We start from the raw sequence: 72089 nt of genomic DNA on the forward strand, positions 1-72089 counted from the left end.
CTCGTTGTTTGCTGAATGTAGAATCAGAGAAGCAGCATGTGCAGAGACAGAGATGGGACAGAGCACAATGCTCTGGGGAGCTGCGTGCCCGTCTGCTTACCTAGTCTCCATCACCACCACGAGCACCTAAAACACACGTTGGTCCCAAACCCCAGCTAGGAGGTAGGCTCTTCGGGGCACAGCAACTGGAGCAGAATCGGCCTTTTTAGGCCTTCCCTTTTCCACATATTGAAGCACCATTTGAGGAACGCTAAATTAAGAAATGATGTAAACACATTTCTCTTCCCGTTAGAAGTCCACTGAAACATCAGTGCTCCGGCTGGGCAGGGACGTGTCAAGCAGGGTGGCAGCCGAGTGCCGAAAGTGGAGGTGAAACGTACTTTGGGGGGAATGGGGGAGCCAAGGTTCTCACTGTCCAGGAAGGAGTTGGCAATATGGAAAGGGAGAAGACAGAATGAACCATTCTGGCATTGGATCAGAATGAATGGGGTCAGAGCGAATGCAGCTTTTAGAATCTACGTATACGTATAAAAATATAGATGTAAATGTGTATGTTATTTTTTGTGTCCACGGAGACGGCTCGGGACCAGTGAGACTCCAGTAGCAGTGAGCACATCTAGAAGAGGGTTTTGGTTTCTAAATTCAATCTCCATTAAAGGGAACTAGAACTCCACCATACGTGGTGGATTCCAGAACGAGGGCACAGGAAGTACAAGAGCCTGTAATAAGTTACTGTGCCAGAAAGCAGGGACATACTCAGAGAGGTAAGAGCAGATCAAAACACAGAAGCCAGCCTAAGAAAGCCCATGATGGCAGAAACTGGGATGATTCAAGCATCAAAATAATGACAGTTATAGGGGCAAAGTCTGGGCTTCCAAAAAAAAAATAATAATGATAGTAATAAATTATACACTATTGAATAAAATAGGAATCCAAGTCCATATAGATACAAATAATAAATGGGGGAAAAAGAATGCTAAAATACAGGAAAACACAAATGTAGAAAGAATCATGGAATTTGAAAAATCACCACTTGGCAAACATTATAGTAATAATTAATTCAGGCAAGAAACATCAATAAATAGTAAAAATAGTGGGAATAATCTTGAGGTGAAATAAGATATTTACAAAGGCTCAAAATATCTCCCTATAAAATACTTACCAAACACAAAGGGACAAAATAACTTTCCAGCGGAGAAGCCTGGCAGACACCACCTTCCTCAAGTGGTCAAAGTGGACACCAGCAGTGACAGGATAAAGCTGCCCTGTGCCACCCAGGGACGCAGCGGGAACATGCAGCACTTCCATGCTTCCTCCCCAACATGCACACCGAGTGCTCACGAAACACCACACATGAATTGGAGGACATCCTATAAAACTGTCCCATTGTCTCAAAAAAAAAAAAAAGGTCATGAAGACCAGGGAAGGACTGAGAAAGTGAAGTGAAGGAGACTAAATGAACTAACCTGGATCGGACCTTTTGCTGCGGAAGACATTGAGGACAAGTATAAAATTTAAAAGGGTTCTCTAAGGTGGTGGTTGGGGTGGTGGTGGTAATATGGGAGCTCTTTGTGCTGTTCCTGTAACTTTTCTGTAAGTTTGAAATTGTATAAGGATGAAAAATGCCTATTGCTTTTTGCAAAAATGCAAATATGGTGTAAAATTATAAAACCACCTTGAGTTACAACACTTAAAGACCTGAGTAAAAATACATTACAGTTAAAGTAATAAGTAATCAACTAGTAAAAATAACTTTGCTTTTGGATAATTTTCTTTGAACTGGAGACAATATAAAAATTAGTCAAAATGCTGTCCAATAAGCAGAAGCAGGCCTAATTCACCAAAAGAAAAAAATGGGAAAAAATAAATCCTAAAATAGACTAAACACGAACCCCAACCCTCAAGCTCTTCTAAGACATAGTCCCACCACCAAATATTCATTCTCAACCAATTTGGAAATAATGTATTTAGTGCTCTTCTAATCTTCTATTATGAGCAAACAAAACACACATGGCTTGTATAATTGTACCGCCAACCCCCTTAGAAGCAGTTCTGAGACAATCTGGACTTTGTTATAGAGATGGAAGCTGTCACTAACCAGACTCAGGATCCATACCAAACATCCCTTGAGCCTTGAGGTGGCAATTCAATTGGCAGTTCCGGTTCTATCCGACACATGTTAAGTGTGGTGGGCCATTAACAGGTAAAAAGACTGTGATGGTTAATTTTTTTGTCAACTTGACTGGGTGAAGGGATGTCCAGATAGATGGTAAAATGTTATTTCTAGTGTGTCTGTGCTCGTGTTTCTGGAAGAGATCAGCATTTGAACCAGCAGATTAAGACTGCTCTCACCAATGTAAGGAAGCATCACCCCTTCTGTTGAGAGCCCACACAGAACAAGGAGGCAGAGCTAATTCCCTTTTCTTGAGCTGGAATAGTGGGCCTTAAACCAGTGCCCCCTCCCTCCCACTCTGAACTTACACCATTGGCTTTCCTGGTTCTCCAGCATGCAGCCAGCACATTGTGGGACTTTCTAAGCCTCCATAATTACATGAGCCAATTCCCATCACATCTCCTCGTTTTTTCTAGAGAACCCTGATGTATACAAAGCCCATCTAAAGAGCTAATAGAAGTGGAGGATACAGCTTTCCAATCTTTCCATCATGGCACACGTGATACTAGTACAACACATTGGGCAAAACAGATAAGGCTGCTTGGGGTTGGGGCTGAGGTGGCCAAGTTCCCCAGCTGCCTTGACACCACCCCATGGGCTGGGGAGAATCACTTGTCTCCAAACAGCTAATTTGCAAGCTGAGTTGGAAGGTGTGAGTAGGAAGATGAGGAGGGCCCAGACCAAAGGCAACAAGAACAAAGTTTGACTGAGACATGAGGCAGAAGACTGAGATGACTGTTTTCCAATTTTTGCTCCTGGAAGCTGAGTTATACCTGTGAAAGGATCCATTACTGTCAAGATAAGATGTCTCTGTCACAGTATTTCAAGCTCAAAGGCAGAGACGATTTTGGTACCCACAGTACCACACACATGAAGCAAACCTGTCATCACTGCTTCTTTGGTCCTCCCAGCCTCCTCTCCACGGTGAAAATCCTACGTGAGGGGCTGCTGCTTTCCAAATCTAACTACTTCACCATAGTGAAGGCTCTTTACACCCAATTTGTCACTCTTTGGCACTGTCTTTGCAGTTCCCCAAACATTACTGATGATGCTCTTTTTCTTAGCAAATCCAAGCTTTCACTCTCTGCTTCATCACTGCCCTCCCCATCCTCCCATCCCAAACCGCAGTTTTGGAAGCTACCGTGCCACCAAAACAGGGTGGCCATACTCCTCCCTCTGGGGTTCCAGCCACTCCCTTCTTCCAGCAGTGGTTAAGATGCTTCCTCCAACTGACCCAACCCTGATCCCAGGCCTAAGGAGTCCCAGATGTATTCGTGACCTCTTTGCTTTGGTTGATTTATCACTATGCTAGGTGCTTTTGACAGTGTGCTCAGTGCTGAACTTCATTTTCTTATTCTAAGAACAAGAAATAGTGTAGTAACAGCAAACGGTAATTTTCAAAGTAGTTGCTTAGACACCACTTGGTTAGCACATCAGGCCCACATGCTCCTTTCCTTTGCACGTGGATAATTGGGGATAATACAAGTCCTCTGGAAAGAGCCTGTAATGGTCACACAGAAGTCAAACTAAAGTTAGGACCTGAAGTCAAGAGTCCAAGAATGCCAGAAAAGGAATAAAAGCATCATATAGTTTAACATAGGATAGACTAGTCAGTTTAGAATGGGGCTGACAAACTTTTTCTGTAAAGGGCCAGACTGTAATTATTTAGGCTTTACAGGCCACACAGTCTGCTGCAACTATTCAAATCTTTGTAGCACAAAAGTAGCTATAGTAGTATATAAAAAAATGAACATAGCTCTGTTTCAATAAAACTATTATGGACACTGAAATGTAAATCGTAACTTTCAGGTGGTAAGTCATTTAAAAATGTAAACACCATTCTGCACTCATGGACCACACAAAGGCAGTAAGCCAGACTTGGCTCATGAAGCTCTAGTCTGCCAGCTCCTGGCTTCGAAGAACAAAGTGCAAAATGTACAAAGGAGGCCAACTGAAAGGATGGGTACCTGAATCTCATGGCTGGAAAACCCACCAAAACAGACTTGGTCAGAAAATACTCCCTGATACTGCTTACTTTGGGCAGAATATTTTGTAGCAGCCACAGGCTGGCTGATAACAGACAAGCATGGAAAAACAGAATTCTATTGCAATCTCTAAAAGCCCTCATGAACCTTGACTAACATCCCATCCAGTATCCTGTCTCTGTGTGGATGTGTTGGTTGACAAAAAACCCAGGAGATCCAATAAAACTGATCTGTGCCTGGGCCTCCTGTATACCACATTCACCAATCACAGAAGAAAACAGAAGTTATCGGTGACAGAGGTGTTGCTAACTTTCAATATGAGATTCTATGAGATAGAATCATTCAAAAAATGAGCAATGCAATGCTGAATGTATTGAAAATATTTTATACTCAATTCTCTAGAATCCTAGCCAGCTAGTACAGGAAAAAAGAAATTATACTGGAACACTTCAGTATTTTTAAACAATAAAAGAAATATTTGTCTAGAGGATAGCATAAGAATTTCACAAATACAAACTTAGGCTTCCTCACATTTCCCACAGAGCAACTGAACAATAAAAATATTTCAAGAAATAGATGACAGTATACCTCGAATGCAAAATTCCAAAGTCAAACAGCCACTTACATTAAGAGATTTACCAAAACTGTTTGCAAATTAAACAGTAACAGCAAAAGGCACAAAAGCCTATTTCTTTTATGGTGTCTTGGTTGATTAAGAAGCAGATAAACAAATTACTGTAAGGAACGGTCAAAACTTGGCCTGAGCTGTCTTCTGGTAATTATTAATCCTACTATCTGTAGATTTGTTGTCCAAGGACAAGAGCTCCATGCCACCAACTTCTGCTGTCACCTTCCAGAGAAAAGAAGCGGCTGCTGCTGGGGTTTTTTTTTTCCTCTTTCCAGTTTTCACTGTGCTCTGAGCAGTAAGGTAGCAGATAGAATGTCATAAAATAAATGAGAGTATTCCATTATTCAACCAGAAATGCCACCCTTTTTCCCAACTCATTGCTCTGCCTTGAATGATGTATCGTATTTATGAGTCCTCATTTAATTCTCCTGAGACATTATGCATGATCCATTATAAAACATACAGGTAATACAAAGTCCAAAAGCCTGCCAGGTTTATCGAATAAACACATGAAAATTAAACATGATACACTGTGAGGGAAATCATGGTTTCATTTATTTCCATATGAGATAGTTTACGAGCGCATGACGTAAAAGCTTAAAAGTTACCACCAAACTGTGCTAAGGACACTGCAAGAGATTATGCAGGGAGAAATCTGTGCAAATTCATCTTCTTACTCAGTATCAGATGATTAAAAAAAATTATTTCTTTAAATAGTCTTGTTTATATTCAGGAAAATAGATTTGAAAAACTGAACAAGTAGAAATCTGCCCCCTCTTTATAATCAAATAACAATGCCAACGAAGGAGACTCCGAAGAAAAAACTGAAGATGAAAAAAATCCAAATAAAAGCCAACACTGCTATTAAGATTTTTCTTTTAATATGCCATGAGATAGCTTGATTGTATATTTTCCAAAGTACTTTTCCAGCCACATCTTCCCACCCTGCCAAGAGATTTCACCAGTTTTTCCAATGCAATAAAAGATGCTGGATTATAGTTCTGTCCACCTTTTCTTTTTGAAAGCAATATAATACTAATGACTTTAATGGTAATACACTCTTATCTAATGAAGAAAAACATTTACAAATATCAGAAAACAAGTTTTGAAACATTTGCATTAATTTTGAACTGCATCAGCATTTTGTGGGTTTTAAAAAAGGGCAGAAGTTTGAGTCACGACTTGCTGATAAACACATTTCTGCTGAGGGAAGGGGAAAGGAGGGAGAGTAAATGCTGCATTTCTCCATTGGCCCCAAAAGTGCTAATTTTACAAAGGGATACATCAAAAGCAAACATGCAATGGTTGTTTGAAAACTTTTACTGCAATATAACAATGAAGTAAACAGTAATTAGACACCTACCAATTTTTTCCCCGAAACAAACAAAAAAATGTAAACAGGAAAATAACTCTGCCTATTCTTGTACAGCTTTTCAAATCATGTTAGAAGGGTCTCACATTCAATGATCAAGAAATTTTAAAATAGCAGTAATTATTTTCGTCTTAAGAAAAGTTTCCCTTTCTCCCCTCCCACCCTAAGTATTTAACATGAAAGAATGGGCTTCCTTACACATTAATTTTATACTTATTTGTGAAGCAGCAACAATTAACCATCAATAATTTGGCATTTCTGTTTACAGTTGCTACAAAATTTTTTAAAATTTCACAAAGCCATTATCCAGTGTTGCCATGAAACAGAGACTGTAAATTCTAGGTAGCAAAGATTCTTTCTGAAACCAATGTTAAGTCAAAGAAATATAAAGCAGGGCATTACACTAAGTTTCTGGATCTAGTACACTAAAAAGAGTGAAACCTAGGAAAAGTTACCTATTGTTTTATAGAAGAAATAAAGACCTGCAAAAGCTGATTTTTGGTTGTATAATATTTTACACACTGTGTGGAGTCGCGGCATCTGCTAATTGCAGCAGACATGCACTGTATTTATCCCTGCCCTATATCCTAGATCCCTCCCTCCCCACCCCTGACAATCTACTACCTTATACCAAGTATTGTGGATATGAGCCCAAGTCATCCCAGACAATCCAGTGAACAAAGTTAGTGTAATGCACTGGTGTGATGTGTGAGATACAAAAAAGTCCCTTTCAATCTTCATCAAAGTTCTGCTGTAGAAGAAAATTGGCAGCCAAATTCTCATTCTTCTCACAAGCAAAATATGCTTGTATCACAAGTCCTTCAGGAAATCCTAATGCCTTTAACTGGAAGAAAAGAAGGAAAAAATATATAAATCCAACCCACCAATTACGGCACATTTAATTTTCTTTACATATTATAGATTCCAGCATAGCACTACTAATAGATCATTACTTAAAAATATACTACAGGCCGGGTGTGGTGGCTCACGCCTGTAATCCTAGCACTCTGGGAGGCTGAGGCGGGAGGATCGCTGGAGGTCAGGAGTTTGAGACCAGCCCGAGCAAGAGCAAGACCCCGTCTCTACTAAAAAAAGAAACAAATTAGCCAGACAACTAAACTACACAGAAAAAATTAGCCGGGCATGGTGGCGCATGCCTGTAGTCCCAGCTACTCGGGAGACTGAGGCAAGAGGATTGCTTGAGCCCAGGAGTTTGAGGTTGCTGTGAGCTAGGCTGATGCCACGGCACTCACTCTAGCCTGGGCAACAAAGCGAGACTCTGTCTCAAAAAAAAAAACCAAACAAACAAACAAACAAACAAACAAACAAAAACTATAATCCAAAACAGCTCTTGAGAATTTTACATGAATACATCTCTATCTGAATATGGATTTACTGTCCAACCTGAAGGGCTAGACGGAACCTAGACCCTTTCCTTTAACAACCACCTAAAAAAGTATTTGTTCCTAAAGCTACTAGATTAATAGATAATTATGCAAACACTCTTTGGCATTAACACTAAAAACTAGCTGCTAACTTTTGTGGTTTAAAAAGACCCTATAGAAATTTGTAAATCAAATGATTTTTAGTATATTAAGGGTATAAGGATGAGTGTACCTGGAGAAAATTTTAACTACCTCACTTAAATTACATTTTATTTGTTAAAACAACTCTTGTCTTTCATTCAGATCAAACATCACTCTCAATCTCCTAGCCTTATTCAACACTTCGTATCTGAAAAACACGTGATCACTTATTAGTAATATTACATGATATGTTTTGAAATCAAGACATACAGTGTTGTTTGGTTTTTATCTGCTTAACATTTATAGCATGTTAAATGATGATACCAGCTACCTAATTTCATTTTCCTGGTCTATTAAGAATTGCTTGTAACTCAATACTCACTGCTTTTAAAAGTCTTTAAAAACTCAAGTCAATAACCTAATTCTCTAGGTACTATCATTTGTCAGCCAAATGTTATATATAAACACCCTGTTCAACTGTCTCAATCATCTTGTGTTACACTATATCCAGAAATGACCTTTAAAACTGGGTGAAAATCCCAATTCAGCATAAATAACTATTCATCCATGAAAGCAGAAGTGAAACTCAAAAATGAGTTTGCTCTCTAGGTCTTGTTCAGATTAAAGCTAGGCTAGTTCAAATAAAAGATAGGGTATAATCCAACTACCTGCTTGTACAAAACACACACTCTAGATTCAAAGACACACATATCTTGAAAGTAAAAGGATACAAAAAGATATATACCATGCAAACAGTAACCAAAAGGGAGCTGGTATGGTTATATTGGACAAAACAGATTTTTAAGATAAAAATTATTACTATAGACAAAAGTCATTTTATGATTAAAAAAATGGTCAGGAAGACACAGCAATTATAAAACTATGTAACAAAAATATTTCATACATGAAACAAAAACTGACAGAATTGAAGGGACAAATTGACAATAAAACAATAATAGACTTCAATATCCCCACTTTCAATAACAGATACAGCAGCTAAGGCAAAAGATTGACAAGGACACTGAAGACTAAACCAACTAGACCTAACAGACATTTACAGACCCCTTAACAAAAGCACATTATATATTCTTCTCAAGTAAATAAGGACAAAGTATGTTCTCTGACCACAATGGAATGAACTTAGAAATCAAAAGAAGAAAATCTGGGAAATTCATAAATATGTAGAAATTAACACAATCTTATATAACGAATCGATCAAAGAAGAAACCAAAAGGGAAATTAGAAACTGCTTTGAGATGAACGAAAATAAAAACATAACATACCAAAACTTATGGGATGCTACCTTAGCAGTACACAGAGGGAAGCTTACAGCTGTAAACAGCCCTATTAAGACAGATGATAACCCAACAATAATCTAATCTTTCACCTTAATAACAACAACAACAAAAAACCTAAACCCAAAATAAGCAAAAGGAGGAAAATAATAGAAACTAAATAAAGAGACTAGAAAAACAATAGAATCAACAAAACCAAAAGGAGGTTCTTCTTAAAAAGCTCAGCAAAATTCGCAAACCTTTATCTAAACAGAATGGGGGAAAAGAAAAAACAAAATTTAAGGACTTGAATTACTAAAATCAGAAACAAATACAGGGAACATTACTACTTTTTATAGAAACAAAAACAATTATAAGGGAATATTATGTATAACTGCATCTCAACAAATTAGATCATTTCCAACTCTATGACACCAGTATCACCCTGATACCAAAATCAGACAAAGACATCAAACAAAACTACAGACAAATATTCTTTTTGAATACAGATGCAAAAATTCCCAAGAAAATACTAGCAGACTGAATCCAGTTAACATACAAAAAGGATTATATACCGTGACCAGTGGAATTCATCCCAGGAACACAAGGTTGGTTCAACATTACAAAAATCAATTAACATAATAGAGCATATTAGAAGAACAAAGGACAAAACCACATGATCAACTCAATAATTAACATACAAAAAATGACGAAATCCAACACTTCTTTGTAATGAACACATTGAACGAACTTACAAGGGAACTTCCTCAACCTTATAAAGGGCATCTACAAAAACCCCTCAGCTAACATCATACTTAATGGTGAAAGACTGAATGCTTTCCCCTAAAATCAAGAATGAGACAAGGTTGTTGGCTTTTGCTACTTCTACTCAACAATATACTGGAGGCTCTAGATAAGGCAATTAGACAAGAAATAAAAGGCATTCATACTGGAAAAGAAGTATAACTATTTGCAAATGACATAATCTTGTATACAGAAAATCCTAAGGAACATATAAATTATTAGAACTAATAAATGAGTTCAGGAAAGTTTTAAGATGTAAGATCAATATATAAAATTAAATTGTATTTCTATATAACTAGCAATGAATAATTTGAAAATAAAGAGACAATTCCATTTATAATAACATCAAAAAGAATAACTTAGGAATAAATTTAACAAAAGAAGTGTAAAACTTTCACACCAAAAACTACAGAACACTGTTGAAAGAAATTATGGAAAACTCAATAAATGGAAAGACATCCCATACCATGTTCACGGCTTGGTAAGACATAATTATTAACATGGCAATACTCCCCAAATTCATCTATAGAGTAAGCACAATCCTATCAAAATCTCAGCCAGCTTTTTTTTTTGGCAGAAATTAGACAAGCTGATGCTAAAATTCATAGGGAAATACAAGGAATCCAGAACAGCCCAAACAACCTTGGGAAGTAAGAATAAAATTGGAGCACTTGACATTTCCCAATTTCAAAACTTACTAGGAAGCTACAGTAATCAAGACAGTGAGGTACTGGCATAAACATAAACATATAAATCAATGAAATAGAATTGAGAGCCCAGAAATAAACCTTACATTCACAGTCAACTGATTTTTGACACAGTGCCAGGACAATTTAATAGGGAAAGGGTAGTCTTTTCCACAAATGCTGCTGGGGCAACTGGATATCCACATGCAAAAGAATGAAGCTGGATCCCTACATCTCACACCATGTACAAAAAGTCAGTCAAAATGGATCATAAATCTACATAGAAGAGCTATAAACTCTTAGGAGAAAATAATGGAGTGAACCACTTGACCTTGGATCGGGCAATGTTCTCTCAGATATGACACCAACAGTATAAGAAAAAACAGAAAAAATATCTCCAACACAAAAATCAGGAACTGATAACCATAACTTCAAAAGAAAAATACCTGCCATAAAACAACTGAGGCAAGTGTCATTTATTCACTTGTGTTATTTAAAGAAAAAACAGCAAAAGTTTTATAAACCTTAATTATAAACCTTGAATGCTCCTATGTATCATAAACAACAAAAAATTATTGTCCAGATCACTATCTAAATTAAACTGCACTTTTGTCTGATTCCCATCTCAAAACACTTTGTGAGGTAAGACAAGGCAAGTACGATCACTATGATTCCCTGTTTACAAACGTTAAAAACAGGGAAAAAAAATGAATGAATAATCACGGCATCAGAAAAACTAGGTTACTAGGTTACTGCAGTGCCACAACCTTGACTGGCTGACTCGGTAAGGATGGAAAGAGAATCAGCATAGCTGGGTTCTAACGTTTGTTTATTTTATATTTTAGTGCCAATAGTAAAGTAAAATTTGAAATAAAAAATGAATAATTTTATTTTTTTCCGTTTTGAATTTTAAAACATCAATGAAAGTTTTAGTTTCTTAACATATTTATAACTGTTTCATGCAAGACTGGCACTTTACTGCTAGTCCCCTGACTTTACAAAGAACAAGAGGGTGGGGAGGTTAAGAAGAGACTGCCCTACCTGCCATCTCTATGGCCATGCTCTACTTAACTCTTCTATCCAATAGTAGCCACTAGCGCGATGTAACTCCTGAGCATTTGAAATGTGGCTAGTGAGAATAAGAAACTGAATTTTTAGTTTTACTTAAACTCACCCTTTCTATAGCTTCTTTTTCCTGAGGCGTTACTTGAATGTAGTTCATATGACCGCTTCCCGCTTCTGCAATTCCTCCACTGCCACCTCCACCTCCTCCTCCTTGACCACCAGCTTCTTGAACTGGTTCATTTAACATCTGAATAAAATGCTCCTGGTGCTGGCTAATTTGCTGTGGTGATGTGAAGGACAGAGGAAAACAACACACTGATATTAATATCTTCAGGAAAATAGGAATTATAAATAAGAGAAAAGGTATACTTAACCCAAATGTCATGTTTTAGGGTGATTCTTATTTAGTCTTTGAAAGGATATGATTTCTTGTATATTACTAAAGAAATTCAGTACTTTTGGGCAAAGTCAACAGTGAAGAGAATTCAAATTCTTTCATACATGTGCCCCGTACCCCCAACAATGTTAAAAAACTATTGTGGGACTACAGCTTCTCAGATTCTTTAGTAAGTTAATGTGCAATGGGAATCTCCAAGAAGGAAACGTAAAATGCTTCCTAAACTTATTATTTGGCCAACTTAAATTAACCCAACCTCCATATCCCAACTTTTTTTCAGTATCCTTATCTAGGGCATGCTATTCTGAATGTAGCTTAGAAGACTGCTTTCACCATCCTCAAAAAGAGAGACGGTAGGAAGGAGGAGCAACATCCATGGACCTTTTCAAAACATGATACTCTCTAACCTCACTTCTGAAATTGACAGTGATTAAATAGTTACCTGCAGTAACTGAGGATTCTCTCGGCCTATCTGTTGTAGCAATGCTGGAAGCAGGGAAGGATTCTGTTGAATAATTTGTCTCATCTGTTGAAACTGAGGCTGATTCCGTAAAAATTCAAGAGGATGTCCTAAAATACACATAAACATTTTTAAACAAAAGCAGTAAATACATATGCAAAGAGCTGGTTAAATCACACATTTACACAGCAAACATTATCAAGTAAAAAATGATTTGAGTCCTGAGATTTAATATTAGTAAAATGAAGTAAATAATGAAGAAGTCTTTAAACTGTACTGACAGACAAGTTTTGTTCAGCCGAAATTATTCCTATTAGCAAAGGCAGAGAGTACAGAATACTATAATATGAACTAAGCTTCCCTAGAATTGCCCTGGGGACTCAATATTATCAAGTAATACTAAGAATTTGTGCCCTACATATATTCTATCAAAATAAATACGACTAAAAGTTGTTCCTGTTGCTTGAAAGTTCCTAAGAGAAATATATACCAGAGCTAACAAAAACAAAAAACCCACTTACTTTATACTACAACCAAAACCCCTCAAAGAATACAACCTGAGAAATACTAAACCAAAGAAGTGAAAGATATTTAATACTTAAAGTTCAGGTTTGCAGATGAGGAGTTTAAATACAAACTCAATTCAATTAGAAAAAAGACTTTTGGTTATTACCATTAAATTTCAAACATTTGTGAACTATAAAAACTTGAGATAAATAACCTACATGACAATCTAGTGCTAATACATCTAGACTTTGTTAGTCCAAGATCCGTTTACAATAATAAATAATAATGCCAAGTAAGGCATAAGATACAGAACCTGTAACTTTTTCAGGGTGCCGGGACTTATTTGGTTATGCTATAGGAAACTAAAGAATCATGTTTTTTGAAGTTACTAATGAGTAAAAGAGAATTTTTAGATGTATGTTGTCATTTCCTACCTCAGGAAGACAATCATTTGAATTAAAATGACCGTAACACATAGTTATTTATTCTTTTAGGTATGACAGTAGCTGTTTAGTTGAAGAAAATGAGACTCACAGACTATGTTACCTAACAAGTGCTGAATGGGGACAGCACCCCTAATATGAAGTAGAGCTGTGGCCTCCCGTTTCCATTATCATGCTGAAATCGCAACGAATGAAGGCCTATTCTCTGGGACACTGTACACAAAGCTCTTAGTGATTTTTGTCAACCAGAGGTGATTGCCATAATTAGAACTAGGAAATGTATGAAAGAATGGGCTCTTCAAAATTAATAGTCTAACAATGTATACAAGAATGAATAAAGGAGAATACTATGTAATTTCTTCAGGCCTTGCTCTGTAGCCAGACCTATGGCAATGGAAGCATAGGTACTGACCAGTAAGGAGACCTGAATTCCAGCTTTGCCTTCCTCTCTAGTTATCAGATTTTAAAACTCTCAGGGTTTCATTTCCTTGTTGTGTTGTAACTACTAAGATGCTGCCAGCCTTGAAATTATACACACTTTGTAACATTTATGGAGAGATTAAAGAGACAAGGCAACAAACCATCCTACATGGCCTGAGAAAGTAACACTACATGCAAACTGGAAAGCATCTTTTCCTTACAATAAACAGAACAGTATATTCCCCTTGACAAAGCTGCAGCACTGATGCTTAACATGTTACATTCACTTGGTAGAATTTCTTTTGGGCCCCTCTCTAACATTAGTGAATAGAAAGCTTATCTTAAGAGTTAGCCACATGCTCTGGAAATGAACCTAACTTCTGAAGTATTTTAGATTATATTATTAAATTATTTTATGCTAAAAATTCAGAACCATTTCCTCCTCATCCAAAAGATTCCACTTTACCTCCAGAACTTGTTGTTGTAGTCGTTGCTGTTGTAGTTGCTGCAGCTGCCGCCACTGCTGAAGACTGAGGAGCCCCGGTACTAGCAGCCTGAGGGGGGTCAACCACAGCCTGACTTTCTCTATCTCCAGGGATTCCCTATAACACAATTTCCAAGCTTTAAGATATCCCATCATACAAAATTAGTTAAATATTGTACAGAGTAACAGACTTATAGTCTATTTAATATCCTCGTCTAATTTCTAAAAGCATCAAATAGATGTCTGCCTCAATAATGTAAGTAAAGGATTATTAAGCTGCATGGATTCAAATTAGATTAGAAATGGCCTGGATATGGTATAGAAAAACCCACAATGCTTTAATATAAAGCAGCGTAGTTCAACAGAACTTTCCACAATGTTGGAAATGTTCTCTAGCTGTGCTGTTCAATAAGATACCCACCCACATGTAATTTTTAAAATTTTAAAAACATTGATACATGTATTTTATGAAAACTGAACATAACTAAGGCTTTTGTGCAACTTGTTGCTCTAGTTGATTTTTGAACTTTTTAGAAACTTTCATCAGCTGTTGCTTAGTCATACAAAAGATTGCATTTGTAACCCTAAGCCTTAAGATCATCCAAAGAAAGAGGTTTTGATGCATACTTGACGGTTCTGAAATGACTCCTGGGAAAATAAAAAGCCTAATGATTACAGATTGGGTACCACAGTGGACACGTAAGGAGGACCTCCTCCACTGATCCATGGTACTGAGAAAGTGTGGCATACAAAAATTAATTTTTCAAAATTCACAAAATAGATATAAAAGAAATTCAAACAATTGAACTTTTAGGTGCTATTTTCTGTAAGTCTGTAGTCTTTATCTACTGAAGTTATTATAGCTTAAAACTGCAGTAAAACTTTAAGGATACCCTATTTTGATACATATGATTTATAGACATTTCATCACTAACTTTTAAAAAGTCTTTATTAAATTATTATAGATTTTGAAAGGAGAATGAAGAAAACCTAACAGTTGAATAAAAGATGGCAAATGCTTCCATTTGCTAATAAGCCAGAAGCCAAATTCATCAACATATAAAGAACGAAGAGTAAGAACAGCAGGATAATGGCTGCCTGCACTAGATGTTACTAATGCAGGCACTGGAAGCAACTGTTTTTCAGAGTTCCACAAAATTCAAACCCTTACCTTAGATGAGGAGTTATTAAATGCTAACAAACTATATACAGATCTAGGGTCTATCCATCAAATTCTCAAACAGGTTTGTTAAACTAAAAAGTTAACCATCACTGCTACATCTCTACCTCTATCAACATTTCATCTTTCCATTCATTCACATTCACTTATATATTAACTAGTAACAATTTAAAGTAGCTTTTGTTTTCAGTCTATGAAACAAACAGTAAATACATAAAAAAAAATTTTAGTTAAATTGTTTCATGAACTCATCTCTCATCTATTTATTTGCATTTGTTGCTATACAGCAGTTTTAAAATTCAGCAACTTTGGAAATACTGATTCATTTTTTTATAACTCAAAACTTCATACCCACTAGATCAAACTAACTGATACAATTATAAAGAGTCTAAATCAGGTATAAATTAAAGCCATCTCATAAAAAATAAGACAATATTTTTGTAGAATCTGGGAGGACATTCAATTATCAATTAATAATCATCAACTCAATATGATTCCTCAATTCCAAACAAACTGGATAAATAAATGAATTGGCAGCATTTAAAGACAGTATGTAAGAGGACAATGGAAAAGTGAATTCAAAAAGACAAAATGATATGCTAAGAAAAGATTTTGTGACTCTCACATACAAATGCATAGGCAAGTAACTGGTGGAGGCAGAGTACACTTATTTAGCTTATGACTGTGACTCCTGAAACTAGCTAGCTACCTATCTACCTACCTGAAAAGGAGTCTCTAACAGAAGTACAGCCTAGAAACAAAGGAATAGAAACTGTGGACTGTGTTCCCCAAAGAGTAAGGATCATGGATCTCCAAGATGATATTTAGGGCAATTCAGACTTTGATAATACTCCAAAACACCAAACACAATTATAGAATAAACGTTTAAGACTAAAAAAAGGTTAATCCAATGTTATTACAAAATTCTACGTTTAGAATTCTTTTACTTTAATGTCTAAAATATCAAGGGTTTCGGTCAATGCCCACAACAACCCATTTCTCCAAACCCTTTATTGTCAGTAAAAAAACAAAAAACCCTAAAAACAAAACAAAAAAACTTTATTCAAAAGTCCCTCAATTGCTACTGACTATAAAAAAAAAAAAACACTAACAAATTCAAATGCCAATGGAACCAAGCAAGTAACATCATACGTTAAAATGCATGATGCTATCTCAGGTAACAGAGAGTGAATGCAAAAATCCAGGATCAAGATTGTCCAGATATAATATGCTGGGGAAAAAAAGAAAAAAGAACAGGCAAAAAAGATTGTCCAGATAAACTGGAAATCTGTATTTTTTATGTGAAATCTCCCAGTTTTAAAAAACTGGCAACTCGTCACTGAAATTTACAAAGTATAAGCAAATAAAATTTAGCCTGGGCTCCCAGATTGACATTTTTGCTCTAAATAATTCTTCCAGGATCGCACTGACACCTGAAAAGCTACTGAAATGTTGGACCATTAGTTTAAAAATCTCCCCTCCACCCCCAACACACAATTGTCATCCACTGAGGATGACATAATTGGAGTACAAGGCACTACACTCTAACTAGATAGCCAATTTTATAACCATTTAGTCATGTTGTTTTCTAACTAAAACCCTACCAGAATCTTTTGAAAAAGGTTACATTTTATCAACAAAAATGTTAATATACTAGGAAAAAATAAAAGCATTAAATAAATTCTCTAAAGTACATTATTCTTCTCCATGAATTGTTAACCCATTCTTTAAAATCTGCTCGAGATTTTGATATTAAACAACTAAAATGAAGAAACATAAAACACACTTCTCACCATTAAAAGATATTCCACTGCTCTGTCAGGGTTGTTGAAACTGGCTCTCAGGGCTGCGATTACTTGCTCTCGTTCATAGCCCATTGACATGATCTCAGTTACCATATTCTCATAAGACTGACCCGTCACTAAAAAAAGGGGGGAGGTGGTGGAGGCAAAAAAAATTTTAATATACATTCTCTACAAATTTCTTGATTGTATACATGTATACAATGTTTCAGGCACTACTGTATTAGAATACAAAGATGAATAACAGTATAAATTACAACATTATGTAGTAGGTAGAAAAACTGTACCTCAAAGATACCCATGGTCTGGTCCCTGGAACCTATAAATACGTTAAGTTACATGACAAAGGAAAATTGAGGTTGTAGATGAAATTAAGGCTGCTAATCAGCTGACTTTAAAATAGGGAATTCATCCTGGATTATTGGATTATCTGAGTGGGCCCAACGTAATCACAAGGGTTCTTAAAAGTATAAGAAGGCATATGAGAGGGTCAAATGCTATGTGTTGCCTTTAAAGACAGAGAAAGGGGCCACAAGCCAAGATATGTGGGCAGCCTCTACAAGTTCCCTTGAGTCTCCAGAGAAAAATGCGGACCCAGTGAGCCACCTGTCAGACTTCTAACCTATAGTACTAGAAAATGATAAATCTGTGTTGCTTTACACCACTAAGGTTGTGGTAACTTACTATAGTAGCAATAGAAAACTGATATAATGTATTTTTTAAGTACGATAGAAATACCAGGTACAAAGTTAAGAGAATTAGTGGGAGATCAGGGAAGGCAACCTGTAACAGACAGATGAACTGAATTCTGAAAACATGCAGGGGGGGGCATTTCAAGCAATCAACTCTGATGCAACAAGACAGTAGTTATATTATCAAAATAGTGGGGAAAGAGAGGTTAGGAGCTAGAAAGTTAGAATCTCATATGCCACATAAAAGTGGTATTAATGCCCTAAGCACTATTATTCCAATAAGTCACTTCCCACAGACTCTCTCCAATCCTCCCTCCTCTCACAGAAAGACTTAACTTGCTCTTCATGAAAATGGCAGACAACACTGATCGAATGAAAAGCTGCCTCCCATTCCCAATAAACCTGCCTCACTTAAAACTTTTTCTTCCACTTGTGCTCTGCGTACCGCTGCCTTTATTGTTACCTCAAAGAGCTGCACTTGATTATTCTCTCTACTCCACCTTCACCCTTCCTTCTCTACTTAATTATCCCGATCAGAAGCTAACTATGTTCTACGTGACTCCCAAAATAAAAACACACCTCCCTTAATCCCAACCCAATTCCTCTTTCAGGAACTATCTGCTCTTTTCCCTTCACAGCCATAGCTATCCAGCATGCTATGTTCACTTACTCACACTCCACTCACTCAACTAATTCCAATGAAGATTTCCCCCTCAAATGTGTCCCACCATTATGTCTTCTCCTTTTCAATAAATGACACCTCTATCCACCTAAGTGCTTGAACCAGAAAGCCTGGTGATTTGTTTCTTTTCCCCTTCCTTTCCACATCTTACTTACCAGCACACCTGGTAGGTACTATCTCTAAACCACACCCCAAACCCATCTAGGTCCTTCTCTCCCCACTGTTATCACTCAGGAGCAGCCCACAGCTGTCTCAGGTCTGGACTATACTCTGCTTCCACTCCTGCCCCCTACACCTACAATCCACTCTTCAGCCAGTTGCAACGTGGGCTTTTAAAAAAGAAAACCTCATCTTTTTTGGGCTCCCAGCCCTCAACAATCCTCTACACATCACACTCATCCTCCCTGGATTACTTCAATAGATCATGCCTTTTCCTGCCCCCGAGTCTTTACCACCCCTGCTTTCTTAGGATGTCAACTCTTTCAGACGTTTTGACCCTAAATTTAAAAGTTACAATCTGAAGTACTGCCTAGCAATCCTAAGTAGCCTTCTGTTTTTCTTTATAAAAGCCCTTTGTAGTCTTAATATCATTTATCAAGATTTGCAACTTATTTTATGTTTTATTATGCAGAATCAACTGTGCAGGGACCATGCATGTCATTTTATACATTTCCCTGACACACTGCTAACACACCCAGTATCTATTGAATAAATCATTTTTCTGCAGAATTTTAAAAAATAAAGGTATTTAATAGCTTAAAAAAAACCCATCACTGAGCAAATTAAGCATTTGATATCTTGTTTAAGGTAATGACTTCCCATCCCATAAAATATTTTTTAATATTTTTTATTTTCTTAATTGTCCACTGAGTAATTCTGGAACAAAGCCACTCAAGTGGCAATACATTTTCAGTAACCTGGTTCCCAGATACAGAAATCAGCATTAATATAATCAAAATTAACAGTTGTGGAGAATCAGAACTATACTATTTTAACACAGTGTATCTCATTTAGTTCTCACAAAATAACCCCATGAGAAAAGTTTATTTTCATCTCCTTTAAATGCTGAGGCTTAGAGAGATTAACAATTTGATCAAGACATCAATGGCCGGTCCGTCATGGTGCAGAGATACAAACACAGGCTGTCCAGTCCAGAGTCCCCACACTTAATCATTATACTATGCCTCTTAAAATCATGTTTCCTAATCAACCAAATTACAAAAACTCAAAAAGGAATGCCCATAAGCCGTGTGCTACTTTTTAGGTCTTAAAAGTAAAAAGGCAAATGACTTGTAAAAAAACTAGGGAGAACGGACAACAGACAGAACTAATGAGGCTAAAGAGGTGGTGATGAAGAACCTTATATATGTCATTAAGAAGAGCTTTGGACTTATCTTCTAGGTCACGAGGATCTATTAAAGGAACTAACAACGATCCTAGTAGAAAGTCCACTCTGGGCTGGGTGCAGTGGTTCACAACTGTAATTCCAGCACTTTAGGAGGCTGAGGTGGGAGGACTGCTTGAAGCCAAGAGTTCAAGACCAGCCTGGGCAACATAGTGAGACCCTGCTGCCACAAAAAATTTTAACAAATTAGCTGGGCATGGTGACCTGTGCCTGTAGCCCTAGCTATTCGGGAGGCTGAGGCAGGAGAATCACTGGAGCCCATGAATTTGAGGCTGCACTGAGCAGGCCAGAAGAGCAGATGGAAGAAGACAACGCAAGAGTATAAGTTAGGTAAGGACCTGAACTAAGGCAACTTAAGTGATAGTGGAAACAAATATTCCAGAGACTTTAAGAAAGAGAATCAGACTCACTGGGCCAAGAGAGGCAGAGGGTCCAGGTCCAGGATCATGCTACTATTTAGGTCAAGGATGAATAAATGAGTGATGGTGCAAGGAAGTAAGAAAACAAAGGAAAAGAATCAGATGGGGGAATAAAAGATAAGTCAACGTGAAACTTGAGGTTGTGGAGGTTGTAGGTTTTCCAGCTGGCAGTTTAAGAAAATAAGTCTAGGAGCTGAGAGGGAGATCTGTACTACAGATATAATTTGGAGAATCTTATAATGCGTGGCTGGTATTAGCCATTCCTACAGTTAAAGCTTTGAACTATGGCCTAGAGCAGAACCATAGAAAATACATACATTTAAGAGTCAGGAAAATAAAGAGAATTAACCAGAAAGCCTGGGAAGGAACAGTGCAAGGTATGGATCAGGAAAAGTAGTATTACAGAAGCAGTTTAAAGACAGAGAATCAACACAGAGAACGGGTAAATTAAAGGCAAAAGAGTAAAGGGATCCTGAGACCATAAAGTTGAGAATGGGTGCTGCAGGAGATATAAAGATGTAAAAAGACAGACATGGTCACCAGAAGCTTAGGTGCAGCAGCAGCTACAGCCACGGACTCCTGGGCTTCTGCTCCGTAGCATCAATGCAACTCAACCGCAGCAGCAGTGGCCATAGCCAGGGCCTGCAGCACCATTAGGGACAAGTGCCAGCTGGCTCCAGCCCTGAGGCCACAGAACAGTTTACTCATCTCTGCGTAATCCTCTTCTTCAGCTCTTCCAATATCTTTGTAATAATTTCCTAAGATTAAGCCTTTCCCTGTCTAAAACAGTGATTTCTGATTTCCTAACTAGACACCAACTCATAAGGTATTCAGTAGCAGCAGAGTCCCAAGAAACTGTTCCTCAAAGATGGAAATCTGGGTTTGGCACACTCAGGTGATCTCATTTAAACAACTATGTTACCACTACAGGCACATGCCATTTTCCACAACAATAAGAGCATCATGGAGTTCAAGCTCAATTAGGTCAGATCCTAAGAGGTAGGCGCTACTGCTGTTGGAACCCCGCTGCCACAGAAGCCAAGCAGGAATCCAGAAGCCCATACACCACTGAAGCTGTTGTTTCCACCTGTTCCTGACTTCCTAACTGCCTACCATTTAAGAGTACCAAAGAGTAGGAATGGGGTTGCCAGCCAGTAAACCAATAATTAGCAGGATCTGTACCAGAGATGTTCCAATGGGAGAAAACAAGTTGCTTGGTTTTGACAGATTAGGTCTAAAGGGAGCTGGAAAGGCATATTCCACAGATAAAATTTAAAGCTGGGATAAAAAGGCATTCTTGTTGCAAGTCAATACAAACAAGACAGGAGATGGGAACCTATAGGGCTCATAGTTGGAATGAAGGCTGCAGGTAAATAAACAAGAAGTGCGAGGTAGAAAATTTTACACCCATTTCAAAGACACTTTGTTATAAACCTGTACACAGATCAACCTTAAGACCACATTTAAAATTCATTTGAAAAATGGAAAATTATTTGCTTTGTGGAAAGAAGTATGCTGAACTGTAAGTTTTAAAGAATTAAATATATAAAATATTAACTTACAAAGTCTTTATCAACACTATTAATTGAATTATCTAAATCAACCATTTTACAGCTTCATTATAAGCAACCATCCAAATTAATACATTACCATGATCTAGAAAAGTGAAACTTAACACCTCTCCGGTATCTCTTATAGGTTATTTACAAGATAGACACTTACCAAGTGCACTTGTTGCATCTTCAAAAAGGTTTGACCGAGAGGAATCTCCTGATGTACTGTAAAAGGTTTTTAGAAAAATCACATTTCAAAAAGCACATAAATTTAATTTACATTAGTTTAGTAACTGTTCAATTTATAAAGAGATTCTTTGACTTTAATTATAGATAAAAGTCTGGCTACAATAAACAGTCTCTTCTAGATTAAATCCAAAGCTTTTTTTTTTGAGATAGTCTCGCTCACTCTGTTGCCCCAGGTACAGTGCAGTAGCGTCACTGTAGCTCACCGCAACCTCAAACTCCTAGGCTTAAGAGATCCTCCTGCCTCAGCCTCCTGAGTAGCTGGGACTATAGGCGCACGACAAAACACCAAGCTAATTTTTCTATTTTTATTAGAGACAGGGTCTCATTCTGGCTCAGGCTGGTCTCAAACTCCTGAGCTCAAGCAATCTTCCCATTTCGGCCTCCCAGGGTACTAGGATTACAGGTGTGAGCCACCACACCTGGCCCAATCTAAAAGCTTTATCTGTATTATGGTTTAGGGAAAAATTTCAATCTTAGTACTCCTTCCATTATAGGAATCTATAATTTTAAATGTCCACAGATATAAAATAACATGCTTACAGATAGATTACTACCTATCTAAGGAATACAAAAAAAATAATGCACAATTATTTCCTTGAAAGAATATACATGAGAAGTTAAATAATTTATAAATCAAGTCACAGCAAAAGAAATATAGAAACCAAATTAGGCTGTAAAGTCTTTACATAGTGAGGTCTCATATGTAAGTTTTAAGTAATATAGCATATGCAAAAAAGGCAGAGGTGGGATAAATCCAAGTTCTAGCATAAAGGAAACCAGTTTAAAAAGACTAAGCGTCTTTTGGGGAATTGCAGGAGTCTGTAACAAAAAATAGACAAAAGATTATGAAAGGCCATAAACGGCATGCCAGAGAAAAATAAACTGAAATTTATCAAAGCGGTAAGGGTAGAAGTTTAAATTAAAACACACACACACCCGTCTGTCCCAATTTTAAAAACAAAAACACATTTTATTTCAGTTCTGAGAAAGCCCTCCGTAGCACAGCAAGAGAACCAAGTCTGAATTCATAAATTACTTACACTTTCTAAGCCTGTTTCTTCATCAACACAATGAGGGTAACAATAGTATCCTACTCCAAAATGTTGTGGGTAGGATTACTGCTAGTGCAGTGCTTAGGAAAGTGCCTGGCATCGTAACACGCAATGTGATTATTATAAGTAAAACTACCATGTGGAAAAGGTAAAATTTCAAAAAGAACAATACATAAAATCATTTTTCTACCCAAGACCCCTACCCAGAGACAACCACTTACTACAGCAGTTTCTATTTAAAAGAATAACAATCTGTGTCTTGCTTTTGCTTGTGCTTTTTTAGAATGTGTTTTTTTTTAACAATTATTCCATGTCAGAATAATCAAATGTACTTTGATTTTCCCCCCAGATGTACTGTATGCCATTTCATGGATCAAATTAAGGTATTATTAAGGAATGTGGAGTTTGATCTCCAACTTTAGAACTTTTTTTGTAATCAAATTTATAATTTTTCCTGTTACTTTTTTGGTTATCTTGCTTAGAAAGGACTTCCCCAAATTAAGATTCTTCTTATTTTTTCCTTGCTCTCCACTAGTTTATGGCTTCACTTTTACATTAAATCTTTATCCACCTAGAATTTACTTTCATAAGTGTACAGTATGAGGGATCCATTCTTTTTCTTTCCAGATGGTAAGGCATTTATCCCAATGGCATTTTCCCCACAATGGTTTAAAATTATTTCTTAATCTTACATTAAGTTCCTGTACCCATTTGGGTCTATTTCTGTACTACTGTCTATTTCCCTGAGCAGTCTTTCTAAGATGAGCCATTTCAAACTGTTTTAATCATTACTGTGTATAATACATTTTAAAATCTAATAGGACTAGCCCCCTCAAAATAATTTGCACTGTTTTCACACATTGTTTTAAAAATTACTCTTTAAGCACCTCAGATAAGACTGAAGTATATATACTTTAACCACCATTCTTTAATCTTGATTTCACCTCACCACTTCTCCCTTCCCCAACCACATAGGAAACCACTCATCAGTTGGCTTGTCATCTCTTTCCTACTTTTTAACATGCATACCCACGGAAAATGTACAATGCTGTTTATGGGTTTTGTTTGGTTTATAGTTATTGCCTATATTATTTTGCAAACTGCTTTTTTCATTCAGTAACAAAGACTTGAAATCACATTCATTTAATATGCTTCCATACTCTATACTTTAATTGCCCTATCAGATACCAGGGCTTTTACAATTTTAGAAAGCCTGAGAATTCACCAGGAGAGCTTACTGATTTCTGGGCTCCATCCCTGGATAATTCTGATTTAGAGGTCTAGGGTGGGACCTAAGAATTCATTTCAGACACACTCCCAGTGACGCTGATGCTGCTTGTCAACTACCACTGTTGAGTAGCACTGTTCCCTTGTATGAATAAACCACAGGTCAACGTGTTTCCTTAATGATGTATATTTAGGTTGATTCCAATTTGTCCTTGATTACAATCAATATAGTCACTATGCACAAATGCAGTTTCTCTAAGGTAGGTACCAACAAGTAGAATTTGCATTATAAGAGGTGGTTTTTAAAGAATAAAATTGACCTAAAGAAACAAATCCCTAATAATGAAATATCAGGCCAGTGATAATGAACAAACTTCCCAACACCCCACAAATTCATACCAGCATGTCTCCTGATAATTATGCATTAAGTTTTGCGCTTTATAAGATGCTATTAATAGATGTTTCTAGCACAGATGAAGAAACTAAGGCACATTTAAGCAGCTTGTTTTCTGAGCTTCTCTCATTCTTCTCTTCCTGTGGTATCTTTCTCTGAGATGTAAAACACTGAGAAATAAGACTAGGCAGTTGACGTATAAAATCCAACTTAGTAAGGAAACTCTAGTGGTCCACTTTCCTGCATCACTGACCATCAACTTACTTATGCAACCTCTGTAGGTCTGAAAAGGTAATCCTAACTCTTCAGAATAAGTAAATAAAACTCTACTTCCAGGAAGAAAAAAAAACAGAGATAATGAAACAAATTTAAATTTATGATATTAGCACATCAATGGAAATGTATTAATCAATTTTGGAATTCTTACACTGAGCTCTTGTAAGGAGCTCATTTAAGAAAAGATATACTGTACTGTCTCAAGACATTTAATTACATTTATAATATTTAAATGATTTGGGGAAACAATCTGTTAAATTTACAGGTTCCCTCTCATACAGAATTGATCAACAGCCCTTTGATATAATAGCTTAATCTGACTCTGGGTTGTCTCCTAATAGGTAAGATAGTTGAATACATTTCTAGATGTACATGGTAGAAATGGATCAAATTAGGCAACAGTGTCATGGAATGCCTCAAAAAGCTTTCTAGGTAAACATGGGGAAAATATTTTATAACCTGTATTGTCTTCTCAGGGAATCAGTTCTTTGGAAAGAGACCGTGAATGAGCGATAAACAAGGTGGCTCAGACTCCTCCAAACATGGTTGACTGGGTCAGACATACAAACCACACTTAAGGCAGAACACTAAAATGAAGGATCATGACTGTATTCTTTCAGATCATTGTCATATATATCATAAATACCCTTTCATGTCAGTATTTCCAGTCATTGCATAGGTTTCCAAAGTGTTTATTTCTGATTCCAAAGATCATATAATTATTGCCACTGAGGTCCTGAGTTGCACTAAGTCACAAACACAGCTCCAGGGCCAGTGAAGGCTGGCCATAATATGACTCATGCTCTTAGACGAAGAAAGGATTGCTCTGCACAATTTCCGGCCAAAAAAATCCCGACTAAAGCATTTACTTTGGTCATTTTATTCATCATTTGGGGAGGGAAAAAAATCTCTGAATTAAACTGCTCAATAATCTTACAACTGCCAACTTGCCACAAGAAATTATTTCTTGCACCCCAAAATACCACAGCACTTTCCCCCCTTTTTTCTAAAGATCTACATAAGCAAAAACTTAAATTTCTACACAGGTTCACAAAGATAGGTATAACAGTGAGAAATTGAAACAATCTAAACCTTCAACAAAAGGTGTTAGGTGAAATAACTATTTCTGACTTTTACTCTGCACTTACTGTGTACTATGTGCTATTTTACATCTTTGACATTCACCATTTCATTTAATCCTTATAACAACTTTATGAGACAGGTCCTACTGTCATCCACATTTTACAGATGAGGAAAAACCCCAAAGATGTTAAGTACTCTTCTAAGGTACAAGAGCTAACAAATGTCAGAACCAGACACAATGCTATCTGATAACTGGAAATATTTACTGACATAGAAAGATGCTTATATGTATGATAATGACAAAAGAAGAATGCAGATCAAATATAAATAATGACTCTGACCCACACTTTCCTTCCCCCCACCAAAAAAATCAATGCAGAGTATAGAAATACGGATTTGGAAAATTTATACTTATATTCTCCATAGTAAACTACCAAAATAAACACATGAGCATGCGCTTTAGTCAAAGTTTAGAAAAAACTTAACATAGAAGATACAAAGTCAGTTTGCTCAAAACAATAATCAAAATAAATGCGTGCATGAAGTTCTTGTTAAACACATATTTTGAGATAAAATTTCCCAGAATCCAGTTCTTACCTGTCAGTTGATGTTGGGCTAGTAGCCACTGGTGTCTCTGCTGGCTTTTCTGTAGGTTTCTCTTGTTTAGTTGCACTAGCAGGTGCAGGTTCAGCAGATGCTGTCGTTGAGGCTGGAGTGACGGACGCAGGTGTGGAAGTGGGAGCCAAAGCAGGGGCAGGGGTTGGGGCCTGAGCCACAGCTGTTGCTGTGGAGGAAGTAACTGGTGTAGTGGTGGCAGGATTTGACTGCTGAGTTGTAGCTGGTGCTGGTGTTGTTGACACTGCTTTGGGCTAAACACATTAAAAAGCAAAATAATTACAATAAACTACTACATATTACCTGATCTCTAATTAGACAATATTGTTACAGGATGCCACAAACAAATATAACACTAATACAAACGTGTAACTTGAAAATAATAAATGATGTAATAAATGATAGATATTAGCAATCTGAATCACTGTTACTCTCAAAGCTCATCTTGAGAGCATATATCTTAACTATCAGTCTCAATTAGCTTTACCCAACAACTTCAGACTATGGGAAGTTAATACGAAAAAGAGCCAAAGGCTGGGCACGGTGGCTCACGCCTGTAATTCTAGCACTCTGGGAGGCCGAGGTGGAGGATCGCTGGAGGTCAGGAGTTCGAGACCAGCCTGAGCAAGAGTGAGACCCTGTCTCTACTAAAAAATAGAAATAAATTAGCTGAACAACTAAAAATATATAGAAAAAATTAGCCGGGCATGGTGGCGCATGCCTGTAGTCCCAGCTACTCAGGAGGCTGAGGCAGGAGGATTGCTTGAGCCCATGAGTGTGACGTTGCTATGAGCTAGGGTGATGCCATGGCACTCTAGCCAGGGTGACAGAGTGGGACTCTGCCTCAAAAAAAAAGAAAAGTAAATAAATAAAATAAAACATATAGAATACATATTTGAAAAAAGGGAACCACACAATTTTCCCAAAAAACTTTGTCTATGTACCTTGGTTGTAACTTTTTTTTTTTTTTTTAAAGACATGCACTCCTCTGTATCCCAGGCTGGAGTGTAGTGGCTCACTATAATCTCTAACTCCCAGCTGGGCTCAAGTGATCCTCCTGCCTCAGCCTCCCAAAGTGCTTGGATTACAGACTTGAGCCACTGCACCCACCCAAACCTTGGTTATAACTTTAAAGTACCCATAACCATTTAAAAGCATTACCATAATAATTTTCTTGAAATGTAAGTATAAACAGAAATATGATTATTAATGAACATGCCAAATAGTCTGCTGAACCATATTTTAGAAGAAGGATGAAAATCCCAATATTGACTACAATCAACAGGTCCAAGTACAAAGGGGTTAATAATACTGAGATGTGTACGTAGTTAAACAGAAAAATAAAGGCCAAATAAAATTATAGCCACATGCTCAGCATTTTTCTGAACTGGAAACAGCGCCATAAAGCTTCCCACAGAACAGAAAGCAATTACAGTTGACCCCTGAACAACAAGGGTCTGAACTGCACGGGTCTACTTACATGTAGAATTTTTTCAATACCAGTTACACTGAGTGTGCCTGCCTCTCCCTGTCTCCCCTTCTACCTCCACCCCTGAGAGAGCAAGACCAACCCCTCCCTCTTCCTCAGCCTACGCAACAGGAAGACAAGAAGGATGAAGACCTTTATGATGATACACTTCCACTTAATAAATAGTAAAAAATATTTTCTCACGGATTCTATTAATAACATTTTCTCTCTAGTTTACTTTATTGTAAGAATACAGTATATGATACACATAACACACAAAGTATGCATTAATCAGTTGTTTATGTTATTCGTAAGGATTCTGGTCAACAACAGGTTAAGTTTTTGAGGAGTCAAAAGTTATATGCAAGTTTTTGACTATGTTGGGGTGGGGTGCTGGTGCCCCTGACACCTGTATATGTATATAAAAATACTACTATGAGTTTTATTCTTCTCCAATGTTCACTACCTGTTCAACCCATAACTTTCCTAAAGACAAAAGGTAACTTAATGGAAGATGGGATTAAAATTCAACATAATTTGCCACAAGCATAAATCAAACTCTAAAACCAATGAGCTGCCTTGTTTCTTGTTGGATTTGAGCTAGTGGGGAGCACACTGGGGGAAAAGGGACTAGTGAAAAGTGGTGGAAAGAGGCTATAAAAAGTGTGAGCAGCATTTATTCCCTTCTTTTCCTATTCTGAGAGCCTCGCATTTAGCTTAACTTTAACTGCCAATATAATACTCTACAGAGTAATAATGCTCTAAAACTCCAATAAGCAGCAATTCTCAAATAAGGAATAATTCTGGATAAACTGAAGCTTCATGAAGGCGAAGATTTAGAGTTTTAAGCACCAAAACTTTATAATAACCAATCTATACAAAATGTATTTTAAATGTGGTATACCTGTTTAATATTTTCCTAAATTATTTGTGATCAATATAATATTGTAGTTTACCATGCCTTCAAGATCTCTATTGCCATGAAGAGCTATTTACATCTTATTTTAAACAATACCAAACCCCCCTTCCGCTTTTTAAAGTTTTTCTTCTTGCTTTGGATCTTAATAGCTTTTCCCTCTTTGTAGTAAAGTCATTTCTCATTGTTTCCATAATGCCTTACTATAGCAGCCTTCTTCCCCTTTTGAATAGTTGGCCTCTACTATTAACTTCAATATAAAACCACCATAAATATCATTAAAATCCTATGTAATATAAGAATAGGCTCCAAGTACCTACTCCGCAAATACACACACCTATTCTGAGAACTTTTCTGCTTAATTCTTAGCTGTGGTCCAAATCAGTGGTCACTAAACTTTTTGGCACCAGGGACTGGTTTCATGGAAGGTAATTTTTCCAATGGGTGGGGGGAGCTCAGGTGGGGAGCCACCGTAAATACAGACGAAGTTGCACTTGTTCACCCACTGCTGTGTACACCACCCCCCACTTTCCTAAGTTTCATGGAGGATAATTTTTCCAAGAATGGGGGGAGGACAGGGGGTAGGGAGGAGTTCTGTGGCCCAGTCCCTAACAGGCTACAGACTGACTAAGGGTTGGGAACCACAATTCCAAATAGTCAAGGTTACTGTAATACTAAAGGAAATAAGAGCAATAATAAAACATATCCACATGTGTGACTATCACATTTTCTATTATGTACTATGTATGATAAAATTAGATGAGAAAATACATTATTCACCCTTAAAAAGGAAGGAGATTCTAGCACATGCTACAACATAGATGAACCTTGAAGACATTATGCTAAGAGAAAATAAGCCAGTCATAAAAAGACAAATACTGCAAGATTCCACTTATATAAGGAACCCAAATAGTCATTCATAGACAGAAAGTAAAATGATAGAGGCCAGCAGCTGGAAGGAGGGGGAATGGGGAGTTAGTGTTTAGTAAGTACAGAGTTTCAATCTGGAAAGATAACAAAGTTCTGGAGATGGATGGTGGTGATGGGTTGCAAAGCAATGTAACTGTACAGTATACACTTAAAATGGTTAAATTGGAAAATACTGTTATGTATACTTTACCACAGTTGGAAAAAACAAACTAGATGAGACAAGGTTTCCTCACATGATTTTAATTCTCTATATTTAAAATTTAACATATAATAAAGTACTTAAATGTAGCAAAATCAATATGGTTCTTAACAGATTAAAATAATTTTCAAGTCCAACACATATAAACTGTTTAGCTGTTTTTGTTTCCCAGCACAAAAGTATGCAGTAATTAAAGTGTATTTCTTCAACTCTATTTTCTACTACTATTGATTACTTTGTGACTTTGGAGAAAAATCCACATTTATTCCACTTTTAGTCTTTGATTAAGTGGTTGCAAGTACTGATTTAAACTTACTTTCAGTGCTACAAGCTAACACTGTTCTTTTGCCGATGATGATGATTCAATCCTAAAAATTAACTTCATGAGTACCACTTCTCCATTTGTGTTAACTCTCTACTGCATGATTATGTATCCTTAAATAAACAAGTATATAAATAAAGCAGTCTCTTACAGAATCTATGTTTATTCTCTGCTTTAGAAAAAACTTTTTACTCTATGAATCATCCCCAAAATACTTCAGCCCAATAAATCACAGGAAAGCTGCTGTTTAAAATTTCCTCACAAAAATCACTTCATGGCCGGGCGGGGTGGCTCACGCCTGTAATCCCAGCACTATGGGAGGCCGAGGCAGGCAGATCGTTTGAGCTCAGGAGTTTGAGACCAGCCTGAGCAAGAGCGAGACCCCCGTCTCTACTAAAAATAGACAGAAATGATTTGGACGGCTAAAAATATATATAGAAAAAATTAGCCGGGCATGGTGGCTCATGCCTGTAGTCCCGGAGTTCGAGGTTGCTGTGAGCAAGGCTGACACCACAGCACTCACTCTAGCCTGGGCAACAACAACAACAAAAAAAATCACTTCATTATTTCTTTAATTGCCTTTTCCTTCATTTAATTATAAAAATATATTCCTTCACCAAGAAATATCACGGAAATAATGGCCAAAACTAGAACTTACATGCCTTTTCTGCCTTGAAGAGATTGTCAGGTCTAGTACATAACTTAGCAAGTTCTAAAGCACCTTTATTAAAAACTACAGAACAAGAAACATTTATTTAATTTCTAAGCACATTTAAAAATAATTACATAAGTGAGTGATTTCAGTAATCTGGCAAAAAAATTTTAACATGACATTTTATATTTCAATTATGTTAATTCACATAAAAATTATATTAAAACCACAAATGTATAAAATTAATAACTTTATGGTTGATCCAAGGCAAATTCTTAAAACCTTTAACAGCAGTTAAGTGCACGCTGCGATGGATATGTATAAACTGTGTCCATTATGTGGACTTGGCATCATTAATCTTTAAAAGACTCACACATACAAACAAATATAGAATGAGGCTGAAACTTACTTTTGTCACCATAACCACCACAAAGTTCTTCTCATCAATTTTATATTCTTTGAGAGCAGTATCATCATTGAGAATTTTGCCTAATAAAAGAATAAAATGTTACCTAAGGTGAAATAATCTTTTGTCTTACATGTAACTTAAAACTTTCTATTAATTAATCACCAGCATCAATTCTATTAATTACTACTTTCCCCAATGGAAAACATTAGCCAATCACCCAGGATAAAGATAAATGGAAACACAATAGTTAAAACGACATAAACATTTGACTAAAAGATGTCAAACATATATACTGCATATAAAATGCCAAGCAATTTTAAAAAATGTATTACTTAGGCCAGGTGTGGTGGCTCATGCCTGTAATCCTAGCACTCTGGGAGGCCAAGGCGGGAGGATCATTCAAGGTCAGGAGTTTGAGACCAGCCTGAGCAAGAGCGAGACCTCGTCTCTACTAAAAATAGAAAGAAATTATCTGGCCAACTAAAAATATATAGAGAAAAAATTAGCCAGGCATGGTGGTGCACGCCTGTAGTCCCAGCTACTCGGGAGGCTGAGGCAGTAGGATCACTTAAGCCCAGGAGTTTGAGGTTGCTGTGAGCTAGGCTGACACCACGGCACTCACTCTAGCCTGGGCAACAAAGCGAGACTCTGTCTCAAAAAAAAAAAAAAAAAAGTATTAATTATATAAAAGACTTGCTGGGCAAGAAAATATTAAAGAGGTTGTGAGAAAGGGGAGATCATGAAGACAAAGAAAATTCAATATTGTGATTGCCCAAGGGTCTCCGGCACATAACCTATATTCCTTCCTGATGGGAAGGAGGAGAGAGGAACAAATTTCCTGTTCTCCAAAATACCAGACACCTGACAAATCAGGAACATTCCAGTGCTATCAAAGCAAGATATTAAAAGTACTTCAGAAAATGACATAGAATACAAGAAAAGGCAAGATGCTACAGAACTCAGTAATGCACAAAGAAGTACACAAAGTTGTGGTCAAGCTAACACTCAAATATTAGGTCAGAACAACTTGATGTTTCCTATTCTGTGAATTTAGCTTCCCATCTTTAAAAAGTTATTGACCCAAAAGCTGCAAGCATTAAGACAGAAAGGAATATGGTCTCTATTCTGGATAGCAATGAAAAAACAGGCCAAGACTAGAAACTGGAAATTTGAATTTTATGTCTGCCTCTCTAGGCTTCTGAATTCTGACGTATAAAAACGATGGGGTTAAATCTCGAGGCTAGCATTTCCTCTCAACAGCCTCAGCTAAGAAAATGCCATCCAGAAAAAGACAAGATATACATGGGCAAACAAAGACCCACCTTACTTACATCTACAATGACAGTGTTCAGTATGTCCTTTGAAGAATAAACAGAATTTTCTCCACTAAATTCAGAAATCAAGTCTATTTTTAATATACATTTTCCTGGTTGCCAGTGAGGCTAGTTAAATTTATAATTTCCTATTCATTTCCTTTGCTGCTTTTTTATTGGTCATCCTTTCCTTATTGATTTCTAAGAATTCTATATATTATCTGAATATTAATTGTTTTCCTTCCTGTCAGTTATAGTGTCTTTTAACATGTAAGTTTAATATTCTTCAATTTTGGTTAAAATTTAACTTTACAGAAATGATTCCAAGTATGCTAATAACACAACCAGTATAAATGGTTTCAATTCAACAAATTTAAAAAGCTCAGTTTGACTAAAAACACAAAAGCAGTTACATGATGCTTACAAAAGATAAAACTGAACAAAACTAACATCATTGGATGGAAAAATACATAGGGCAAATGTGAATAAAGAGAAGATTCAATATCAATATCATATTCAAATGACTGCTCTTCCACTGCTTTTATATGTACAATGTTTCTGACAATCAATTTGAATACACTACAATTTGTAAGATAACATTCCTAAAACTAAAATAATACCGCTGCAAGGAAGAAGTAGCATATTAATTATAATGTTTAAGTCATACCTGCATAAATTAATTTTTGACCTGCTACTGGAAAGGCATCTTTTCCCTTTTCAGATTCAATCTTTTCTTTCAGTGCTTTCACCTATAGAGGAAAAATAAAGATTTTTGGGAAAAAGTCTAAACAAAAAAATTACATTCCAGAATCTGAATGAATAATGGAAGATAAAAATTATTCTTAGGTAGGATAGGCATAAACTTCATTTTAACACCATCTGTTACACATAAATAAATTTAAAAAACTTTATTAGTTGACTTGGTAAATTAATTTAAAATAAAGATTTCAATATCAAAGTTTTGATTCTCATAAAGTTTACAGGTTTATTTCCCACAGAGTAAGAAAATAAAGTTCACCAACCTAAAAGGTCTAAGAAATAAAATGGTTTCATCCACAATAGCAAGAATGCTTCAATGTTAAAGGCTAAATGTGAATATTAAAAGGCAAATGATTCCTTTTAAGAGTGTTGTAATGTTTTATTATAATTACCCAGGGGGCCTTATAAAGATCAATTAAAACAATCTCTGAGGGTGGGCCCTGACATTAGTATTTTTTAAAAGCTTTACAGACTTTTACAAAGTCATCCAAGACTGAGAACCAATGGACTATTTAAAAGCTCTTAAACAAGTAGCTTAGCTTCTCTCAGCATCAGTCTCATCTACGAAGTAAGAGGAACTGGAATAGATGACCTTCATGGTCTTTTCAGTTCCTAAAATATTATGACAATAGGCTCATTATGATGTATTTAGAAAACAAGTCTAATGAGGCTGGGCAGTAGGTTGTGCCCGTAATCCCAGCATTTTGGGAGGTCAAGGCAGGAGTATTACTTGAAGCCAGGAATTCAAGACCAGCCTGCACAACATAGCAAGATCTTGTTTCTACCAAAAAAAAAAAAAAAAAAGAGTCTAACCATTTCTTCTTTAAGTGATAAGAAAAGAGGGTGGCATAGGCACAAGAATCAAGGGGGGAAATTCCATTTCCTTCAATTTCCCAGAATACTTCTGAAAATTGTCTAAATTAATAGTTTTAAGTTTTATGTAAAGAACTGTCTGAGAGGCCGGAGGATCACTTGAGGTCAGGAGTTTGAGACCTGAGCAAGAGCTAGACACTGTCTCTACTAAAAATAGAAAACTTAGCAGGGCGTGGTGGTACGCGCCTGTAGTCCTAGCTACTTGGGAGGCTGAGGCAGGAGGATCATTGGAGCCCGGGAGTTTGAGGTTGCTGTGAGCCAGACTGACACCACCGCACTCTAGTTGGGGTGACAGAGCGAGACTTGTTTCAACAACAAAAATCTGTATGACAAAAAGGAATACAAAGATAGGACTCCTTTGTACAATAAAAAAGTAATGGTGCGTACCTCAAAAATAAAAAGAAAGTTTATTTAGTTTCAAGTACATTAACATATGCAATTTCACATAATCCTCAAAACTCTGAGACCAATGGAAATACCACCCACTCAATTTTCTATATGAAGAAATAGGAATAAAGAGGTTAAATCATCTGCTCCAAGTCACACTGCTACTTACTGATAGCAGGAACCCGGAGCCATCTGTTATGCTTTAAAAGCATAGTATTCTGCAAATACTTTGTGAATCACCCTTGCTACACTGATCTTCCTGAAATGGGTATCATCACTGCTATTCTGATGTTCCGCAAAGGAGAAATCTATCACAAAAATCTCAGTCCACTATTTTCCACTGTTCTGAATTTCAGAGGCAAAACTAACACAAGTAAAAACATTTTAAAGCCACACATTAGATTTGCAAAAAAAGTAAGACAATGTCAGTTTTATTGCTTTGTTGTTGTTTTAGGAAATAGTTAATTTTCACAAAAATATTAATTATAACATTTAAGGAATTTATTATTTTTAAAAGAAGATTTAAAAATTTCTCAGTTTTGATTTCTAATATGGTAAATATCAAATACAAACACACAGACAAAAGTTATTTTGGAGTCTTCAATAACTTTTAAGTATAAAGGAGTCTTAAAAACAAAAAGTTTGAGGACTGCTATTCGTCATGCTAAATGACTTGCTCAGTCAACTAAGTGATGGCAGAATGTGGGTAGAACACTCAGTGGTGAATGGTAAATTTATTTTCCAACTTTTTATTTATAGAGGGAGAATAGAGGATACAGTATTTGCAAATATGATTACTTGGTGAAAACTACAAATTACAGATCACTTGTGTCTCTGTGCAAACTCAGTTTTCAGAATAGTATATAGTGGATGCTCAATTATCATATGCTGAATGAATAAATGAACACAGCATAAAAATGGAAGAAAAAAATATATGAAGCAAAAAGTAAAATAAATAACGAGGATTATCTCAATCCTGACAGGTTAGAATGAGGGAGGTAATTAAGACAGATTTAATATATACCATATAAAGTTCTCTGTTCAACAGCAACTGTATTTGTATTTCCAGCACCCATACAGTATTTTTAAAATTTAGGCCACAAAAAGTATTTCACTGTTATTTCTAAAAGCCTAAATAAATAATGGACCTACTTTCTAGTTTTGTATATCAAAAAATAGAGACGGGACAAAAGTAACCCCCCTACAAAACCCAATAAATTAAGAAAAATTGGACCAAAAAACCCTCTAATCATTTACTACTAAAAATCTTTTCTTCCAACGTAATGAAAAATGTGATTAAAGATCATTAAGATAACAATTGAGAACTCTGTACACAATACTTGTATCATTTGGCTAAAGAAATAATCATAGGCTAGCACTAAACATTTTTATTCAACAAAGAAAAATTAAGCTAAGCATACAACTCAAAACAGAAAAATCAAGACAAATAAAAAGAAAAATGCAAATAAAAGAATAAGGAAAAAGCAAAGGTACAAAACTCTTCTTGAGCTAACAACAACAACAAAAAGGACAAGTAACAGAAGAAGCAATTCACAATTACAGTCACACAGAAAGTTCAACCTCATTAGTAACCAAAAACACAAATGTGATGTCACATGTCATTAATCCAATAGACTGTTATACTGGAAAAGACTGTTTTGAACAATTCTTGGTATAAACAAGTATGAACAGACATATTCTCAGAATGAAAGTATTAAATGATTTAAATCTTTGAGAGCAACATGCCAAACTGCCTCAACATTGTTAAAGAGAAGGGGGGCATTTGACCCAACACTACCACTTCTGGTAGTGTAGCAAGAAAATAACTCAACTCAACTTTGGAACCAGGTTCACTGACCTGTCCAAAATTCTGGCATTGTTCCTTAAGCACAACACAACAATGATCTTTACTTCCAATCCATTTAAGTCACCTACTCACAGGACACAGGCTGAATGCTGTCATCTAAAAACTGTTCCAGCTTTGAAATTGTAAATGATCGATCTCCTATTCCTACCAGTTCCTAAATAACTGTTCACTACATTTGCTCTTGAACCTCATTAAGACTGTGGTTCCTAAAGTCTCTTACATTTACTTCTATCTTCTCTATTAGTTCTATTCCACTTATAGAACACTGCCAATGCCCCTATTACCTTATTCCTAATATCAAAGACTCCCATGTCTTTCTGCTGAGCCTCCCAGGCAAAATTCCACATTTGGACCAATATAACTGAATTTATTTCCATCAGTATTCAACCACTAAAATTCATTTCAATCACTCGGTGGTGTCTCACTAGCCTATCTCACTTAGCTAACAAATCTTAGCCATTTATCTAACAGACCACCTGTCCACATTTATACCCAGTTTTTTAAATGCTATTGAAGAAAAGTAAGGACACACTCAATCCTCTGTTCCCCAGGGTTAGCCCTCCCCTCTATTCTCCCAAAGGATATTTCAAACCTGCACTCTGCTGTAAATCTGATTCTCAACACTCTCCTCCTCTCTGCAGATGATCACTTTCTACCTTACTCAAAACACAGAAAACATGAGAGGAACTCATTCTCAACTTTCTGCCACCAAACTGACATACTTTCTTGCGTTCAGACCCACCTAATAATCTCCTTTCCACCTATTAAATGAAAGAAGCATCCTTTCTTTCAAACCTAATTCTGTCCACGTGTCCTCTGGTTTCCCCTCCAAGTATTCTCCAGCACTTTGCTAGATTCATTATGTCTCCTTCCCTCCCACAGCTTTATTTTCAACCACTCCCTCAAGGCCAGTTCATTTTCATTCACACTTAAATGGTCCCAAGTCTCTATGACCTTAAAAACAAAACAAAAAATACTACACAACCTCTTTTCTCTTAACTACACTCTCTCCTCCCCTTAACCTCACAAGTATTCTTCAAAAAATCAAAAACACAGTCTTCACTTATTTGTTAACTCCACACCCACTACTCAAAAGATTGCAATACAGTGCTGATAAAACAGAAGCATGGATTTCTTATTTTATGCTGCTTATTTTCTCTGGTACTGCCTACCCCCATAATTCCATTAAGACTCCTCTTACCAACATCACTGAATTCTGCAATAAAAAGATCATCATTATCACACCTTTTCGTACTGCCATCCCTTGGCTTCCATGATGCTATACTTTTCTGGTTTTCCTACCTCTCTGTTTACTCTTTTGTGAAATCCTCTTCTTTGACTAGCCCTTTAAGTGTTACTTAGATTTCCAAGATAATCCATTCTATCTACTCCTAGTTTTAATAACAATCCAGATCCCATCTGTATTTCTAGCCCAGCAGCTCTTCCTGACCTTCAGTTAGGCAGAACTCAATTTCTACTGGATACCTTCACTTGAGGTCCCAGGGCATTTCAACCACAACGTATGTGCTGAAGAATAGCTTTTTGACTAGTTTGCCTAAATCATCCCTAGCCCAACCAAATTGAGTGTATGTTTGAGATATCTCCACATGTATTCACCATTAAATTGGAACTAATTGACCAACACTTATGTGCCCATACTGAAATAACATTCTTTGGAAATCAAGCAGGTGAGGGGGGAAAGAGGGGATGGGTAAATTCACACCTAATGGGTACAGCACACGTTATCCGGGGGATGGGCACACTTGTAACTGACGCAAACGGTACAAAAGCAATTTATGTAACCAAAACATTTGTACCGCTTCAATATTCTGAAGTAAAAAAAAGGAGACAACTATAAGATATCACTGAACCAAATGTGCAGTGGTGTAGGCAGAACAATGCCTACACTGCATGCTTGAGATATCAAAATGTTATATGTTTGAGATATCAAAATAATATCTTATAACTTATATTCCCACAATACTAGTATGATGCAGTATGTCAATTTTCTTACACAGCACTTTGCGTAAGATTTCTAGAGCCATTGCTTGTTGATTAGGCCAGCAATTGAACATTCATGTAACAACTGCGCTTCCTCAATGCTACAGTATATTTTTCCTTATTACTTTTGTAACTATGTTGAACTTTATTACTGTTATAACTATTGTAACTATGCGTAGTAAAAAGAATTATTTAAGCTTTAATGGGTAGCCCTGAAACATAAAACCCAAATGAACAAATGCTAACGTGTGTCACCCACTTGCCATGTGCCGGGCAGTGCACCAAGAGCCTCACAATAATTAATTCTTTTAACCTGTACTACACCTCTATGAGGTTGCAGCAGCCAGCCTCCAAGATGGTCCCCAATGGCCCTTGTCTCCTGGTATTCAAGTCTTTGTAAACACCCTCCCCATACTGAATTATGGTTAGTCAACAAGAGCAGTAAAATACTGCCAACGTGAAAGCATGCAACATCCGAAGCTGGTTTACATATATATAAAGGCTACGCCTTACTCTCTTGGGTCACTCACACCAGCAGAAGCCAGTTGCCATGTCATGTAGACCCTCAGCCTGGGGAAGGGCCTTTGTGGAGAGGAACTGAAGGCTCCAGTCAACAGCCAGCACTAAGCTGTTAGCCACGTGAGGGAGTCACTTTCGAAGGGAACCCTCCAGCCACAGCTAAGCCTTTAGATGACTGTAGCCCTTAATACAACTTCATGAGATCCTGAATAAGAACCACAGAATTAAGCCACCCCTGAATTGCTAACTTACAGAAAATTATGAAATAACGAATGTTTAATGTTTTAAACAACTAAGGCTTGTTTATTGCACAGTAATAGGTAACTAGCACATATGTATGTACTATTAATATTATTATCCTTGTTTTCTGGTGACGACACTAAGGCATATGAAATAGAAAGGTTATGTACACAGGCTCTGGAGGCAGACTACCCAAATTTGAATCCTGGCTAGTTACTCATATGGAAGTTGATAATTGTGAATAGCAAATACTATTTGTGAGCACTGATCAGGCATTTTTAAGGCAACCTGCCAGCATTCAATCCAATAATTCCACACCTAAAAATCAATGCTAGAGAGATGCTCACACAAATACTTCAAAGACAGATGTACAAAATATGTACACTACATCACTGTTTATAATACTAAAAACTGAAAACCCTAAATATCAGTCAAGGAGAAATGGTAAAGTAAATCACTGCACATACATTCATTTGAATACCATGCAATATAATCAATAAATGAAATATAACTATCTTTGAGGGAAAAAAGCTAGTTGCTATCTAGGCGCAGTGGCTCACGCCTAGCACTCTCGGAGGCCAAGGCAGGTGGACTGCTTGAGGTCAGAAGTTCAAGACCAGCCTGAGCAAGAGTGAGACCCAATCTCTACAAAACATAGAAAAATTAGCCAGGCGTGGCGGTGTGTGCCTGTAGTGCCAGCTACTCGGGAAGCTGAGGCAGGAAGATCACTGGAGCCCAGGAGTTTGAGGCTGCAATGAGCTATGATGATGCCACTGAACTTTAGCCAGGGCAATAGAGCAAGACTGTCTCAAAAAAAGGGGGGATGGGGAGCTAGTTGCTAAGCAATTTTTTTTTTAAAAAGCAGTGTAGTTGTGTTTATGTATTATTTCAAAAAGGACTAGAAGGATATAGAGTCTACAGTTGCTACTTAGGCCAGGGGCAAAAGCCTTTTCCTTTTTACTTTATATATTGTATTTATTAACAGCCTGGATTATTTTGCTAATTTAGGAAAAACCGGAGTTTAAAGAAAAAAAAGAGAAATTTCATTAAAAAAAAAAAAAGGTCTGAGGCAGTTCTAATACTATATAGCCTAATTAATTAAAAAGTAATAATAGCAATTGAATTTTGGCAATCAACCATTAGCAAAAGAAGAGATTCTCAAAGCCAAATATATTTACTAAAGAATTTCATAGATTTACACTGCAGGCAAAGCTTTGTCCTTTTTACTTCTTTGGGTATTATTCTTCCACTTGAGCAACTGGCACCAGCACCAAGAATTATTTCTTAAATTTCTCCCCCAAAGTAGGTTCCTGCTAATTCTAAAAATACAATTTATTATAAAGATATCAGCTGGCTTCAGTGCAAACAGAAAAATCTCTCCACTGGACCCAAGGAATGAAAGAATATAGTACAGAAAGAGTTTTTTTTATTGAAACAATAACTGACAGTATAGTATTAATTATGTGAGAAGAAACAGACAGTAAACAAAGGCAATCCTCAAATTGGGGTTATGATTCAAAAGGCTATTATTTCAAATATATGATTTGAAACCCAGAGCCCATTTTTCCCACAGAAACTATGTAAAATGGTATTTAGTCTCTTAAGCCAAGGTATACATGCCAACTTGATCTAAAATCTAAATATTCCTAACAGTATGATTTCAACAAGACCAAAAGAGACACAGGAATCTGGAAACTTAGTTTAAGTAGAAATCCCAAGATACCTGTAACTTTTAAAGTTTCTATAAAGGCAAAGAATGGATTTCTCTAGCGCACTTGCAAGAAAAAGCTGCCCACCAGAAGAAGAGTGTGTGTGGGGGGAGGGGGTGACAACAATTTTATCTATCTGTTTAAGCATCTAGGACCTTTTTGTGTACATTAGTCTTTTGTAGCTGGTCTACCTCCTCTGCTGGAATAGGTTTATATAATGTTTAAAAGGTTTATAAAGTTCATTCAGTTGTAAAATTAGCTTTCGAGACACTACAGAAGGAATTTATCCAAACTTAAAAGGAACAGATGGTGTAATGTCCTTCAGAAAGATTCACTGTGCTATACAGCAGGCTTAAATTCAGTAAATTTCTTTTAAAAGTTAACAGAAATTCTATACACTACCCAACAAAATAATATCAATTTTCAAGCCAAAATGGCAGAACTTTGTTCACTGTTATTACACACTTTTAAAAATTGCTGATTACGTCAAACTGAGAGAATGAGAACATCTCATTCACAGAAACCTTTCTCAGAAAGGATCAAAACAAAGGAAAAAAATGACCAACATAAAGGAAAACTGATGAAAGCAGGATTTGTTTTAAAAAACTGCATAAGTTATTTTTAATTTCACAATTCACGAAATATTTTCAGGCCCATGATCTCACCTGATTTTCACAATAACTCTAAGGAAGCCAAGTCAATTATTATTACTCCCATGTTACTAATGAGGAGATTATTACAGTCTTGTGCTCAAGGACACAAGACAAGGACAAAGCAGGGAGAAAACTCCCTTTTAGTTTATGAATAGTATACTTTCAGTTGCTACTTTCAGCACTAGTATCCTGCTTTTACAGACGAGGAAACAGGCACATACTGAGTAACTTGCCAAAGGTCACACAGCAAGTGGTACAGCCAATTCTACCTTCCAAAATATATTCCAATTCTATCTACTTCTCTCCATCTCTACTCCTATTACCCTGGTTCAAGGCGCAATTGCTTAAAACCATTGCACAAGCCTCTTAACTGATCCCCGTTTTCACTGTTTTTTTTTTTTTTTTTTTGAGACAGAGTCTCACTCTGTTGCCCAGGCTAGAGTGCCATGGCATCAGCCTAGCTCACAGCAACCTCAAACTCCTGGGCTCAAGCAATCCTTCTGCCTCAGCCTCCCGAGTAGCTGGGACTACAGGCATGTGTCACCATGCCCGGCTAACTTTTCCTATATGGTTTTAGTTGTCCGGTTAATTTCTTTCTATTTTTTAGTAGAGACAGGGTCTCACTCTTGCTCAGGCTGGTGGCGTGAGCCACCACTCCTGGTCTGCTTTCACTCTTGCCCACTCTACTATCCGTTCTCCACCAGCATCAAAGTAACCTAAAAGAAATGTTTCCCCTTAGGCCGGGCGAGGTGGCTCACGCCTGTAATCCCAGCCCTCTGGGAGGCCGAGGCGGGTGGATCGCTCAAGGTCAGGAGTTTGAGACCAGCCTGAGCGAGACCCCGTCTCTACTAAAAATAGAAAGAAATTGTCTGGCCAACTAAAAATATATAGAGAAAAAATTAGCCGGGCATGGTGGCACATGCCTGTAGTCCCAGCTACTCGGGAGGCTGAGGCAGTAGGATCGCTTAAGCCCAGGAGTTTGAGGTTGCTGTGAGCTAGGCTGATGCCATGGCACTCACTCTAGCCCGGGCAACAAAGTGAGACTCTGTCTCAAAAAAAAAAAAAAAAAAAATGTTTTCCCTGCTTATAAAAGCTTTCTATTTTACCTTGAAAAACCCTAGCCTACAAAGCCCTACATGCTCTGACCCCTTGCCTAACTCTCTAATCTCTATCCCTCACCTTAGCAATACAGGCCTTTTTTTTTGGATTCCCCACACACACTCAAACTCTTAAAGGTCTTTGCCCTGCCTTTTCCCTACAGAAAACACTCTCCTCATCTCTTACTGTTCATTATTATTCAGATCTCAGCTTAAAAGTTACCTTATTCAGAAAGGCCTTCCTTGACTAGTCAATTTAAAAGTAGCCACCCAGTCAAGCATTATCTCATCACCTCATCCTATTTCAATTTTCTACACAGCACTTACCATTACCTGGTTCTTTAAACTTGTTTTTTTGACTGTTTTATCTCACTAGAATGTACACACCATGACAGCAGGGCTTGACATCTAGTGTATCCAACAAATATTTGTTAAATAAATAAATCAACATGCAAACGCACTACACTGAGGAATCACTGACAGTTCACCAGAAGAATGTATTCAATTTATTCAAAAGATCTTTATTGAATGGCTACTGGGCAAAAGCCTGGTAAAAACCATGTCAGATTTCCCAGTTTCTTCCTGTATTTTGTTCTACCAAAATGCCAAGAACCCTTAATTTCACCTCTGTGATATAGTTATTTTAATATATTTACTATTTAATGCTTTAATAATCTAGGAAATTCCTATAATATGGCACTATATCTAGCATGACTATATCGAAAATGTAATAAACCACAATAGGAACTATTCACTAGTAAATGACAGCTAGCAAATACTGTACACAGAACAAGTACTAAAGCAGTATTTTATAACAATCACCAACATTACAGAGATAAACCACAAAGTGAGGTTAATTCTTTGCAGTACACTAAATACACTCTTTATAAAAATTAAAACTACTGTACCTTTACAAGTCTCTTATCAAAAATATCCTATGTATATACAGTTTTAATGCCCATATAGTAATGAAATCACATTTCAGCTTTTGCACTTAAAGTCTAATCTCGAGTGTACTGGGTTTTTGTGTGTTTTCAGTTATTCAAAGCACATAATCTGTGTGAACAGTTACCAGGTTGAAGGATTATCTGTGTAACACATACTCTTTCCTGTCATCATTTCAGTGATGAAATAATGTACTGTAGTGCAATTATCTCCAAATTCTTATTTTTTAGCCTGCCTTTCTTAATTAATGGCTTTTAAGTAACAGCAATACCAAAAACTGACTGACTTTGGATCTGAGCTTAAAAACTCAGGGCAAAGACCTTTAAGGGTTTGAGTGTGTTTTGGGAATCCAAAAAAAGGCCTGTATTGCTAAGGTGAGGGGTAAGAGATTAGAAAGTTAGGCAAGGGGTCAGAGCACGTAAGGCTTTGTAGGCTAGGGTTTTTCAAGGTAAAATGGAAAGCCTTTATAAGCAGGGAAAACATTTCTTTTAGGGTTACTTTGATGCTGGTGAAGAACGGATAGTAGGGTGGGCAAGAGTGAATGTGTATTGCATTTCCCTCTAAATGTCCATCACACCAAAGTTCAGAATTAAGAATTTTATAGCAGTAGTGGTCTATTAGATACCTCAGAACGCTTTAATACGTATGCTACCTAAATTTCTCCCACAATTTTTAAAGTAAGTCATCTATTTAAAATAGAACACATAGTGAAGAAAATCTCTTAGCAATGGTCTCCCCACTCCACACATACCATCTTTTCATTTGGTTTCCATACTGTTTCAATATCTTTTAAGAAGGGATGGATTACTCTAGCAAAAATTAAAAAGACCTTTGTAAAGGTTAACACTAAAAGCAGTGATCATGAATGTACCATGGTAATGGTCAAGTAAATGGTACAAAGTGGCTAATAAGCATAAGAAAGTTTTAGTGGTTAAAAGCAGGGAGGAACTATCACCTTTCAAAAACTGGAGCGGAAAAAAAACACCTTAAAAACAAATTTTTTGCTTTTCCCACTGTGTACATGCCCTACTCTCTAGCCACTGAGTTTCAGTCAATAAGGATCTCATAAGACCCAGACCATGTCCTAAATGTCCCTGCACTCCTCCAGTCTTGCCAGCAAAGCTCACTAAACGTTTACTTGTTCAGCAAATGAATCACTCCCATGATTCTGCTTATATTGCAGTCCTTTCTTCCATTTTTGTTCATGCTCATCCCAAGCTTGTGAGAGTTTCTATAGTGGCTACCTTAAATTACTTAATTTCCTTAGTTCCTTCCAGGTAAAAATCAAACAAGGACAAACTTTTTGAGCAGTCCAAATACAGGTCTCAGAGGCCCAATCTGTTCATTTTAGATATTGCTATAGGTCTCACTGAAGTCTTATCTTTTCTTTACTTTAGATCTATTTCTAATATCCTTGGTTACCCAGTTCTCACAACAAATCAGAAACAGGACACTTAGTGTTGCCCTATATTAATATAATTTTTACTGTTTCTTTTCTTACTGGAATTCTAAAGTACTGTATCAAAAATAAATAAATGGAATTAAAACAGTTGTCTTAAAAAACACTTCTGAAACTTAAAGCCATAAAAATAAAAACGGATGGGTCATTTAATGTAAACATTCTTAAATGTTTTAATTTCTTGCCCTAGACTACTAGTATTAGTTTTTTTCTTTCTTTCTACGATAGGGTCTTTACAAAGGTAATAATATTAATAGTATTAGTTTTTATGTTTATATTAATAGCAACAAAATTATATTTACATAAATAGCAACAAAAGCTGAAGAAGCCACTGTGTAACAATGAGCTTTCTGGAAAATATATTTCTTGAAGTATAACATATTACATTCTCTTGGAAATAAACTGAGAAACCACAAAAATAGTTAAGAATTTATACAATAAAGTGCCTAAAGAGTTATGCAAGTCTTATAGAACATAAATATTTCAGTGGAACTGTAGAAAGAGCCACTGTATAATTTTAATAAACCCACAGATAATTCCTTCCCACCAAAATCCTTTAGGTTTCAATTCTGGAATTATTCTGAGCATTATAAGCTGATAAAGTTAGTGTGGCACCAACATTTACTATCAAAAAAACCAAAGTCAAATAGGCATTTTATGTAGATTGTCTGAAATCATTAAACAGACAACCCCATTTTAACTTTTATCCTTCAACTTATCAGTATGTACTACGTCGTAAAGAAACATTAAAGAAGGATTTGATTCTAATTGAAATATCAATCCACAGGATGTTGTCAATTACTTCTGAGGGCACTGAAAAGTTTCTCATGTATAACATATCTACCGTACCTTTAAGAATTTATTGCACAGCATACATCGATCTACATATAATGAAATATTTTGAAATCAAATAATTTTGTGCCACAACTCCCAAAAGGCTGGGAACTCTCCTTGTTCCTTAAAGACGTAGAAAACTTTAGATGATTAAATGAGATAGGTAAAACATAACACTGTATCTTCACTCAAAGGTATCCAGTGTTTAAATAATCGATTCCATTTATTGACCACCAACTAAATATGTACCATTTAATCCTCACACAAGGCAGGTATTATCCCTAAGACACAGAGGATGAAACTAAGAGTTATTTGCCCAAGGTCATAGCAAATAAGAGCCACAGATGGAATTCACCTCTGTTTAATTAACACCAAGGCCCCTGATCTCCACTCAAAATAAAATCAACTATTTTTTAAAATACAGATGGGTAGAAACTTGCTGGTTTGAACTTAGCATTATGACAATATTAACGGTGTATTCCAGAACATAAGCAGTAAATTTACACTCATGGTATTTTTAGATTCTTGGCATAAAGTTATATTGACTTCAACAGTTTCTCTTTTTGCAGTCACAAATACAGAATAATTTATAACGCAGACTTCTTAAGTGTTTAAGACTTTAACTGCAGAAGGAATTCAAAGTTTTTATGTTCTTTTTCCCCTTGAAATGCTAACACAGGACCCGTTAAACCCGGAGTTGGTTTGAGCCTAGATTTGAAGGGCTCTAATGCAAAAATTTTCACCACCAAGAGGCCTCAAAGTGCAATCTATGCACTTTGGGTATTGATTTGGTGGCGGGAGGACGACAGCAGAACCATTCAAGATACATGCAAATAAAAGGGTTAACAAATTCTAGAGGGAAGGGGGTAAAGAATTCATTTTCACCACCACTCACCTCTCTCTCACGGCGGCAGACGAAACCTGATACTTTTTAAGGCTCATCATCTCGGGTTACCAACGCTTAGACCTCTGCGCCTCACCAGGTCCACACAGGCGTAGCGGCGAAGCCTACACCTCCCTCCCCCACCTGTGCAACCACACCAAGAAGCCAGGCTCCACCGCCCAGGCTGCCCCGACCTCCCCTCCCCCTCCGGCCACACTACTGCAAGCTCCCAGACCCAGGCCTCCAGTGCCCCGCGGGCGTGTGCTCCACGCCATCTGCCACCAGGCCTACAGCGTCCGGCCACTGCTTCCCCCTTCTCCTACCACAAAGCCTGCAGCCAACGCGGGAGGCTCAGGGCCGGGCCCCCGGGCCCCAGGCCCGCGCTCGCCGCGCCCTCCAGGTGCTCCCGAGGAGCCCCCCACTGGGGCGCACCGCCAGGCCCAGCTCCCCGGCCCGCGCGCAGCTGTCCCCCGCCCAGGCCCGGCGGGCCCCTCACTCTCCCAGCGGCCCGCACGAGGCCACCCCCGCCCCGCCTCGGGCCCCGCGCTCCCCGCCGCTCATACCGTCTCCTCTGGGTCGATGTCTATTTTGAAGGTCTGCTGCTGGAGGGTCTTCAGGGTGACCTGCATGGTGCCGCCGCGCAGCTCCGCTGCCGGGCCTGCGCCGGGTGGTGGCCGCTGGGCGGGGTCTGTGGCCTGGCGGGGCCCGGGGTCGCCCGCGCTCCTCGCGCTCTGGGGAAGAAGGCGGTGGGGGTGGGGGCTTGTCACATTCGCCCAGCAGAGCGGCCTCTCCCCCCGTCGCCCCGGGCCGCGCCGCTCTCTTCGCGACTGCGGCCTTCCCCGAGAGCTCGGGCCGCCGTGCTTCCTCACGCCCCGGGCGCCGGCCACTGAGTCTGCAGGAGGCGCGTGGGGCTCTGCGAGACAAGCAGAGAATCCGCTAGCTCACCACAGGATGGTGGCCGCCATCATCGTGACTCGCCGAGACGTGCCCCCTCCCCCACCCGAAAACCTGGGGGATGGGGCCGGGCTGGAGAAGCGCGCAGGCGTAGGGCGCGGGCGAGACCGTGCGCAAGCGCGGCCCAGAGCTCCGCCCCGGAATTGGGGGGCGGGGCGGATTGCGCCTCTGGAATGTCAGCGGCCTGAATCGGGCGTGCGCAGGCGCAGACCGTGGGCGTCGGGGGCTCTCGGGGCTTCCTCGTCGAGTCTCCAACCCGGGCATTCTCTTGGCGCCGCCGCTCCGCCTACGTCCGACTCCGCCCGGCTGACGAAGTTGCGCAATCCGTAGCCGGGGAAGCGCTACGTGGAGACCCGACTGAGTGGTTGCTGAGTCCTGGAGCTGGGGAGCTAGAGGGCGGTAGGTGGGGCGGAGTTTCAGTGAAAGTTGATGGTGGTAACCACAGCAATGGGCCTCCACTTGCGGGGCGCTTGCTGAGGGCTGAGCCTTCGTGGTGTCCACTGCTTCTTTAATCTGAGAGCACAGACCCCAGGGCCGGACTGTCTGGCTTCAAATTTTGTCTTCTCTCACTAGCCTTGGGACGTTGGGCCTAAACAGGAGAACCGATTTAAAGCGAAGGTCAAGTTATCTCACTCCTCTGGGCAGAAGTATCTGATGGCTCCCCTCTCACCCAGTGAAAGTCAGTTAATTCTTAAAACTGGATGCGTTAGCCCCTCACCTTTCGCCGCACCGCCTTCGATCTCCCCCTGCGTGCGGTGGTTGCGTGGTACTCATGTGCTCCCGCCTAAGGGCCTTCCTTTGCACTTGCTGATCCGGCAACCCCTCCTTTAAATCTTTCCTCAAATGTCGCCTTGTCTGTTAGGTTTACTGTGGCTGCCCTACTTAAAATCTCAAAACCTATCTATAGGTTTTTTTTCTATAGCATTTATCCCCTTCTAATTAACCATATAATGTACATGCTTATTATGTTTGTTAAATCTCTCCTTTTCCTCCAAACCCCAGACTGAAGCTGCACAAAGGCAAAGATTTTGTTCCCTGATCTTTCTCCAGTACATAAAAAACATGCTTGGCACATTACAGACACACAATAAATATTTGTGGAAGGGATGAATGTGCTTCCGGTTCCTCAGCAGTAAAATGGGGATAGTAATGGCATTCAACTTATTGATTATAGGAGGTAGGAGTTGAAAAATGTATGTAAAATCTTAGAAACGGAAACATAATCAACAGCCCATAAGTGGTTAGCTATCAGTAGTATGCCCATTTGCAGATGAGAAAATGAAGTACACAGATGTTGAGTAATGTACCTGGAGTCACCCAACTACTAAGTGACAGATGCAGAACGACAAACCAGGCAGAATGAATCCAGAGCCTGTGTTCCTAGGTGCCCAGCTATTCTGCCTCTAAATAGGATTCCCTGTGGCACATTGACTTAAAGTGGTCCAAGTGTAAAACCAGTTACTAGAGTTTCAAGTGAAAGCTAAGTGAAAAAGAAGAAAAAGAAAAAAAAAACAAAAAACGGTTAACATCAAACCACTGCTTCTGTGACCAATTGCAAATTATGTCTCTGGTCCAGCATCCTCACTGATACAAAGTCACTGCTTGGTTTTCCATGGATCCTAGGAGCTCATATATTCTTCCATGAAACTCCCTGACCAACCTCCTCCCTCTGCACTAACCTAGTATTCCCCTTTCACAGCACATATCTCCCTGCACTGTAATTAAATATATAATCCTCTGCCCTCTGTCTTCCTGTATATCTACTCTTAGTCACCAGGTGATCTCATCTTGGCCCTTTTTTGAAGTACCTCTGGCCTGAACAGATCCTTAGCTATAGATAAAGTTAGCCAATTGCCTAAGCAGTATCTTTATTTGAATATGTAACAAGCCTCTGAAACTTAACATGGCCAAACAGAATGATTGATTTCTCTCTGGACCTCCCTTCCTCCTGCAGCTGCTCCTCTCTCAGTTTTCTTCATTTTAATTCATGGCCCCACAATGTACCCAGGTGCTCAGACCAAAAATCTAGTCTTCATCCCTAATAAGTCTCTTTCCTCCCTCACCCACTTACAACGACATCTAATCCATTATCAAGTCTTGTCAACTTTATTTTCCAAACCATATCCCCAATTCAGCCATTTTCCACCATTTCTACTTCTACAGCTGTAGACTAATCCACCATTATCCTTCACTTGCCTCCCAACTGGTCTCTCCACTTCCATTCTTTTCCCCCAGCAGCCAGAGTGGTCTTTTTAAACCACAAATCAGAGCATGTCTCATCTATGCTCAATACCTATTTAAATAAAATTCAAACTGTTTACGTGGCCTTAGCCCACATGATCTGACTCTTGCCAAATTCTCTGACCTCATCTCTCTCCCTTCTTCTCCCTCTCATTCACTGTCATCCCTCTGCACTGGCTTTCTTTCATCCCTCAAACAAGCTAAGCTGGTTCTAGCCTAAGGGCCTTTGCACTTGACATTCCTTCAGCATGAAACTCTCTTTTCAGATCTCTGAATGGCTAACTCCTTTTCATCTCCAGGTTCCAAGTCAAATTTTACTTCCTTAGAAAGGACTTCTCCAAAAATTTAACAGTATATAATAAACATATCTTAAGCCTTTTTTCTAGGTAAGGCACTTGCTGTTTGGGGAAAGACACTCACTGTCTTCTTCACGACTGTTTCCCCAGCACCTAGAACAGTGCCTGGAACACGATAGGTTGTCAGTCACCTATGTTGACTGACTGCCAACTCATTTGTAAGCTCCATGAGCCCAGGTGTTATGTCAGTCCTGTTCATCATCTTCAGAATCTAGCACAATTTGGATGCCCCATACATGTTGCTTGAAAACATGGTGAAGTCACTTTAGTCATAGTTTACAAGTTGTAAGAAAATGTGAAAATATTTAAAAAACTGGAATATGCTATAAAAGTTATGATATTAAAACTTTGCTACAACAACTATTGTTTACAGAAAAAAAGGAAGGGGAAAGATGCCTTTCTGTATATTAGTGTATGCAAAAAAAAATAAACAACCCAATATAGAAAGGGATTGATTGAAAATAAAAGTCCCCCCCCAGAAATAAACATTGTTTTGAGCATCTTTGAAAACTTTCTAGATATATTATAGGAATATATTCCCCCCAATACAGTTGATACATTGTTTAATGATGGGGATATGTTCTGAGTAATGCATTCTTAGGCAATACCGTCATCATATGAACATCATAGAGTATACTTACACAAACCAGATGGTATAGCCTACCACACAGCTAAGCTATATGGTATAGCCTATTGCTCCTAGGCTGAACCTGTACAGCATAGTACTGTACTGAACACTGTAGGCAATTGTAACATAATGGTAAGTATTAGTGTATTTAAATAGATCTAAACATAGAAAAAGTACAGTAAAAATATGGTATAAAAGATTTAAAAAATGGTACACCTATATAGAGCACTTACCATGAATGGAGCTTGCGGAGCTGGTAGTTGCTCTGGGGAACTCAGTGAGTGAGTAGTGAGTGAATGTGAAGGTCTGGGACATTCCTATATACTACTATAGACTTCATAAACACTGTATACTCAGGCTGCCCAAATTTATTAAAAATTGTTTTTCTTTCTTCAATAATTAGCTTACTGTAACTTTTTTATTTTATAAACTTTTTAATTTTAACTTTTTGACTCTTGTAATAACTTAGCTTAAAATACAAACACATTGTATAGTTGTACAAAAATATTTTCTTTATTATTCCATAAGCTTTTTTCTATTTTTAAAAAATTTTTTGTTACAAACTAAAACACAAACACGCACATTAGCCTAGGCCTATGCAAGGTCAGGATCATCAGTGTCACTGTCTGTCACCTCCACATTTTATCTCACACATAAAACAAGCAGTCATCTCCCATGATAACATTGCCTTCTTCTGGAACATCTGAAGGACATGCCTGAGGCTGTTTTACAGTTAGCTTTTTTTTTAAAATAAATAGAAGGAATACACTCTAAAATAATGATAAAAAGTATAGTACATAAATTCATAAACCAGTAACATAATTGCTTATCATTATCAAATGTTATGAATATGTACTGTCCATAATTGTATGTGCTATACTTTTATATGGCTGGCAGTGCAGCAGGTGTGTTTACACCAGCATCACTGCAAACATGCGAGTAATGCATTGTGCTGTGATGATGTTATGACAAACAACACATCACTAGGCAATAAGAATTTTTCAGCTCCATAATAATCTTATGGAACCATATCGTATATGTCATTAGTCATTAACTAAAATGCCATTATGCAGGGCATGACTATAGTGGCAACAGTAGATTTTAAATGCCAATTAATTAAAATATTCACCCAATATCATTTTCTAAAGTACAATGTTAAGATAAAACTGTTTTGATTTTAATTTCTAGAAAAACTGCATGCCAGACATACCCACTCTTGACCCAGTAGCGTATGTTGGACACACTCTGTGCCTTCCTGTGGGATGTAGTTGTCTGAGCTCAGAGTCCCACAGTTCACATGCTAGATAATAAGACCCCCACCCCACCCCCAATACAAAAACCACCAAGGTGAGGCCCTTGTCAGCAAGACCTTATAGATTAGGCCTTGGGCCTCCCTTCTAGAGTTATTGGGCCAGGATAAAACGATGGGGAGGAAGTCGTTAATTCCAAATGCTTGGCAACATGCCAGGAAATTTTGCTTGCATTTTTGGAAATCCATCAAATAGCTTGGGAGAATAGGATGAGCAAGAGGAGATGCAGCAGCTGCTGATTTAGAAAATACCAGCATGAAAATGCCAGATTTCAAACCACTCATTCGACAAGTACTAATAGTTTTTAAGACTCTCTCCATGCCAGAAGCTGTTCTGGGTGCTGGGGATACAGTAGGGAAGAAAACAAAGTCCCTGCCGCCATGGAGTTTATGTTCTAGTGGGATAATAAATAATTAAACAGATAATAAACTAGAAATAAAAAAATAATGCATCAGGTAATGATAAGTACTATATTTTAAAATGCGTGAAGAGGATGAACAGTGCTCTGGAAAAGGCATGTTGCTACATAGAATGTGCCAGATAGGTTTCATTCCCACCTCACCCCCCATCATTCTCTCTTCCCCCTTCTTTACCCAAGAAGGCGACCTATATGGCTACCTCAGTTGGCTTCCTGGGGAGTCTCAGAGGAGGTGGGATTGAGGGAGGAGAGTGAAGCTAGGGAATTTATTATTCTTTTTGGTTGGCAATGTGCTTGATACAAGATCGTTGTTTCTGTAGGGTGGCTGCTTTCCAGGAGATTCTCTTCCTGGTACTGGTCACTCAAGGCAGAGTGGCCTAGAGTCACCTAGCCCCTTCAGGCCTAGAGGGCCCTTATTTCTCGCTCCGGGGGACTGTATTCTCCCTGCAATAGCCCCGTGCTCTCTCCCATATCATTGTGAAGAGTCCCTTTAGTGAATCTTTGTGGAATATGCCTATATTAGTTTCCTAAGGCTGCCAGTAACAAAGTATCACAAACTGGGTGGCTTAAAACAACCAGAATTTATTGTCTCACAGTTCTGGTGGCTGGAAGTCTAAAATCAAGGTGTTAGCAGGGCTGTGCTCTCTCTGAGGTTTGTCAGGGTGAATTCTTTCTTGTCTTTTTCTAGGTTGTGGTGGTTTTACGGCAATCCTTGTTGTTCCTTGGCTTGTAGCTGCAGCACTCCAATCTCTGCTTCCATCATCATATGCCTTTCTGCCCTTGTGTGTCTGTGCCCCTGTACCTCTCTTTGTTTGTTTTGAGATAGGGTCTCTGTTGCCTGGGCTGGAGTACAGTGGCATCATCACAGCTTATTGCAACTTCAAACTCCTAGTCTGAAGCAATCATCCTGCCTTATCCTTCCAAGTAGCTGGGACTACAGGCACGTGCCATGAGGCACACCTGGCTAATTTTTTTTTCTAGTTTTTGTTGAGATAGGGTCTTGCTATGTTGCTCAGGCTGGTCTCAAACTCCTGGCCTCAAGCAGTCCTTCCACCTCAGCCTCCCAAAGTGCTAGGATTACACATATGAGCCACTGTACCCAGCCATCTCTCTCTCTCTCTCTCTCTCTCTCTCTTTTTTGGAGACAGGGTCTCACTCTGTCACCCAGACTGGAATGCAGTGGCATGATCATAGCTCACTGCAGCCTCAAACTCCTGGGCTCAAGCAATCCTCCCACCTCAGTCTCCTGAGTAGCTACAGGCATGTGCCCCCATGCCTGGCCCTGTGTCTCTTCTTAGAAAAGCACCAGTCATGTTGGGTTAAGGGCTCACTTATTCCCAAATGCCTTTGTCTAACTAATTGCATCTGTAATGACCCCAATTTCAAATAAGGTCACATTCTGAGGTACTAAGGTTTAGGTCCTCAATATATCTTTTGTGGGAGGGGAACAATTCAACTCATAAAATACCTAATTTGAACATGACATCTGTTTTTTTGCTGAGACCTTGCCTGACGTACAGGTTAATCAACAAAAGTATCCCTGATGGGCTGATACTAAAGTACAAAGAAGCAAGGAGGCCAGGCATGCAGATACTGGGGGAAAATAGAGGGAACCAAATAGAGGGAACAGCAATAATAGCCATAAATGTTCATACTCCTATAGCAATTGTCATGTGCAGATGCACAGCCATTAGGTAGAAGCATCCTTGATGTATTGGAGGAATGACAAGGAGATCAAATGAAGGATCCAAGGAAGCAAGCGGGGATCTGCAAGGGAAGTGGAATGGTGGGCAGAAAGCCATGGTAACGATTTTGGCTTTAATTCTGAGTAACATGGGAAGTCATTGAAGGGTTTAAGGCACAGAAGCGACATGATCTGACTTACATTTTGAAAGAATTGCTCTGATTGCTGCAAGGAGAAATTCCTGGGGGAGGGCAAGGATGGATGGAAAGAGACCAGTTAGGAGGTTACTGCAATAATCTGGAAGAGAGTGGTGACTTGTACCAGGGTGGAAGCCATACAAGTGGTAGGAAGTGGTTGGAATCTGGATTTATTGAAAATATTAATAGAACTGACAGGCTTTACTGATGGAGTTGATATGGGTGTGAGAGAAAGAGGCTCCCCGAACATAAGTTTATGTTAGGAAACTTCCTAGGAGTCCTCTGGTCCTCCTTACTCCTGTGTCCACCTTAACTGATGGTAATCAGCAGGACACCAGTCTATCCAGCAGATGTTCTCTGAGCACCTGTTCAGTACCAGGCATTGTGTTGGAAATACAAGGATGGGCAAGGTTTGGTTCCGCATCCTGTTCAGAAAAATAGGGTGTTTCACTTAAGCCCTTCTGTAGGCAAAACACATGCTGTCATAATTTGTTTAATACAGTTGCTGCCTTGGCACCCATTTTTAGGTCTGACATAAGTTGTTTCAAACCCAGTTGTACCCATCACCTTTGGCTTTGTTGAAACTTCCCCTCCCCATGTGGTTGTTTGAGATATAGCCTGTTTGTTCCTCATCTTACCCAAAACCCAACACATCTCACAGCTGCTGACTATGATAAAACCTAATAGTTAACACCAGAATCATGTAAAGAAGTTGCCCCCTGCACACTTTTCTTTAAACTAGCCAATCCTCAACCCCTGCCGGAAAGCCTAAGGGATAATGCCTATGGGCACTGATAAAGGTGTAGACCCACAGGCCTTCTCCCTTCTTCTCTCCCCTCTTCCTCCCCCATACTGGTTGAGCTTCCTGTCACCTCCAGACTTCATTGGCACTCCTAACATCTCTGGGATCTGTAAGTAATACATTTCTTCTGATTTGTGCATTTTGGTTTCACTTTCTCATTGTGTCTCCCCTGACCAACACATCTGAACCTAACTTTCCCCTAGTCAGGACTCCTCTCCTAAAGAGTGGTTGTCTTGGCTTATGGCCACTCTCAAGAGAGAGAGCTTAAGACCAAATTAGAAAGAAACCATAACAATAAAAATTATAACACATGCCTAGTCATTGAGCTATGGCTCCCTTTCCCACTGTTTACAAGTCAATTGCTGATTTATGACATATATTTTATGTTCATAGAACCTCTTTCCAAGTTCTAGATGTTTGTAGAGTGGTGACATTTTGTTAAGTACAAAAATATTGCCTTACTATAATGAAAGTTTTCAACTCTCAAAAGCATTTCAGCATGTCACAATTAAAAAATACTTTTAAAAACAATTTCAGCCTGTAACAGTTGAGCTTTAAAAATATCTTTTGTCTTCTAGCTTAGACTTCTGGCTTCTTCAGCCTCCATCCTGCTTCCCACACCTCAAGTTTCTCAGCCCTGTAAATCTCTTATTCATTGTTCAGTCATTATGTAAGTTCAGATCCCTGGGAAGCAGACACTAAAACAGAGTTAGGAGTACTAGAGTCTTCTTCTTCTTCTTCTTTTTTTTTTTTTTGGTAAGTATTGATTGAGGAGGTAGGATTTGGCAAGGAAAGCTTTCAGACCACAATGCTAGCATGTTTCCTGTGAAAGGAAAGAGGGAAGGAAGAAGCAATGGTCAAAGAAAGATTCAGATGTGATGTAGATCTGATACATTTCAGCCAACCCAATGCACAGCTCTGGAGTAAAGATTGTTCATCAGTAGCTAGAGGATGCCCGGGAAAAGCTGTCAGCTAGTTGCACTTCTCACAGCTAAGTGTTTTGTTTTGTTTTGTTTTAAGGGCAATCATAGTAGTTCATTTCCCTGGCTGCCACAGACATCTGCTTGTACCATGCAAACCCACTTCTGCAGTTGTCTGTCATCTCATTCACCTCCTCCAGTCTTAGCTCAAATCTCACCTTCTCAGGGGACCCTACCCTGACCTCTTGATCCTCTATTTAATACAATAAAGTGCTCAACACTTCCCAGTTCAGTTTTCCCCTATTCCTCTCATCCTGCTTTCCTTTTTCCCCCTTTAAACTTATTATTAAATGTCTTCTAACGTATTACATAATACGTTATTTATTGTATTGTATTGTGTTGTCTCCCCTGTTAGAAGTCAAAGATATTTGTCTATTTTGTTCACTCATGTTCTTTAAGCATCAGGAAGTGTACCTGGAACAGAGAAAGAGCTCAATTAACAATGAAAGGAAAACTTAGCCATCCATCAAAGCAAATTGAAACAAGTATATATTAAAATTAAACAATTAAGATTTAATAACCTCCAATAATATCAAAAGTGAATGGAAATGATGTTTTAATAGTCTGCTGGTGAGTTTACATTTGTTACAATCATTTAGAAAGCCATTTAGCCATAGGTGGTTTTTAACTTCTAGGATTTCAACTCTTATACACACCAAAGTCTTATCCATTCATCATGAATACCCCTAAAAGTTTTCTTGGCTTAGATACCTAACTAGGATTTGGAAAGTTGCTTTAATGGTGCAGTCCCCAAGCTATTGGGGCAAAGGCCTGGCATTCACATTTTTTATGTTTAAACAGCACCATTTACGCAACTCAATATTCCTTTTTCTCATTTGAACTGATTTTCTCATTAGTTTTGCAAGAGAGAGTAGAAAAGTTGTTAGCAATAAATTGTGAAATAGATCTTTTGCTAAAGTTCAATATGTTTAAACAGTTTTTCCCCAATTCAACATTCTTTTTCTCATTCCAACAGGTTTCCTCATTTTCAGCTGAAGCTGATTTTAATACATGATTTATTTCAAGTATACCTGGCTTATCTTTTGAACTAAAAATCATAGCTGGCCTTTTGTTGAAATCATGTTTGTTAATTTATTATCATTTATTCTTCAACATTTATTAGGAAGTGGTTACATGTCAGGTCTCTGAATCTCTGACCTGAGCTGCTTAGCAGGAGAGACAAACAAGTGAAAGACCTGGGTTATGTGCTAGGATTAAGGAATGTTCCAGGAAGCCACTGAGGCCTGATTGGCTCTGGAGGGGCTGGGAGGTGGACAGGGTAACTCATCATCTTTTTTGCTCTCCTTATATCCATTTTTCACAGCTGGTTATTTAATCTATGTATTGGCCAAATGTTCTAAAAATTATATTAGACTTATAATACTATCTTCTCATAAAATAAATTCTGAGTAAATTAATACAATTTTGTGGGCTTCTAAGAATTGTATTAATGTATTTATGTATTTAGAGCATTATTTTTTTTCCTAAACTTTAAATGCACAGTGTGGTTCCTTTTCTATGGACCCATGTTTATTTTTATTGTTTGTAATTTTGCAATACAAGCCTGCCTGTGTTTTGCAGAGCTGTTACACTATGTATTGTTGTTGACCCTTGAACAAGGGGGAGGGTGGGGGGAGGGAAGTTGGGAGTGCCAACCTCCACACAGTCAAAAATCCACACGTAACTCTTGACTCTCCAAAAACTTAACTACTAATAGCTTACTATTGTACTATTGACCAGAATTTTTTTTTAATTAGCCTTGACCAGAATTTTTACCAATAATACAAATAGGTGGTTAACACATTTTATTATATTAAATATGTATTATATACTGTATTTTTATACTAAAATAAGCTAGAGAAAGGAAAATGTTGTTAAGAAAATCATAAGAAAGAAAAATATATTTACTATTTATTAATATTAAATGGAAGTGGATTATCATAAAGGTCTTCATCTTTGTCATCTTCACATTGAGTAGGCAGGGGAGGAGGAGGTAGAAAGGGAGTTGGTCTCGGTGTCTCAGGGGTGGCAGAGGTGGAAGAAAATCCATGTATAAGTGGACCGTTGCAGTTCAAACCTGTGTTGTTCAAGGCCAACTGTAATTGAGAAGACCCCTAGGGCTTAATATGCTTGAAGTTTACATAGCAGTTGTCACACTGATACATCTTTTCTTGCATGTTCATTGTTTACTGAAATTGGCTTTTAATTTCTGGTTCCCACTGGTATTCTCAGTCTAATTCATTTTTTTTTTCCTTTGGTTCCTCACTGGAGTTCTAAATTATTATAAAGTAGATCTAGCCCACATTGTAGCTTAGTTAAAAATAAAAACCAAAAACTTAGGGAGGCTATGAATGGAATATATTCCTAAACATAGCAAAAATTTTACCTCTTACATTGCTTTCATGACAAAATCAGTGGCCCTGTGAACATTAAAAATGAAGAAGACTGCTGATCAGAGTATAGATTTTTGGCAGAGGAAAATAATTTGGTTGTGTTGTTACATTATATGACATTTTAAAAAGTCTTTATATTCAACTACTTGTTAAAATTTTTAAAAGCCACTTTTATATCTCCCTCTCATAGTGGTACAAGAATAGACAGGTAGACCAAAGAGTCAAAAACAAAAGCCTGAAGTAGACCCTCATATATATCCATTTAATATAGGATCCAATGGTACAGTAAAACATTATTTAGCAATATTTAATAGAGAAAAATATTAGGGCTAGAACAACATGTTAGGTATTTAAAAACTTGTGGGTTGAACTGTGTCCCCCCCAAAAGATATGTTCCAGTCCTAACACTTGGTACCTGTGAATATGACTTTATTTGGAAATAGGGTCTTTAAAGATGCAATCAAGTTAAGAAGAGGTCATCCTGGATTAGCGTGGGCTCTAATTCAATAACTAGTATCCTTATATGAAGAGAGAAGTTAGGACACAGACACAGGGTAGAATGCCATGTGTTGATGGAGGCAGAAATCGGAGTGATGTTGCCACAACCCAAGGGATGCCAAGAATTGTTAGCAACTATCAGAAGCTAGGAAGAGGTAAGGAAGGAATGTCCTTCAGAGAGAGCATGGCCCTCCTGACACCTTGAGTGCAGACTTCTAGTCTCCAGAATTGTGAAACAATAAATTTCTGTTGTTTTCATTCATCCAGTTTGTGGCAATTTGTTATGACATCCCTAGGAAACTATTAAAAGCTGTTGATGTACACTGACATAAATTCCAGACACATTAATAAGTGTAAAAAGTCATACTACAAAAACAGAAGTAAGTAGCAAATATTTGTCAAATTCTGATTGGCAGCAAGTATTCAAACTTTAAAAAAATCCACAGTGGAATTGACTGCATAAAAATTTTATTATCTCATTATCTAATAAGAACATAGAATAAAAAACATGCAACAAACTAAAAAATATTTCCATCATATGACAAATTTAATGTATTTAATATACAAATTACTCATACAAATTGAAAATAAAAGCATTAAGAGCCAATTAGGCAAAGCATAAAAGCTTTACACAGAAAATTTATTTAAAAAGTATAATTAGCCAATAAATTAAAATGAGGCAAATGTGTTTATAGTGCTTATATGTTCCAGGCCCTTTTCTAAATGCCTTACATTTTAACTTTTAACCTACATATCAATTATGAGATGACCCTGGTCAAATTAGTTAATCTTTTTGTGCCTCAGTTTTCCTCCTCTGTACAAATGTCTAGGAATTTCTCCATGACAGATACAAAACAGGGAGCTATCTGGGTCATAGAGAAATGTGTATTTTAAATTTAATAGATTCTACCAAAATTCTATCCAAATTGCTGTATCAGTGTACATTCCTAGCAACACTGAAAGTAGCAGCTTCCCCTTGCCCCCAGCCAACACTTAATAGGTTCTATAATTTTCTTTTTTGCCACTTTGATAAGCAAATCACTCTTGCCTCTCAATAATTCAAATCCTATTCATCCTTAAAAGTATTAATACATTCAATTTCTATGTGAACCACATCAATACAAGGGAATCTTAATAAAGCTATCAGTGGATTTTTCAGCAGAAACCTTGTAGACCAGGAAAGAGAGGGATGATATATTCAAAGTGGTGAAAGGAAAAAACCTGCCAACCAAGAAACTTTCCCCCACAAAACTGTCCTTCAGAAATGAGAGAGAAATTAAAGACTTTCCTAGACAAACATAAGCTGAAGAATTCATCACCACTACACCTGCTTTACAAGAAATGCTAAAGGAAGTTCTTCAAGCTCAAATGAAAGACCTCTAATTAGTAACATGAAAGTATAAAATTCACTGGTAAAGGCAAATATATAGTCAAATTCAGAATACTCTAATAATGGTGGTATGTAAATCACTTACAATTCTAGTTGAAAGGTTAAAAAAATGTATTAAAAATAACTATAGCTACAACTATAGCCACATCAGCTTGTTACACAATATAAAAAGATGTTAAGGATGACATCAAAACATAAAATGGGGAGGACTATAACTATAGAGCTTTTGTATGCAATCAAAGTTAAGTTGTTATATTCAAATAGACTAGTATAACTACAAGGTGTTTTATGTAAGCCTCATGGCAACCAGAAACCAAAACCTAGGATAGAGACACAAAAGATTAAGAGAAAGAAATGAAAGCATGCACTATAGAAAATCACCACATCACAAAGGAAGACAGCAAGAGAGACAAAAAGGAACACAGACTCTACGAAATAGCTAGAAAACAATGAACAACATGGCAACAGTAAACCTGTGTTGTCTTTGAAGATTTTCTTCAGTTGCTCAGGAGATCATTTTTCCTTCTTCTGAGTTCCCTCGGCATTTTATCTACTCACTCAAAAATATTTGTTGAGGTGGGTTTTTTTTTGTTTGTTTTTAAGGCAAGGTTTTATTCTGTCACCCAGGCTGGAGTGCAGTGGCATAATCATAGTTATTGAGCATTTACTGTGTGTTCTAGTCACTACAGATAAAGCAATAAATAAATTAGGCAAAAATGTCTACCTTTATGGAACTTGCATTCTAAGGAGGAAAGCAGACAGTAAAAATAAAGTTAAATTATAGAATCTTAGTGGTAATAAACTGTAAGGAATAAAGCAGATGTGGGAGATAAGAAGTATCAGGGTGGGAACAGGATTGAAATTTTGGAGTTTCTGAGGAAAACCCCATGGAAAAAATTATTTGTGCCTATTTTGTAGCTTTCTGTTCTACGTACTCATTTTTTAAAATTTTACTTTTTTATTGTAGTAAAATATAAATAACAAAATTTATCATTTTAAATGTACATTTCAGTGGCATTAAGTACATTCACACTGATGGCATTAAGTACATTCACACTGATGTGCAACCATCACCCATAGAACTTTTTCTTCATCACAAACTGGAACTTTACACCCATTACACAATAACTCCCCATTTGCCCTCTCCCCAGCCCAGTAAACACTGCACTGTTTTCTGAATCTAGGGATTTAGCTACTCTAGGTACCTCACAGAGATGGAATCATACAATAGTTGTCTTTTTGTGTCTGGCTTATTTCATTTAGCATGTCCTCAAGGTTCCATGTTGTAGCATTTATCAGAATTTTATTCCTTTTTAAGGCAGAATGATATTCCATTGTGAGTATATGCAATATTTTGTTTATCCATTTATCTGCTGATGGACATTCGTGTTGTTTTCACCTTTGGGCTATTGTGAAGAATGCTGCTATGGCCGGGCATGGTGGTGCCTGCCTGTAGTCCAGCTACTCAGGAGGCTGAGGAGGGAGGATGACTGGAGCCCGGGAGTTTGAGTCCAGCCTGGGCAACATAGAGAGACCCTGTCTCCAAAAAAAAAAGATAGAAAGAAAACCTAAATCAAAAACATTCTTCAGTGTCACAAAATAGAAAAAGAAAAATAATGCTATGAGCATGGGTGTTGTAATTTTAATTTTTTGTGTATATACCCAGAAGTGGAACTGCTGGATCAGCTAGTAATTCTGTGTTTAATTTTTTGAGCAACTGCCATATTGTTTTCCATAGTGGCTGTACCATTTTACATTACCACCACCAATGCAAGGTTCTGATTTCTCCACTTCCTCACGAGCACTTGTTTTCTATTTCTTCTGTAGTAGCCATCTTGATAGATGTGAGGTGGTATGTTACTATCACTTTAGTTTGCATTTCCCTAATGATTAGTGATGTTGAGCATCTTTTCATGTGCTTACTGGCATTTGTGTATCTTCTTTGGAGAAATGTCTAGTCATGTCTTTAGCCAATTTTTGAATTAGCTGTTTTTTTTGTTGTTGAGTTTTATGACTTCCCTATATTTTGGACGATACTCCCTTATCAGATATGTGATTTGCAAACACTTTATCTCATTCTTTGAGTTGCCTTTTTACTCTGGTAACAGTGAAATTTAATGCCACAATTTTTAAAATTTTGATGAAGTCCAATTTGTCTATTTTTCTTTGGTTGTCTGTGGTTTTGGTTTATATCCAAAAAATCATTGTCAAAGCCACAATCATGGAGCTTTATTCTATGTTTTTGTCTAAAAATTTTTTAGTTTTAGATCTTAAGGTCTTTGATCCATTTTGAGTTAATTTTATATATGGCATTAGGTAAGGGTCCAACTTCATTCTTCTGTGTGTGGGTAATATGTGTTCATTTTTATTACATTTAATAATTTTTCCTATTGCAAGGCCCTTTGAGGACAACATTGTGTATTATAATCCCTTATACCTTTTATAGTTTCATTCATTTAATAAGAGCTCAACATACTTTTTAAAAAAAATGAATGCTTTGTGGTTACTGATCATTGACTCAAATGAGTATATTAGTCACTCTGCACCTTGATTATAGGACCCAGCACATAATACATATATTTTAAATGTTTATTGAATTAAGGAATTGAATATATTCTCATTCTGGGGGATGTTTTTAGTTAATTTTTATTTTCTTCTTCTTTTTTTTTTTTGGTCTGCTCATTATTCTGAGGCAAGGGATTTTATTTTCAAAGAAAAATAAAATAAATATTTTTTCATTACGTGATGTTGACAGAATTAGAGAATAAGGAGATTATTGTAAATGTTGTTTTACATAATGACACACACCAAAACATAATTTATATAGCCATTTTCAAAACAAATGCTGGATTTCTACTTTGAAATGGTGAATTAAAACTGGGAATTTATCATTTTTCTCTCTTCTAAATCTTTTTGAAGTAATTAAAAAAACAAAACCTGAAACACAACAGCTCTGGAAACCAAAACAACATGATGTGGTAGTTACACAAAAATGGTCCCGTTGAATCATGCTTGGTGCTTATGCCTTGGTGTAGTCCCCTCCCATATTAAACCTGGACTTTAATAAATAGAATGCAGTGACAGCAATGCTGTGCCATTTTGGATCGAAGACCTTAAAAGGCCTGGCACCTTCATTTTTTGCACTCTTGAAAGCAGGCACCATGTATGAGTCCAGCTACTGTGTTGCAGAGAGAGGTCATGTGTAGACCCCCTGGAGAATGAGATACACCTGAGATGGGGGCAAGAGGCCATGTGTAGCATCAAGGTGCTAGACATGTGACAAAAGTCACGTTGGATGCCTCATGAGGCAGAGCCTCCAGAGAACAGCCATTCTAGCTGCTATCTGACTGTAACTGCATGGGGGACCCCAACTGAGACAGCTGAACTCAGTCAACACAGAGGATCATGAGATAATAATAAATTGTTGTTTTAAGCTGCTAAGTTTTTCGGTGAATTGTTACTCAGCTATAGGTCTGGAAGGTATAAAGCATCTGGAAATGATCTGACAGAAAGGTTAAAAAAAAAATCAAACAGGTAGATGTTCCTATAAGAGTTCAAGGAAGAAAATTCCAAGCTCAGAGCTGGGGCACTGCTGTGAGGAGCTAGCCCTGAGGCAGTCTGCAGAGCTGGGAGTGGAGAGTGAACTGAAGGACTGCAGAAATGGCTGGCCTTCTCTTTGCTAGATGTACTTACTAAGTAAAGGATTTGTTGCAGGTAGCTCCTAAGTTGGGTGGTAAGGAGTTTGGTGGGAGCAGTGCCCCTTCAGTTTGCCATGATAAATTGAGCATGTCACCTGCACAGTCACTTTCTATAGCATCCCTAGTATCCCAAGGACAGAGCCTGGAAAGTCTGGCAATGTTGAGAGTAGGTATGGGAGAAGACACATTAAAGCAAAGAATTTGGAGAACTTCATTTATCTTACTTAAGGAAGTTTCTAAACTGCCTCTAGGGAGGTGAGTACTGAACTTGTTCTCACCAAATAAAGGAGCAAATAAAAACAAGCAAACAAAAATCACAACAGGAGAGATCTTTTGGGCAGTGCAATAATAATAATAGCTATTACTTCTCTGTCTTTACCATGTGCTAAAGGCCACTGTCCCAATTCTCTCACAACCTTCTAGAAAACTGTGGCAAAGAGACTTATTGGCAGATGAATGACAGCGGTCTGTTCTTGGAGCTATAAACAGAATGTGATAAAAGCGACATTTCAAATCAGTGGGAAAAGAATGCTTCAATAACAGTGATTTTCTAATGCAGAAATTAGGCCAGTTATAGATGGGGCCAATGCTCCAGCTAACTTCATGCATGCAAAAGAATTAAAATGAAGACAAAAATAAATCATGTGTTACATTCATGTCTCTAATTAATAGAGCATGCTTACAAATCAATAAGAAAAAATTGAGTACTCTAATAGAAAACTTGGTAAATTACATGGACAGACAACAAACAAATGAAAAATACAAATGGTCAATATATACACATTTTAAAAAGCATTCCATTTCACTAGCATTCAAACGCAATACTAGTGAAAACAACATGAGATATTAGTTGTCACATATGGAACTTCCTAAAAAAGAAATAATTTGAGGCAGCATGCCTTATTAAATATTTAAACTTCATATGAAGTTGGAAAATGTCAAACAAGGTGATGCTGGGACTAAAATAGACAAATGGATAAATGGAACAGATGTGAATATTTAAAAAATTGTGTGATGAAAATGACAACCCAAATAAAGAAAAGGAAGATTACTCAAACTATATTGGGACCATCAATTAACTAAAAAGAAAAAAAATCAAGTTAGATTTATATCTCATACCATAGACTAAAATATATTTCAAACAGATAAAGAGATTATGTGTGAAAAATGAAATCTTTAAACAACTAGCAAGAAGTAGAGGTGAATATTTATCTTATCTCAAGATGGGGAATGGCTTTCTGAGTACAAAAATAATGGAATAAATTGCAAAGTAAAAGACTAGTATTATAATCTATAATGTGTCTATTTTAAAAAACAAAATAAAAAAGCAAATGATACAATGGGAAAAAGTAGTTGCAATTATCTTTGATATATAACATATAGTAGGATATATGATCTTTTAATCAGTTCAAATATCAAAGAGATATAGTTTTTGATTTACTAAATTGGCCAGGATTTTTTTTTTTTAGTGACAATACTCAATGTAAGCAAAAATGCAAAGAGACAGAGATTCTCCTGCACTGCTTACAGATATATGTATTCCTAAAAAGTTATTTGAAATGAGCAATATATGAAAAGGTCTTTAAAAGTTTTTAAATTTAATTTTTCAGAGATAGGCTCTCACTCTGCCACCCAGGCTAAAGTGCAGTAGCATGATCTTAGCTCACAGCAGTCTTGAACTCCTGGACTCAAGCTATCCTCCTGCCTCAGCCCCCCACATAGCTGGGATTTTGGCCACATACCACCATGCCCGGCTAATTTTTAAATTTTTGTAGAGACAAGGTCTTGATATGTTGTTCAGGCTGGTCTCAAACTGACCAGCCTGACCTCAAGTGATCCCTGTCTCAGCCTCCCAGAGTGCTGGGTTTATAGGTATGAGTCACCATGCCTGCCCTTATTCACTTTTATACTACCTTTACAGCCCTGCAATCACAGTCAGAGCCTAAAGGATTGTGGCATCATTTGAGAAATAGTGCATCCTTTCTACTACCCATTATCATAATCCCCTTTGTCTCATAACATTTTCTCTGGTCCTATCCATTTTTGCATGCTTTGATTCTTCCATGATTTTAACATTCTTGCTACTCTGTGGTGTTCTCTGCTACTCATAGAATCATCATTTGCCTCCATATTTTTGAATACCCATTTTATATCCTAGCTTAAAGGGCTCTGTACCAGCACTCTAGTTTCTGTAAGAATCTCTCCACCTCTTTCCTTCTCATAGGAATTGCCCAAAATCATGCTTCTGAACATTTCCTGATACTGTTTTCTTTTTTGGAAACTTGTGGAATTATGCCATATTTTCTTAAAATATTTTGAAGTCTCCTTCCTAAATTGCTGTGTCCCCCTTTCATCCAGCTCAACTTTGCCCTTCACTAAAGATGACAGGCACATTCTCCAGATTCTCACCCCTTTCACTCTGCCAAATGACTTCTCACTTACTGGAATTGGAGCACAGTAATTTTAATTCCTTTCTCTACTTTCTAGTACATGAAATTATTAGAGAGACTGGTGAAAAACTCTGCTTTTATCTGAATGAAGTTTCCAGAATGTTATCCTCACTAATCATGTGCTGTGCCAATTTTGTGGCTTTCCTCCATGTGGCTCAGCACTGCTTCCACAAAAACATCACTTCTGTTCCTCTTTCCTTTCATCTTCATCCAAGTGTTCAGGGGTTCCTCCAATCTATTGTTATCGCAGCCTACAGTGCCGCTCCACCTCCTCCCCACAGGTCTTTTGAAAACAGCACACCCTCCCATTGCTGCATTCCCATGGATCTGTTCCATCCCGCCAACTCTTGTTTGTCGCCGGGTGCTATAATCTCAAGGTTACTATGTTGCTCATGTTCTGTGCATGATATCTGGACATCTGCTGCCTATGTTTTGTTTCTGATGTCTTTCCCAATTGTTTTTTCATTGAATTACTCGGCACCTCCCTCACTGTTGAAATTCTTCCCAGGTTCTCCTTAATATCACCCATGGAAACCCATTTCAGTTTCATCTAGGTGTTTTTTTTCTCCCTTCCCATCTGTTTTCCATTTACAGCCCTTTGGGCCAGATGAGTTGGTCTCTGACTAAACACATTCTTTTCAGTCTTTGAAAAATGCTCTCCATTCTTAGTCAGATATCCATCATTCCTTCATTTGAAGTTATGGCCCTGAAATAAAATCCAGCACCAGGAGCGTACCTAGTCATTCATTTTTCATGTCATGTTTTCATTCTCAAAATTTGTGCTTCTAAGTCTTTTATTTTATGTCACAAATTTCACAGCATCTCGAGATGCTTCCATATTCTATTTTGATGGGGTTTCATTTCCCTATAACTTGGCAGTAGATGTCTTTGAGCAGTCTCAGCAGGTTCTGCCATATGCTGGATTTATCCTCCATGAAGATAATACCTATTCCTGCATGGCTAGGTTGTGTCCATTCACAGCCACTATCATATCCCTTACAAGGGAGTCCCCAGGTCCCAGCATGTGACTTTTCCTCCATAGCTTTATCATTTCACACTTCCTCCTCCTCTGTGGGAAAGGACTATTAGAGAGGTGGTATAGTGTTGTAGAAAGGAGATTCACTCTGATACTTATTACTGGGTAGCTAAAAAGGACAAATAACTAAGTGAACTCTGCAAGCCTCAGCTTATTTATCCTTCAGATGGGTATATAATACTGACCCTGCAGGGTTATTACTGTGATTTAATAAGATAATTATATGTGAAACCACTTTGTATAATAAGAGTAATACAAACATAGGTTTTAAGAATAATCACTGGATATTTAGTTTCCACCAACCTGCAGAGCACATTCAGCATGCATGAGAAGTTGCCCAGCATTTTCCCCAACTTCCTGTTAATTCATTTATTGAGCATGTCTTTTCTCCAGAGGATTATAGCAAGCATGGTGACAGTCTGCACATTGCCCACAAACACCTGTGCCATGCTCTATTTTTCATATTTTAACACCATTGTGTGTAAGAGTTTCTGGTCATCCCAATAGTGTGCAAAAATCTTATTATCTAGCTCAGGCAAGATTCATCAAAAGCTAACTTAATCTGTGAACTTGTCCCGTGGACCCTTCTCTGCTCCAAGCATGACAGATGATGTGGTTTCTCTAAATAATAGGTAGTAGGACAATCATAATAATGACTAACCATGATAATAGCAACTACAGTTCTCATGTATCAAATACCTACTATGTGTCACATACTCTGCTAGGTTCTTTATATTCATCAATGTTTTTCAACCATTTAAAAAAAATTATTGCTCTCCTAATGATCCTTTTCAGACAAATTTTTCTTAATCACCCCTTCAATAAAATTTTAATTTATTTTAATCTAAAAAAATTTTTTTGTATAGATGGAGCCTCATTATGTTGCCCAGGCTGGTCTCCAACTCCTGGGCTCAAACAATCCTTCTGCCTTGGCCTCCCAAAGTTCTGGGAGTATAGGCAGGAGCCACCACACCTATCCCCCTCTATGAAATTTTAATACCACAGATAAACTGTGTGTTTGAGTACTATATGTATATCTGTGCTTTATATATAAAAAGAGTAAGAGTTTTTTACCCTCTCCCCCAAGAACTAATGTTTGCCCCCTTGGGGTGATGTTACTCCTGCTGAGAATGCATGTGTGCACATTTTCTTCTTCTCTCAGTCATTCCCCAAGTAATTGCTAAAGTGTTTGCTCAATCCCTGAGCTTATGATGCAATTATTGACCCCAGGGATAGGAACTTTGATTCAGAGGTAACAGCTCTCACTCCATCTGAGGAAAGGCTGCATTTCCCAGCCGCCAGGTCAAGCCTGGGCAGACCTCAGCTTGATGACGCCCCGTGGCCTCTCTGTGCACACTAGTTTCTTTGTGACCTCCTCCCCCAGGACCTTGAATGGGATGCTGGACATTCTTCCTGAGAAACCTGAGGAGGATATTAAAAAACAGCCACAGTTTTCCTACTACTTGCTGCCAGCTTTCTTGGAGGCCCAGCTGTTGGGGTAAGATTTTGTAGATTTTTTTATGTACTGAGATCTCTGAGGTTTCAAATGCTTCCTTAGTTTTCTATAGCACCAAAGGGCTAGAAAATGTGGAAATGAGGGGAAGTAGTGGTAGAGGGACGGGTGAAGGAGAGAGAGAGAGAGTGAGAGGAGAGGAGGGGAGACTGCAGGGATAGAGGTGGAGGAAAGAGAAAGAAAAGAGAAGGGAGAGAAAGGGCAATGGAAAGAGCCAGGCATTGGCATCAGGCAACTGGCTCAGTCACTTTTGGCCCTGGGCAAGTTACTTAAGCACTCTAGGTCATAATTTCCTCATCTGTAAAGGGGCATAATAATACTTGTTTTTCAAGGCCCACATGGGATTTGTATGTGTACTATCAGGCAAAAAAAGGTGCTCAATTGTGTAAGCCTTATGGTAGTTACATACACATATTGGGAATAAAAGGGGTTAGACTAAAATAAATTTGCCAGTCGAGTCTTCTTATCGTAGAAAGGGCTTATCAATACTTATAGGCACAGCCACAAGGCATTCTGTGACTTCAGGAGCAAAGGCTGATGGGAGAGGACCCTTTTGAAGTTTCTAAGCGGCCCAATGAAGAGCATGCCCTCTCCTCATTCAATTTTTGAATCAATTGAGAAATAAGACAAAAGAGTCAGCAGATGGAGGCCAATATATGGCCCTCATTACTGATTAATGCTACTTGGGAGAGCATGGCTTCTATCTTCAAGCAAATACAGTTCCTAACATTGCAATTCCAGGATTTGGCCAGCTTACGCATCACCCTCAGGCAACACCAGAACAGGGCAGGCTTCGCCTCTGGAGAAAGATGCCCCTCCTGTGGATGGCTCCTAAGAAAGGGGAAAGAGCTAGGCTATATGTGACGCATTCCTTCTTCCAAAACACCAACCGGTAAGTCAGCGTGGCTCCACGGAGGAGGAACGTGGGGGGAGCAGAAGCAGCCAGGTGTGTTATGTTAGTGATGTCCCCCAACATGGACAAGATAAATCAAGAGTGGGTTGAGTATGAGCCTTCCACCCTCCAGCAGGCTCAAATCAGCAGGGGACGTGAGCAGAACTGAGAGAGTTCATGGAACTACAGAAGGGAGGTGGAAGGGATACAATGTTTAACAGCTGGGAAATGTTTAACAGTTGGATCTCTGGGAAAAAAAAGATACATCAACTTATACATTTTATTGATACAAAGGATGCATAGCACACAATTTATAAATAAAATACAATATACAATACACTTTATGTTAAGTTCCACATGGTCAGTTGATTCTCAAAGAATGCTTTCATTGATTTTTACTGAACTCTTGTCTCTATAGCCAACATATGATTGCTATGCAACCATTATTTCATAAGTGGGGTAATTTCCACCATATAGATAACAATGAAGTCTATATAAATACCCCCGGAGCACAGGCAATAGTATTAATAAAATGTAGTAAGATAATTAAGAAGTGATGAGTTTTGAGTATTTATGACCTTTGTTTTTAATGTAAATTAATAAGTTTATATAATTCCAACTTTAATAATGGCTGTGTTTCACAGTCTGACTTGCAAAAGTCCTGAAAATCTATCAGCTGGTTCCTGCTCCAGCATACCATTGAGGAATAACCCACAGTCCTAATTATGTTTCAATCCTGTCCAAGGAAATCTTTGGGTGCCCCAGGTGGAGGGAGGGACGGGCAGGCTGCCTTCAGGGATCTCACAGGAGGAATAGTATCCACCAGGGGGCAGTGTAGTTCCAGGTGGTCCCTTATTAAGGGAACCAGACCTCAGCCTGTACGTTACTATTAATAGTAACCAGAGGAACAAAATAAAGGGCCACCTCTGGGGGCAGAAGGCTGAGACTTAGAGCTTCTCTTTGGGTATAGACCAGGGGAGCAATCAGGAAACCAAAACAAGTTCTGGGGGGCCAGGGGAGAAGCCTCCTACTCTTTGCACCCATCTGGCTATAGGATAGGGGTATCAAGGTACACCCTACCCCTCTCTGGTGGGGTGAAGACTCACTCTGGACAGGTGATGAACCTGGGCTCAGAAGCTGAGTGGGACAGAACTTAACAACCTGAGCATGGTCTCCGGGCCTGTAGTTGAGAGGTCCAGCAAGGGAGACCAACACTAGAAGCAAAGCAGAATTTTCTAGTGACTTAAACAATTTGGAGCCTTGGAGGGTACGAGCAGAATCTTAATCGTCCAGTTTCTAAACTGCTGTCTTTCCTGTGCAGAGGATCTGTGGTTGAGTCTTTAAGCAGGAGCAAGTACATA

At 38.0% G+C, this 72089-nt stretch overlaps 1 protein-coding gene across 1 annotated transcript; it reads right to left on the reverse strand.

Moving 5' to 3' along the window:
* Positions 1-5645: 5645 nt before the first annotated feature.
* RAD23B (RAD23 homolog B, nucleotide excision repair protein) lies at positions 5646-48362 on the reverse strand. The gene is made up of 11 exons (XM_045563783.1): positions 48234-48362; positions 47852-48019; positions 33730-33811; positions 31750-31829; positions 26836-27107; positions 22127-22182; positions 17198-17325; positions 14207-14342; positions 12353-12480; positions 11623-11793; positions 5646-7002 (listed from the first exon to the last, which is right to left on the reverse strand). Exons 2-11 carry the CDS (start codon positions 47915-47917, stop codon positions 6889-6891), a joined length of 1233 nt encoding a protein of 410 aa, XP_045419739.1. The 5' UTR covers positions 47918-48019; positions 48234-48362; the 3' UTR covers positions 5646-6888.
* Between the last annotated feature and the right edge of the window lie 23727 nt (positions 48363-72089).

Source organism: Lemur catta, chromosome 10 (genome assembly GCF_020740605.2).
Source record: "Lemur catta isolate mLemCat1 chromosome 10, mLemCat1.pri, whole genome shotgun sequence".
Taxonomy (NCBI): domain Eukaryota; kingdom Metazoa; phylum Chordata; class Mammalia; order Primates; family Lemuridae; genus Lemur; species Lemur catta.

Excerpts from the sequence above, each read along its gene's own strand:
- RAD23B (XM_045563783.1), bottom strand. The coding sequence starts at position 47,917 with ATGCAGGTCACCCTGAAGACCCTCCAGCAGCAGACCTTCAAAATAGAC. Across the intron at positions 31,830-33,729 it reads TCAAAAATTAATTTATGCAG|GCAAAATTCTCAATGATGAT; the intron begins GTATGACTTAAA and ends TTCTTTTATTAG. Across the intron at positions 7,003-11,622 it reads AAAAAGAAGCTATAGAAAGG|TTAAAGGCATTAGGATTTCC; the intron begins GTGAGTTTAAGT and ends CTTTTCTTCCAG.